This window comes from Vigna angularis, chromosome 4 (assembly GCF_016808095.1).
Source record: "Vigna angularis cultivar LongXiaoDou No.4 chromosome 4, ASM1680809v1, whole genome shotgun sequence".
NCBI lineage: Eukaryota > Viridiplantae > Streptophyta > Magnoliopsida > Fabales > Fabaceae > Vigna > Vigna angularis.
This window is the reverse complement of record NC_068973.1, coordinates 19,257,571-19,329,659: the sequence shown is the minus strand read 5'-3', so window position 1 is coordinate 19,329,659 and position 72,089 is coordinate 19,257,571. Positions and strand designations below refer to the sequence as shown.

The window sequence follows — 72,089 nt, the reverse complement described above, 5'->3', positions numbered from 1 at the left end:
CTTTTCAAGCCCTAGCTCGTGGTTCCTTTTCTCAAGTGAATTTCTCTCTTTCTGCCAAATGAATGCGTAAGGTGAAGACCCCCAAAAGCTGCAGCTGCTGCCACTCTTCAAAACTCACCGTTTTACTAATTCAGATGCCCAAAATCCAGTCACAGTAGCGGCCCAAAGCAGTTGCAACATTTCAATTCCATTGCTTGTAGTGTAGCACACCTCCAACAGACCAAGCGGTCCATTTCCAGCATAGCAGCATCGACCCAAAGCTTTTTCCAATAAACCAAATCTGCATCAACAGCGTCAGCCAGCCCAAATGTTAGTGCACTCAACACTTTACAACAGTAGCAGCCCAATTTATTTCATATCTGCACTAAGGAAAAAAAACAAATCAATATCAAATTAAAGAAAAGAAAAGGAAATCTAACAATTAAAAAGAAAGATTTTAATCAAAGATTTTCTTACCTAGATGTTTCACTAAGGTTTTGCTCAAGGTATTTGGGTTTCTTCGTATTTTCATCACTCACTTGTATTTAACGATGTTGTTATTCTAATGATAACATTGTCATATGCTCATTCGTATAATGTTGTTTGTTAAACTTCAAAACACATGAGAGTGTTTAGAAAGTTTAGTCTTATAGACGAAAAGGTAAACGTCAACCTAAGGAAGAAAACCAACCCTTAGTTTAACAGTAGGTAAGAAAAACTCCAGAATATAAGAAAATCACTCTCAAGAAATTTGAGAACCTAGATTAGGACAAGAACACAAAGCCAAAAGCAAATGAAATCACAACCTCACGAAGGTATAATAAGAAACAAAACATGTCTAAAAACTATGGGGAGAAAGATTAAAACAACAAAGAAAAGGTTCAGCAACTTGGGAGAAAACATAAGTAGAAAACTTAGATGATAAACAACAACAACTAGAGCTAAACCCCAAACTAGAACCTGAACCGCAAAAAAAAAATCATAGGAAAACACTTAGGTTCTAAGAAATAGAAAAATACTTAGGCTACAACAACCAGACACATGATTAGTCAATGTCTTGCCCAAAGACGTCCAAGGGATAATTTATTTAAACGCATAGTGCTTAAAATACCTTAAGTATGTATTTGGCTTCTATTGAAAACAAAAATAGGTCTCTTACCAATGAGGAGCATTGGTAAATTTGAAGATAAATGATTTTGATGATGCTGAAAGACGATAGATTGTTATAATTGTTTTAAAAGCACTTGGTAGATTATAAATGTATTAGCAAAAGCCTTAAACATGTAATACTTAGAAAAATTCGTATTTCTAGAACTGTTACGCATTTAATCGATTATTAGAAGCTATAATGGATTATCCTGAGCACTTTTGAAAAACCTCATTGCTCTGGAATAATCGATTATTACTACAAATAATCGATTATCACTAGTTCTGATGAGAACTGCCAAAGTCTCTAGAATAATCGAGTATTCCTCAGGATAATCGATTATCACTTTTGAAAAACCCTGTAATGGACTCAAATAATCGATTATCACTAACAATAATCGATTATCTATGGCAGTTATAATTCATCTCTGCGAACTTAGACCAGTTGGCTATATAACGTAGTTCCAAAACTCTTAGAAAAAAGTTTAAGTGTTTTGCCTAGTCCCGTGAATAGGAGAAGCTCGCGTTTTGTGTGTCGATAGTCGGAGCGGTTCTCTTCGAGTTGGCAAGGTGGTCATCTTCTGGTTCGTCTGTCGAAGGAAGATTTTAATCTGCGCTTTTCCGGTTCGTTTGTCGAAGGAAAGTGCAGATTAGCTTTCCGGTTCGTTTGTCGAAGGAAGTTTTTTATCATTCTTTTTATTCACTCTATTGTAAATCTTTAAACTGATTTTTAGTGTAAACGTTAATCACTTTTTATAGTGATTAACAAGTGGACGTAGATTCTTTTGAATCGAACCAGAATAAAAATTTTGTGTTGAATTTTCTTGCTCATTATACTCTTTACATTTTACGCATATCAACTGTTTGATAAATTTTCTCTAAGAAAATTGTTTTTCTAAAACGTACCATCAAAACTTGATTTGTGACCGTAACACGCTTTACTAATATTTTATTCCACTGCACGACTCTATAACGGTACCGATTGTTCCGACAATTGGTATCAGAGCTTGCTTTAATAGTTTTTCAAATTTTTCGAAAATGGACGGTCATAACCAAGTTTATGCTGAGGGTGCTTCTATTGATAGACCTCCTTTGTTTACGGGGGAAAATTATGCGTTTTGGAAAATAAGAATGCAAATATTTTTAGAGTCAATTGATAGAGGCATCTGGGAAGTCGTACAAAATGGTCCATATATTCCTAAAAATACAGTTGATGGTGTGGAAGTAGAAAAATCATATTTTGACTGGACTGTTGAGGAAAATAGAAGAGCCCAATTTGATATTAAGGCTCAGAATATAATTTTATCTACGCTAACCATTGATGATTTTTTCAAAGTATCTGTTTATAAAACTGCTCAGGAAATGTGGAAATTTTTAAGAGTCACTCATGATGAAGTATCGAATGTGGCTAAGTTGACTTGTTCGAACTCATGCTCTACATCAAACTCCTCAAGCTCAAGCGATTCTAATGAGCAAGAAAATCTATGCTTGATGGCCAACAATAAATCATCTGAAAGCAAAATCTTGAAGGAAAAGAAGGACTATCAAGGTTCCTCTTCAAGCTTCAAATGTTATGGATGTGGTGAAAGAGGCCATGTGAAAGCTTATTGTTCAAGCAACAAAAGAAGTAAAGAAAGAAAAGAAAAGAAAATTCACAAGAGGAAGAAGGTTCACATTGCTTGGGAGGATAATGCACCAACCACCTCTAGTTCAAGTGATTCTATTGAAGAAGCCAACTTGTGTTTGACGGTTAATATTGATGACACTGCAAGCCAAGTAAGTTGCTCTAGCCTTGACACTAGTGAATTTGATGTACAAAAGGCTTTTCTTGAATTTCTTGATGAATATGAGAAATTGAATGCTGCTCATAAAAATTTGAAAAAGGAATTTAAACAATTGCAAATTAAATATGATAAGGCATTAGATGAGGATGTAAGTTTGAGAAATAAAATTTGCAACTTGGAAATGAAAGAGTCTTCAAATGTTGAACATCCTGTTGAATGTCTTTTATGTAAGAGTCGTATGATTGATATTGATATTCTTGAAAATCTTCTTGAAGTTGCAACTAGAAATAATAATGTTGAAATGCCTATACCTATTAAAAAGGTTTATAAAAACCAAAGTATTTTTAAAAGTAAGAACCAAATTAAAAGAACTCATAGGGTATGGGTTGAAAAAGGAACTGTGTCTTATAGAAACCCAAATGTTGTCACATGCTTTTATTGTATGAAAAAGGGGCACACTTCTAACAAATGTAGAATTAAACATTTTGATGTTCCAAATGGAAAATATGCTTGGATTCCTGTTATAAAGTAATATGTCTCTAACCACAAAGGACCCAAATGAGATTATGGGTACAAAAGCTATAATGTTTTTAATTTGCAGGTTAAGTTTTCAAAAGGATTAGAGAGCTCTATGGAATTCTGCTCTTTGAATTGATGCTACAAGTCAGGATGTAACTCCATCAAGTGGTATCCAAAAGCCTTCGTTCAAGCACCAAGTATTTGAGCTAAGTTTTGTTTAAACTATGATGTTGCATCTTGTTTTTACTTGATCTTCCATTATTTAATTACTGTTATATTCATTTCTGGTTAGGCAAATGATATGGTTATCACTATTTCATTCATCCTGTGGTGTATTCTTGTCTATTTACACATTTTGATCAAGTGAAATTCATCTATTTAAGATATTCATGTGTTGAATCTCATTCATGTCATGTAAAGTCGTGTGCATTGTTATTTCAGTGCTTTGTTTATAATTATCTATTGAATTTGTGTTTAACTGGCTTAGTATTCAATTTCATGAGTACTTTGAAGTTACCTTTGGTGTAATCTCTGTCAAGCATAAAAAACTATGAAAAAGTCATTTAAATGAGTTGGCTGACAGATTTTCATTAGCAATTTTGGATGATTAAGACATGTGAAAATTAAATTGTCATTTCTATTTCAAAGTTGGTTCTGTGGAGATTTGCTTTTAAGTTCAAATGCATAACGAATGAGCTATGATAATATACATTAAGAGCTTGGATGCAATAAATGAACTGATCAAATTTGCATAATTTTGATGTAAATTATTTTGTTTAAAAATGTTGAAAGATAAAACCTGAATCAGCTCTTGTGGTTGAATTTTTGCATATGTTGTTTTGATATGCATAGCTGAATTTATGAAGTTGAACCAATTGGGATATGAGAGTGCATGAATCATAGTTGGTGTTTGGGAAGTTGAAATTTGTGCTGTCAAAATTAGTTTTTGAACTGATTGTGCTAGCTGAAATGCTTTCTTGTTAAACCTGGAGTAGTTGTGATCACATTCATTTAAGCTACTATTGCATTCATTCTAGCTTATAAATTGTTTGTAGAATCATTAATTTCTAATTCGTTTGAAAACTGACTATTGATTTCAATGAATTAATTAAGTCTGATAAAAGTTGAATTTGATCTACTAAGAATTATTGAAACTAGTTTGGAATTGCAAATACTAATCTCAACTACCTTGTAAGTATTTCTGCATTGCATTGGACTGAATAGATCTTAAAATATTTTTCAGAATATGTTTTAAAGTTTAAGGGAAATATCACATTTAGGGGGAGAAATTTTTGTTTTGAATTCCAAGGATGTTTTATCATGTTGATGTCTTACTTTATGTGCCCTTGTAATCTTTAATGTTTTCATGAATAAAATGATCTATTGTTTTAGTACATACATTGTTTAATTGAGGGGGAGCTCATATTAAGGGGGAGCATTAAAACTCTTTTTGCTTATGATCAAAAAGGGGGAGAAATATGAACAGTTACTACTAACTCTTATTGTTGTCTGTCAGTTTGTATCTTTTGCAGATAACCCAAAGTTGCTTTTAAAAAGTGAATTTTGATCATCATCAAAAAGGGGGAGATTGTTACCAATGAGGAGCATTGGTAAATTTGAAGATAAATGATTTTGATGATGCTGAAAAACGATAGATTGTTATAATTGTTTTAAAAGCACTTGGTAGATTATAAATGTATTAGGAAAAGCCTTAAACATGTAATACTTAGAAAAATTTGTATTTCTAGAACTATTACGCATTTAATCGATTATTAGAAGCTATAATCGATTATCCTGAGCCCTTCTGAAAAACCTCATTGCTCTGGAATAATCGATTATTACTACAAATAATCGATTATCAGTAATTCTGATGAGAAATGCCAAAGTCTCTGAAATAATCGATTATTCCTCAGGATAATCGATTATCGCTTTTGAAAAACCCTGTAACGGACTCAAATAATCGATTATCACTAACAATAATCGATTATCTGTGGCAGTTATAATTCATCTCTACGAACTTACACCAGTTGGCTATATAAGGTAGTTCCAAAACTCTTAGAAAAAAATGCTAAGCTTTTTGAGAATACAGTTTGTCTGAGGAAGATCTAAAAAGCTAGTTCAAGTGCTTTGCCTGGTCTCGTTAATAGGAGAAGCTAGCGTTTCGTGTGTCGATAGTCGGAGCGGTTCTCTTCAAGTTGGCAAGGTGGTCATCTTCCGGTTCGTCTGCCGAAGGAAGATTTTAATCTACGCTCTTCCGGTTCGTTTGTCGAAGGAAAGTGCAAATTAGCTTTCCGGTTCGTTCGTCGAAGGAAGATTTTTTATCATTCTTTTTATTCACTCTATTGTAAATCATTAAAGTGATTTTTAGTGTAAACGTTAATCACTTTTTATAGTGATTAACAACTGGACGCAGATTCTTTTGAATCAAACCAGAATAAAAATTCTGTGTTGAATTTTCTTGCTCATTATACTCCTTACATTTTACGTATATCAACTGTTTGATAAATTTTCTCTAAGAAAATTGTTTTTCTAAAACGAACCATCAAAAATTGATTTGTGACCGTAACACGCTTTACTAATATTTTATTCCGCTACACGACTCTATAACAGTACCGATTGTTCCGACAAGGTCGAGACAATGGTTTCGACTAAATCATTAAAATACATAATTGTTAAAACATATAAGAAAGCTAAAAAAGCGTTTACTTGGTTTAAAACGATACCATGAGCTAAAATAGACACCTCATCTCATGATGAAGTACCTACATGTTTGATATCTTCAATTACAAGAACTTAATTTTAAAATGTTACTTAACAGTAAGAAATAAAAAAAAGTTTATTGTTCTGAATAAGCATTGAATGATATTAAATACTCAACGTTCAAAAACAACAAAAGTGATATTTGATCACCTAATTGCATGACAAGTCCAATCAGAAGCAAGTAAAATCAAAGACATTCACGAAATGTTTTCTTTTGTGAAACAAAAATATAAAATCACATTTGAGCAAAACATTAAAGAAGTAAAACATTAAAATAATCTCAAAACACAAAACTCTAAATAGAAGATAAAAACTTTGACAGATAAATAGGACTGGCAAAAAATAGTATTGATCAGACTATCAAAACATGTGCCAAAAGACAAGTCAAAATCACTTTTGATAAAAGCTTTGGAAAGCACATATGCTCTCATGAAAATCATCATCCTATGCCTAACACCTACATAAATAGCTAGAAAGAAACAAATCTCAAGACAAGCTTCATCAATGGTTACAATGCCTAATCCAAAAGACAAACATTGTCACAATGATTGTATTCACAAGTTGTATAAATAAAAGACCAGGAGAAAGAAGATGAAGATGATGAAGAAGAGAGAAAATATGAAGATGTGAAGATATCTCATCATGCATTGAGCGAGGATATCTCTTTGAGTGATCATTGCTAAATCACTCCTATCAAAGAAAAGGAGAAAGAAAAGAGCTTAAGAAAAGAACAATAGTCTCAAGCTACATCAGAATATCCGTTTGAAGAAAGAGTGAAATAGTGTAAAATATGAGAGTCTCTCAAGTTCCATTGTAATATCTGCTTGCCCCAACCACAAGAGAGAAAAAGAACAAAGAGATAAAGCAAAGTAAAGCATATCCCTTGTACCTTATTGTATAATATGCTTACTTTTGTAAGGAGAGAAAAATAGAGATAAGAGAAACACTTGTGAGTGTTTAGAATACTTTGTATTGTATTCAAATCCTCTCATAGAGAGATATAGTCTGAAACAACTTGTAACCAATCTATGATTGCAATTATGAAGAGAATGAAAACACTTGCAACTTAACTTTTTCAAGTTAAGGAAATCTAGGCGAGATCGTCTAGTGCCAAGAGTGGTGTTAATACTCAACTGATCTAGGGTAACTGAATGTTATTCTTTGATTAGGGATACCAGGAGTGGTGAAGAATACTGCACAATTAGGAGGCGATGAAACTCAAATGAAATCTCGACGAGGTAGCTGAGTACCAAAGTGATGTTAATACTCAAGGGAATCTCGACAAGAAGTGAGTATCAGGAGTAGTGCGATTAATGGGTAGCTAGAGGTCATTCGTTGATCAGGGATACCAAAAGTGGTGAAGAATAACGCGTAATCAGGAATAGGTGAAACTCAACGAAATCTTGGTGAGGTAGCTATTAATTTAGAGGAGAACTGGATGTAGCTCTAACAGGTGAACCAATATAAAACATCTTGTGCGTTTTCATCTATTAATAGACAATGTAGTTGTTAAACTTTCTAAAGCTCACTATTGCATAACATGTTTTACACTTGTCTACTGTCTACTTTCAACTTGAATGCGTAAATTTGGTTAAGATCTGACAAAGACAGCGTTTGTTCACCAAATGAAAGTATCCTACAAGTACAATGTACATCATGATCAGATCATAAGTTGCAAAAAGTTTAGATATATTATTCAACACCTACTTCTAGTGTTTCCCGCACATTTTTGTTATTAGTTTGTCTTATATGCATGTGTGTTAGTTTTCAAGATAGATGGGATGAATAATCAAAGCGTAAATCAGAGCATAATATATGTAAAAAACTAATATTTAAACACATAATATAAATAGGTTACATTAACATGAATGTGTACAATGTTATGCATAAACACTTCTAAGAATTTGGAGACACCCCTTGATTTTGTGTTATCCTCTCATCTAGTGTACTTTCCTTGAGTACATTCTCCTAGATGCTAACACATCTATCTTTTCTCCCCCGTATTTGATAAACATAAAAAATGTTGAAAGCGGAGAGAACATCAACGCCGGACAGAGGAGAGGAATACCCCTTAGACCACATCATCATTGATAGATCATATTAAAGCATTGCAAAGATGGAAGTGAAGGAGAAGGGAATGGAGAAAAGAAGAGGAAAGATAAGGGTTGGATGATAAAAAGTGGATATGGAAGCAAAAGGGCTGAAGGATGGAGGAGGAAGACAAGAAGAAATATGTGTGAAACGAGTGGGCGATATAGAAGGAAACCAGAAGAAAAAAGTGATGAGGTATGGCTAGGTCCGGTCGTGAAGGATGTAGGTTAGGTGGGAGAACTACTCGCGTAAGGCAGGTAAGTTCTGAATATGCATATAGGAAGGAATGGTCTGGAGATAGGATATGATAATGATGACGATCTGGAGGTTTACGTGGTGGTTTCATTGTTTTGGATGACTCAGAACTTGAGATCTTAGTGAGCATTGATAGAGTATTCGAGAGAGTTAGAGCAAGAGTGGGAGAGCGGTAGATTAGGTTTTCTAGAGGAATGAATGTGTTGGAAATGAGAGGAATAAAGTTGACTTAAATAGAGTGGGAATGTTATTCATAGTCGGTTGTGACTTGTCTCTTCTGTTTAATGCATTTTATACGACTTGGATTTGAAGAGATTTCGTATTTCTCGAAAACTAAGATATTTTGGAAAGAAGCGTTGATGCAATGGATAACTATTGAGAGGGTGAAGCAGAATAAAGATTTGTCTTCTCAAGAAGGAAGGATGTAAATGGTTTGATTGACACACAACACATGATGGGACAATTTGGGACAAAGACTCATACCTTGAATTTTGATGATCTATCACTTAGAGCGTTTGGGAATCCTAGACATTTTCTAGATATGGGCTTAGTATTTAGACACAACTTATACATGTATGTAGTTGTTTTGCAGACGATCTGTCTTAGACGATGTTATATGTACAACATCATTTAAACGATGCGTCTTTGACATTTTATCCCTAAATGTTATATGATTGCACTAGACACATTGAGTTACATTCATTCAACGGTTCTCATACCAAGAAGGGTGATTAGATAATAAAGTTTATCTTCAACTAATGGTTTAGTGAAGATATCAGCTAGCTGATCTTCTGTGTTTATGTATTATGGGAGGTGTTTACATTGTGAGAGTGTGTTCACTGTAAAACCTTTGGTGTAAATCTCAAATCTCTATAGTAAAATTTCCTTCAATCTAAGTGTTGGAAATGATGAGCTTTGTTTCTCAACACCAAGAGGGGGGGTGAATTGGTGTTTTATAAAAATACTCGCTTTTCAAATCTTTTTCACAAATAAGATGAATATTTAAACCTTTCTTGGACAGCAAGCAATGTGTATGCAATATAACAGTATGTGTATTCGAATGATGACAATATGTAATCGATTAATGCAGAGAGATAGGGAGAAGAAAAATCAAACTCTGAGTTTTATACTGGTTCGTCCTCAATGCCTACATCCAATGTCCTTTCAATCAACCTGAGATTGAAAGTCATTTTGTACTATAGAGATCTGAGTTTTTACAACAAGGGCTTTACAGCGACCACACTGTCAAAAATGTAAATCACTTCTCTAACTCACTAATCTAATATAGCCAAATACAAAAATCCTACAGCAAGATTAATCCTCTCTAGCAGTCACCCCTTTGGGAACCCTCTCAAAGTACAAGAACTCATAGTTCTTCTTCCTAGCAACATGCACAGGGAAACAACAACACACAGATTGTGAAACTTCTCCTGATCCCACAGCAAGCACCTCAATTGTGCAGAAAGCAGATTCTTCAAAATTAGGTTAGCTTGTCTCTCAAAAAATCTTCAAGAATAGCCCACCACTTCAATTTCTTGTTTCTTGAAGCGTTTGATCACCTCTGTAAAAACCTTTCAATCCAATCTAAATCACATATGAAAATGTTAATCTCAAATTGTCTTTCAGAAATCCAATCATTGCGTCTATATATAGTTTTAGTCAATTCAGACGCAATTCAATCGATTGCTTCTATTCGTAATGCAGAATTAATTATTAGGGATGCAAGGGATTGTGGTGTAATAATTAAGGATAGGATTTCTTCGCCAAGGGATCAGGCTTTAAGTAATTTAGATAGTGACGTTAACAATTGAATGAAGAAGATAAATTCTTATATGCATGAGAGTAAGGTTGGTGAAATCTAAGCCCCAACAACATACTCATCTCATATTATCAAAATCATCCATTCACTTTTGTATTTACCCCAATTGATCAAATTGCATTCATATTTACTTTTTCTGCATTTTGCATTCTAAACCAATGAAATTGTTCTTAAGTCTTAATTAGTTAAGGTATTACATGATTGTCTAGTGTCGTGAGTCTTCAGGGATACGATACTTGGTCTTACCATTTTATATTACTTGATACGATTTGGTACACTTGCCATATGTTAACACCCCCCCCCCCTCCCGCTCTTGGTGTTGAGAAACAAGGCTCTTTATTTCAAACAAAAAACTTTTCAAGTTTATTGAAATCAATATAAAAAGTATATGAACAATGATAAAAGAGAAGGGATAGAATGATTAACACACAGATTAGGAACCACTATAGTGATAGAGTTTACAAGCAATAATACAAAGAATCCCTCTCAATGCACTCTCCTTCCCCACTCAATATCACTTATATCCAACAAGAGGTGAACACCTTCACATTCTTACCACATAGAGAACAATCACAGTTCTCTATACACCTTGAGAGCAATCCCAACTATCAATGAGAACAATCACGGTTCTCTCCCCCTAGCACAACCGCACAGGAACTCAATCAACTGATTGAAAATGATCAACATCATCTTCACAACAAGCACTCTAGTAGTGCATATATGATCAACAACCTTTAAGAACAATTCTTGATAGAATCTTGATGTATAAACCAAAGTTTGATCCTTAGTTCTTCAAGATAGTTCTTGGACGCTCTTGTAATCAAAACTCATTCATAATTTTAGTTATGAAATTGAATGTACAAAAGATTAGTTTGAAACAACGCGCAAGACAGTTATTTATAGGATTTTTGAAATCCTGACGCAATTTAATTGATTATGCAATTTATCTAATCTGTTATGTTTTCCTTCTAGTTTAACAGATTATATGGCGCATAGAGTCGATTTAACAATTCTCAACAGCCAATAATAAATGCAATATGACCGTAAAAACTGTATTGACTTGAAGGAAATTGAATTCATCATTTGAAAATAACTTAACCGATTATACAACTTATGTAATCAGTTATGTCCTACACTTAAGCAAATTTTCAAAATCAATTTTCATTCAAAACATATTTTCACTCTTTTGAAAACATCTTAGCTAACTTTCTCACTTAATTGGTTATACACATCGTATAACAGGTTATGTTATAACAGTTTCCCTCCAATAAAGCATACAAGAGTTCTGAAACAATTTAACAGATTAAACAGATTGTCTAACATATTAAATTATACCAGAAATAAATTTTCAATCTGTTTAAACATGTAAACCTTTTTCCAATAGATAATACATGTATCAAGCACACACATCAATAATATCAAACATTTGTTATTAAATTTTGTGCAAGATAACTATAAAATAGATCCTTAATGTCCATCAACAAAATGTCCATTTTACAACGTTCATCATCATGTACATCATAAAAAAACGATATTCAAAGGAGTCGAGGCTCCCCCTATAAACACTCGTCTTTTTCAGGCTTGGTCCATATTCATTTTTCATCAAATTCACTATTTTTCACCAAAATACACTGCGATAATCAATTATCACTTTTTGATAATTGATTATCTTAGAGATTATTACCCAGAAACATCATGCAAGAAGGGATAATCAATTATCATAAGTGATAACATGATAATCGATTATTTCCGAAACCAAACTCAACATCAATGCATAGAAAATCGATTATCACTAATGATAAATGATTATTTCCACAACGAAACACATTTTAGACAGAATTCAAGTATTCAAACATACATACCTTAACCCTAAATCACTTGGAAACAGGCTCAACTCATCATACATGCATTCAAGCATGACATATCCATGTAAACCTACTCAAACACATATAATACATTACTTGAATCATCCAAATCCAATCATTGACATGTTATACTAAAATAAACCCAAATATATTGCATATGATTATTACCAAACCCTTACAGATATATTTACATGGAAAACCCTCAAGCATTATAACTTTGTTCTTCCTTAGCATCAAACCCTCTATTGGAATAATCCAACAAACCATGCAACCATTCATAGGAAAAACCCAAAACAAATATTACATAAACCCTATGGCCATGCATACATAACCCTTGCTCAACAATAGCAACATACAACCACAATCATAATCATATATATAAACATATATCAAACAAGAATTATTAATCAAAATTGTTGATAGCGGAGCTATGTGAACGCTAAACCCAAACCCTTGTGTGTTTTTTACGATGACAACAACACAAATGTTTTAATAGTTTCTTGCACAACAACTGAATTGTTTAGTTGTGTTTAATATGTTTGTTTGTGCCTGAATAGTTTGGTTCACATACTTACTGTGATTATACATGAGCTTATATATTTGGTATGCATATTCATGGTTTTAAATGAAAAAACTGTTTACACAATGCATATCTGTATGAAGTAATTGATTACAGTGTTTATGTAATCAATATCAGATATCAGCAAATGCTTTAACTTTAGCAAAATGCAAGTTTTAACCGATTACCTTATATGTTTAATTGATTCAAACTCATGTCTTTGCTAACACCTAATTGTTGAGTGCAGGGATGTGTTTTCAAATGAAAATGTTTTCAAAATTGCTTTAGTGTTATACTTAACCGATTACACAGTTTTCTTAATCAATTAAACTTTGTGCACACTTAAAATTGTTTTCATGATAAGTCTTAACTAATATAACGGTCATATTTTGAACTGTTTTGGCTTATGATATTTGTGCAATCGATTAAATTAATTGCGTAATCTGTTAAATCTATTCTAATGTAATTCTGGTATAGCAATGATAATTGTCTAACCGATTACATTAGTGTGGTAATCGATTAATATGTGTCAAACTTGAAAAGAACTACACATTGATGCATAGCGCTCTACATTGAGAAATTTTGAACATTTGATCTTTAATATCTGACAAAAGTCAGTTGATAAAGAATTTTCATATGTGCTCATTCTCCAAGAATCAAGAAACGTTTGTTTGGAAGACCTTAAGGATTCTTAAAGGAATTTCTTTGCACTTTCTTTGGTTGATCATCATCCACACTCTGAGGTGTTTTGAACCTGATCAATTTTGTTTATTTTGCAATCTGAGAATTGAGGTTTCCTTGTTGCTAGTGGCCAGGAAGAGAACATGAGGTTCTAGTTACTTTGAGAGGTGTCTCAAAGGGTTTCTATAGAAAGGGGATTTTTCTTTATGTATTTTATTCTTCTATATTAGATTATGAGTTGGAGAGGAAATTACATTGAGAGAGGGTCTCTGAAGTCTTGTTGTATAACTCAATATTTATAGTGAAGAGGCTTTCAATCTGAGGTTGATTGAAAGGGACTGGATGTAGGCATTGAGGCTGAACTAGTATAAAAATCTTGGTGTTTGTCTTTCTATCCCTAAACTCTTTTATTGCATTACAATCTTTATTTGCTTGTATTTCAAGAAAGAACAAAAGATTTACAAAGATTTTCAAAAGAATATATGTTTTAATAACAACTAATTCCCCCCCTGGTTGGGAAATAGGGCCTGCACATTTCTACAAAAATAACCAAGAAGACATATAACATACAACAGTTAACAAACAAAGGTAAGCTTTCTCATACCTTGGCCAATCCTAGGGCTTTGTCTACACTTTAAAATACCATCAATCTCAAGATTTCTGCAGCTCTTTCTCTTCTCTCCCAAAACTGCCTCTCTATCCCTCTCTCCATCTCTCTCCTTTTTCGTTCTAGATAGGTTAGAATGTGCAACCCTAGTTTCTCTTTCTCCTTTTTATCTTTACTTATTCTATCTTTATCTTTTTAATTAAAATAATATCAACAACCACTAAATCTTTTAAACTTCAGATTTATTTTTCTTTCCTTTCCTTTCTACACCCCTAACTTAATTTCTACACTAATTAATGAGGGTAAAATGACTCTTTTGCCCTTGGGTCCAAAATACAAATTAAAACCAGAAGTTTATTTTAACTCTCTTTCTAGAATTTTGCCAACACCTATTCAATTCTAAATCACCCTTTTACCCTTAATCCAATACATCATATTATTAACAACACAACACCCAAATAATCCAATAATAACATTAAATAATAAACATAATAATTATAATTCTAGAAAACATATGGTCATCCAACACCAGTTACCAAACAATAATGTCTAAGTCTCATAACCACATTATTCATTAATTACCACATTTTCCTAGGGTCTTACACATACCACTAACTACACATGCATGCAAAACCCTATTTCACTATTATTGCCCCTCAACCATTTAACACATGCTTATGGATCTGAAGCCATTACCCTTCCTATATCTAACCTTCACCCATGGTACCCATCATACACAAAAATTGTAATGCATGTCACTAACAATATTGTCACATGTTCTAGCTCCCACAACCTCCTTATATGCACCCCTAATGTCTCGTCTTGTACCCCATATCACCCATAGTTACTCAACATGCATTTAAACCCTATCACTACTACCCATAAACATTATGATACGTAAGGACCCAAAGTATTCAGGAACACATTACACTGTTTGCAACCACTAAACAACAACCCCTAACAACATGCATGCAAGATACTTTCTTAGTATATACTCAACCACGATCATCGTTTAACCACTACACCAATAACTTTTGCATTGATTATTATCCACCACAATAGCTATATAATTCATATAAAACACCTCATATATAAATAAAATACTAAATAAATAAATAAATAATGTTATCCATCATTCATTTTTGGTTTAATACCTATTTTGGTCCCTTAATTTGTAGGATTTGTTCAAAGTTGTCCTCCTATTTTTCAAAAGTTCACTAATATCCTACTTTTTCACAAAAACATTGCACGTTAGTCCTTTTTGCTTACGGAGTTAAAAATATTAACGGTAGAGTTGCTTACCTAGCAAAACTTGAATTAGTTGTACAGTTTATTATTACGTGGCATTTTCAGTTTTCCCCTCTTCCCGCTTCTCTCTCCTCCCTTCGCTGCCGCACACCGTCTCCCTCCTCTTTGCCAAATCCTATCACCACCCCTCCATTCTTCGCTAAACCCTAACACCACCCCTTCATCCTCTACGCTAAATGCAAACCCATCTATTACATCGACACCTCCTTCTTCGACAACGTCAACCCATTAGAAGACATTGACTTCAACTCCCTGGAGCCCCCGGAGGGATTTGTTACCCCTCCCTACACTGTATTTCTAAACTGTTTGTTTGTTTTGAGTGCGGAAGGGTAGGGAGATAGGGTGCGGCGCAGTAGTGGAGACAGCGGAGGCGTACGGGGTGACGACGATCTTGGTTTACGGCAACGGTGAGACATTGAGATTGAAAGATAGTGAGGTTTTTTATCCTAGTAAAACAAAATTGAATATAAACATAAATAAAAATAGGTTAAATTATTTCTGAAGCAGTGTGTGATTAGGGATTAGGGTTTGGGAAGAAGGGAAAAAGGGATTAGGGTTTGGCGCGCGATTATGGATGTCACAGCAGAGAAGAAGGAATCAGATAACAACAGCGCCAATAACCCCGAAAACGCTCATCAAACATTAGATTCTTCTTCTAAGTTAACGTTGCACTTGATTCAAGCAACAAAGAAACCGAAGAACAATAATCGCATGAACTCAAAGCTGGTCTTCACCCTCTGAAGGTTTTTCTTCCTCACTTTGATTTTTTTGTTTTTTGGTACCTGAATTACAGTGTGATTGGTTAATGATGCAGATGAAGAAGTGTGATAAAGCTTTTGAGTGGAAAGGGAATTGCCACATGGTAGTCTCTTATTGGCTGAACTTGCGAACTAATTGGACAGGTCATTTAATTTTGGCTAGCAGAGCAACTTTGTCGTTAGTTTTTAATGCCGTAAGCAAAAAGGATCCACTTAAACTGTTTTTGCGAAAAGTAAGATGTTAGTGAACTTTTAAGAAAAGGGAGGACAACTTTGAACAGACCCTACAAATCGAGGGACCAAAATAGATATTAAACCTTCATTTTTTTATTACAAAATCACACCATATTGTTTCCTTAAAATTTATAATATAATAAAATATCTTTAAATTAATTAGTTATGATAAGTCTCGAGATTATGTACTCTATCTTAACATTTTTATTCTAATTGATTATAATAAGTGTAAGACCCATGAAAAATATCTACAATAACACATAATAATAGTTTTTATTAATTGAACATAAGGTATGATAGTTGGAAGTTAGGTAGTTTTAAATTCGGCCTAGCCAAGATTAAAATAAGTGGTTTCTGGCTTTATAACATTTGTGATATTAAGTTATCTGCTGAGACTGATTAGAGAGATGCAGTTGTTAGATGTAGGATTATAGAAAACTGTGAGTTTATGGGTTCATATTAGGTTAAGATGTATAAAGGATGACTGTATTCTGATGTTTAGACATTCGAAGACAAGATTTATATTCTTAAGATTTAGAGTTTAGAACTTAATTCTTGAAGAATGTTTTAAGTTAGGATAATAATGTTTGCTAGGACAGTAATTACTTGAATGATGGACAGTAATTACTTTGAACAAATCCTACAAATTAAGGGACCAAAATAGGTATTAAACCAAAAATGAATGATGGATAACATTATTTATTTATTTATTTAGTATTTTATTTATATATGAGGTGTTTTATATGAATTATATAGCTATTGTGGTGGATAATAATCAATGCAAAAGTTATTGGTGTAGTGGTTAAACGATGATCGTGGTTGAGTATATACTAAGAAAGTATCTTGCATGCATGTTGTTAGGGGTTGTTGTTTAGTGGTTGCAAACAGTGTAATGTGTTCCTGAATACTTTGGGTCCTTACGTATCAGAATGTTTATGGGTAGTAGTGATAGGGTTTAAATGCATGTTGAGTAACTATGGGTGATATGGGGTACAAGACGAGACATTAGGGGTGCATATAAGGAGGTTGTGGGAGCTAGAACATGTGACAATATTGTTAGTGACATGCATTACAATATTGTTAGTGATAGGGTTTCTGGCTTTATAACATTTGTGATATTAAGTTATCTGCTGAGACTGATTAGAGAGATGCAGTTGTTAGATGTAGGATTATAGAAAACTGTGAGTTTATGGGTTCATATTAGGTTAAGATGTATAAAGGATGACTGTATTCTGATGTTTAGACATTCGAAGACAAGATTTATATTCTTAAGATTTAGAGTTTAGAACTTAATTCTTGAAGAATGTTTTAAGTTAGGATAATAATGTTTGCTAGGACAGTAATTACTTGAATGTCAAAGTAATTTCTTAACAAGCATGGAGTATAATCTTGTAAGAGGCTTGATTATTCTAGTTTTGTTCAGTATTTCAGAAGTGTTCATCAGGGAAAGAAAATAGTGGTGGTGCATTTAGTGTGGGTTAAATAAAGGATGAGGATTAGTGTTTTAGGGATATTTGACCAATGCAAGTGAAGGATAGATAATGTAGTCTAGGGTGTGATCGGAAGGATGGTTTGGTAATTTTCCAATCTGTTTTTAGAAGTTTATGGTCTTCAAGAATTGTGAGTTGGTTGTTGAACATTAAGTGTAGTTAAGGGTGAAGCCAATATTATTGAGAATCAGAAAAGTTCATCAAGGACGAGTGAAGGAAAGGATGTATGATCTTAAGTGTGGAAGGGTTTCTATGGATGTTATGAAGCATAACCAATATACGTAGTTATTTTTGGACAAGTTTTTATTAAGTGAGTATAGAAAAGAAAACATGAGGATGAATTGTTTAGTAATAGTGTTTTGGACTCTGTGTAATCATCGGAGTAACTATAAATTGTATGGATCTTAGAATAAAAGTAGAGGGTAAGTTGGAGCACTCTAGTATAATTTTTGGTAGACATGAGTGGTTTTTCAGGCATACGATTTCTAGGAGTAGAAACGGTGTTGAGAAAATAGAATGGAAAGGTGTTACGGAAAAAGAAGGATTCTTAGAGTTTTGCAGGGTCATGGAAGTCTTGAATAAGGTTCTATAAGAGTGTTAAAATAGAATGGCTCAATTTCTCACACCAAGAGGGGGATGAATTGGTGAAACGTAAAAATAAAGTCTTTTAATTTTAAAATATTTTTCGCAAAAGGTGATGCCTTTAAAGCTTTCTTGAAACGCAAGGTAAAAGACTTTCTAATGCAGTGGAAACTTAATCGAATAAGTACAGAGTAAAGTCGATTAAAAGTAAAAGAGTAGGGATCAGAAAATTCAAACACTACTTTTTATACTGGTTCGGCCAACCTGCCTAAATCCAGTGTCCTTCCAACCACGGGAAGCAAATGCACTATAATGATCAAGGTTTTTATAGCAAGGCTTTTATAGAGACCTCACGTCAAAAATATAAAACACCTCTCTAACCCTCTAATCAAATATAGGCAGTACAATAACTAGACCAGCAGCAAGAATCCCCTTTCCTGTTGTTTAAACCCTTTGAGACACCTCTCAAAGTCAAGAACGTCGCACGCTCTTCTTCCTGTAGTCACAACAGGGAACCTCAATCCAATCTTCACAAGATTGTAGACATTGATCTCACAATTACACCCAAATGTGCAGAATTATCAGCCCTTTGAATACACAACAAACTTGCTCTTCAAGAAATCACAAGGAGATGATCACCACGGTCACTTCTTGATTCTTGGAGCTCTTTTCCTCTTTCTGCAAGATAGCACTTTCTGAAAAATATCCCAAAAATTGTTAGATTCACAAAATTTCTTACAGAAATCAAATTTAGGTCAATTTATAGTATAACACATCTTTGACGCATTTTAATCGACTAAGCTACTAATGTAGTCTAATATAACAATTCTGTTATAGTAGTTAACAGCAGTCAAAGCAATTAATTGAATTCGTAATTAATGCAGTCGAATGACATTTAATGCTTGGTCAACATATTTAAAAATATGACTGTTAGACATTTATATCAAGCATTAACAGAATTTCAAAATAGTAACAAACTTAGTCGAATGCAACACGCATATAATCAACTACGTAACAGTGTAAATCATAGTTTTGAAAAACTTTCTCTTTGAAAAATCTCACAACACACTTTGAAAAAGGTTTGTGCAAAGACACGAGTTTTAACCCGACTCACCCCATAATGAAATTGACTTCAAACTGTTGTTTTGCCACACAATTAAAATTCAACATTAGTGCTTGTGGTTTTTATCATCCAGAAACATGTGTCATGCATTCATGTATAAAATCACATATATAACACAATGAAATGCAGTTAAATGCAATGAACAACACAGCAACAACACAATCATGTTCTCATATACGCATATAACATGTAAGCATAGAACATGTAACACATAATACACATGTGTTATTAATTATGTGTTGTCATCATCAAAAACTCAGATACTAGTGAGATTGTGGGTTTAGTTAAACCAGTGCTCCCCTATCAACAATCTCAACAAAGGGAAATCACATTTTGGTTATAGTTGACATGAAAATTTTTATGGAATCATGTGATTAGTAGTTTGAGTGATGAGTTCTTATAAAACATTAATGGATTGTTTTGAGACTCGTGAGGCATGTTTAATGATGGTTTTGATGGGGCTAAGAGTGGCAAGTATGAATCTTTTGAAGGTTTATGATTTTATTTTTGTCGTGAGTACATTTCAGTTGGGAGATGCAAGAAATTTTATGCACAAAATAAGCAGAGAAATGATTTGGGTTATGAGTGTGAGACTTTTCTGGTTGAATGTGTGCAGATGAGTATTGAAATAACATTATTGTTGTCAAGTTTTTTTATACTATTGGTTTTGTTTTAGACAATGTTTTTATAAAATGTGCATTTTCTTAAGGCTATGTACATTTAGTATGTTCATACATAATTATATGTTGTAATTGTAAATCTAAAAAAATTGTTCAAACATTCATTCTGTTTAGATGATGATTTTGAATATTGGATCTTCAATATTATGGGATTATGAAACGGTTGTTGTTATGATGGTTGATAGTATATGATATTTGATAATTAAAATTGGATGTTATCTTTAAGAGGTAGAAATGATCTAAGACATGTGTGTTGTTGTTGAAAATAGATATTTCAAGGGACAAATATGTGAGATTGGGGTTATTTGAGTAATCTAGTTTCCTAAAGTTGTTTTGGTTTTGAAGTTTAATTTGGAAAAAAAAATTGATCTAGAACCAAGGGTAGTTCATTAGAGGTTGGAGTACAAAATTGGAAGTTTAGAGGATTGTAAATTGAAAGTTTTAGGCTATGTAGGATTTGTTTGAGTGGTTATGTTATAGAAATATGGTGTAGAAGTTAGTGGTTGATTATTCATGGTGTTTTGCACTGTTTTTAGTTTATTAGGCGGTGAGATTTTGAATTTAGAAAGTATGTGTAAAAGGAGGAGATTTGGGGTTTGTTGTTAAGTCAATTACGACTTAGGAACCTTAGTAGGTAGAAGTCGTATGTTGATCTCAGGAAAAGACCGTAAGAGTTTACAGTTGGGATAATGTCTTCTTGTGGGTAAGTTCAACCACGGGTGTGGGAAGAGCTCTTCACTTGAGGAAACTTTGTCCTACGTACATTAGTCAACCTTATTTCAATTTTGATATTTCTCAGCTAAGAAAGTATATATGTGATCCTTCTCACATATTAGAAATAGAGGAAATTCAAACTAGAAAGGATTTCTTAGTAGAAATGTAACCAGTAGATATAGGAGACCCTCAAACAAAACAACATAGGAGAAATATCATCAACTTAGTCAAAGTAGTTTGGGAAAGTAGAATAAGTGAATTTACAGGGAAACTAGAAGTTAAGGTGAAATAATCATAACCTTATCTAATTTTTTGAAATGTCGAATATTTAAGGTTAAAAATTTTTGTTGTTGGAAAGAATATAAGACCCATGAAAAATATCTACAATAATACATAATAATAATTTTTATTAATATTAATATTGGTAGTAATAATTTCCTTATGGATAGAAAATATAATTAATAAGAAAATTATTGTAAGAAAACTTAAAATAAAAGGTTTTATGATAGATAATTATAGTAAGATTTCAAAATTTGGAGAACCAATTTTTAGAAGTTTTTTTAAAAAAACATGAATAGTGACAAAGAAATAAGTCATCCACCTTTGGTGCAAAGAGGATTTTTTTGGAGGTGGTGGGATTAAAATAGTATTTTTAATAAAATAATATTAAAATAAAAGGTTTTATGATAGATAATTATAGTAAGATTTCAAAATTTGGAGAACCAATTTTTAGAAGTTTTTTTAAAAAAACATGAATAGTGACAAAGAAATAAGTCATCCACCTTTGGTGCAAAGAGGATTTTTTTGGAGGTGGTGAGATTAAAGTAGTATTTTTAATAAAATAATATTAAAATAATAAATAGTAAAAAAACTTAAATAGAATGATTCTGAAAAAGAAGTTAGGAGAGCTAACTTTTCTATGCTCTTATGTTAATTATTTAAAACTATTGTATGATGGTAATTCTCTAAATTTTCTTATTTTTCTGTGTTTATAAATCATTTTTAGTTTCTCTTTGTTTCTAATTGTATAGAATTAGGTTAGTTTTAGGTTATTCTATTAATTCTTTAGAGAATTTTAGTTAAAAATATATTTTTAGGTGTAATTTTTAGTTTTTGTTAATAATTAGAAGATTAATTTTTTTAGAAAATCTTTTTGATAAAAATTATTTTCTTTTATTTGTTAATTTTCCTTTTCTTTCTTTAATTTTGCATTAATTTTTCTTTGTTGCAGAAAAGCCCTTAGAAATTAAGCTGATTGGAATTAGAATTGGGTTGCTGCTGCACTGATTGGGCCATTGCAAAGGGATGATTTAATTAGCAATTAGGTCGTGGGTGCAAGCGTGGCTGACCTCGGGCTCCATTTAGTAGGACGACGCCGTTTTGAAGAGCAGCTTCCTTAGGGGTCCTCGCACTCTCGTTCAAAGCTTCATTTGGAGAAAGGAAAAGCACTCCCTCGAGCTAGGGCATGTGCGAAAGAAAGAGAGAATGTGAAAAGAGTAAAGCTCTCAATGCTCAAGCCACTTGCCCAGAAAGCGCGATCCTGACCATAGAAGACGATCGGTGAGAAGCTCCAGTTGATCGGAAGGCTGGAGTTGAAGAAGTAAAGAGGGTTGTCCGATTGAGAAGAGGAAGCGTAAAGGAGAAGTTTCAAGAGTTGTCAAGGTTTCCTTTTTCCCTTTCCCTCTATCTCTGACCCTATAAAAAGGGCATGTAAATAGTTTTGTGTGGTAACACGGAGGGTGAGAGGCTCCGTGAGGGACGATTCGAGAGAGCGAGTGGAGGGTGACAGACTCCACGAGAGCAGTGGGTGACAGACGCTGCGCGTAGGGTACAGATCGCGATTCATTTCTAGTATAGGTTTACTCACTTTTCATAGGTTAGATTTTCATCATTCTTAAACTGTTGATCAGAAAATCACGGTGGTGACAGCCCGTGAGCATCTCGGTTGTTGTTTTCCGGTTACATTCTTGTAATTTCTATGTTTTCTTCTTAATAAACTCTGATTACATTGTGATTCTGTCTTTACTTCATATTGATGCAATTTAAATGTTTCCTCTTGATTCAATCATGATTTTAGGTTGTTAATTGTTCTGGATATTGATAGGTGTAGTTCTGTTTCAAGTTTTGTTACCTTTTGACAAGTGATTAACACATTTCTTAGTTTTCGATTTGGTTATATTATGTTTCACTATTTATATTTTAATTGATTCGTTCTATTTTTCATGTATGTGTTACTCTTATGTTTCAGCGTTTAGTTTTACCCAATTTTAGGTATATTTTCTGAATACATTTAGTTTCAAATCTGTTTTAGGTATTTTAAATTTCTTTTTCTTTTATTTCACTTTTTTTTCTCTATAAATAGATTTTAGTTTTAATTCTTTTCTTTTTCATTTAGATTTTTTTTACTGTCCCTTCTTGCATTAGTAAATAATTAGTAAATAGTTAGTAAATAGTAACAAGAATTAATTTTACACTTTGACCTTTGAGCTTAATTATATCGAGTCCGATGAAGATTGATATTTAAGTTGTCTCATGCGCGATCAAATTTTAGTTTAACAAATTTTGTTTTAATTTTAGAGTTTTGTAAAAATAGTGTTAACTTTGTGTTTTTAGATGATAAATTTTTTTTTTTAAAATAAATAGTCTTTTAGTCTTTTCTGAAAATTCTAAAATAAAAAAAATTGTGTTTTTAGTTTTTGCTTATATAGGTTTTTTTTCTTATTGTTGATTAGCCCTGGTTCTTTTTCTTTTATTTGCAAAATTAACCCTGGTCAAACTCTTTTGCAGGTCAACCATATTGGGTCGCTGCAATTGGGTTGAGCTTTAGTTAAACGACGTCGTTTTGGCTGGTCTGCTACTGCTCTGGAATTTGCTCGAGCTCATCACTTCATTTGCCACATTCGAAGCACCAATGTGCTAGGGTTTCCAGTGAGCGTGAGAGAGGGAGAAGAAGAGCACATGCAATCATGACCGAAGCTTGAAGTTGAACCAGAGGCACGTGCGGGAAGCTTAATCAGCAGAAAGGAAGAAGAAAGATGAAGAGGTACGGTGGAGGGTGACAGACTCCACTCGAGTGTGTTGTGGTATCGCGGAGGGTTACAGACTCCGCACGAGAGTTCTTTGTGAGAGATTTCGGTTTTCTTAGTGTTTTGACTTGCCTTTCGTAGTATAGATTCTGGACCGTGATTGAGAAATCACGGTGGTCACAGCCGTGGTGGTCTCAATCATGCTTTTCTCAGTGACTTTACCTTGTATTTCCATTTCAATTTCAATGAATTTCTGCGTTTTCATTTTAATGTTCTTGTCCAATTTATGTTTTTGTTCTTTATTTTGATGCTTGCACTACTTTTATATTTTCCAGCATTTAATTTTGTTTCCATTTCCTTTCATTGCAAATTGTTAATTCTTGAATGATTCTTGATCTGATGATGTCTCTGCTTTCTTTTCTTGTATGAGTTGTTAATTTCCAGCAATTTTTTTTTCGCCTATTACTTTCTAATTTTGTATTGTGGTAGTTAGTTTTGTTGTAGGTTTCATTAGTCAGATTTTCATAGTCATGAATTTGTTTCTTCTGGCTTTGATTGAGTGGATGAGAATAGCTAGTTTAAGATTCTGTAATAGAACCTTCAAGACCCCAAAGTGGGCTTGTTCATTGTCAAAATGTCTTTTCGAAAAGGTATTGGGATTCACTGACTCAATTGTTTAGTAGGACCATTTCTAGGTTATCTTTATCTATTGTTTCCATTTTATTTTGGTTTTTATTCTTTTGGTTATTCATTACAGATTTCATGCATTTAGTAATTAGGATGCTTTGGTTTTATTTTTCAGATTCAATCCTTTGTTTTCTTTTGCATAATACATCTAGCTTAGGTTCTGTTTTGGGATATAAATAGATTTTATTTCTTCATTACTTTAGCTTAGGTTTTATTTCTTTCTTCTTTTCTTTTATACAGATTTTAGATTTTTCCTTTTTAGTTTCATTTTGCGTTTTATTTCCCCACTTAGTTTTAGTAAATAAATAATTAGGCATTAACTCTACATTTTGAAATTTAATAAGTATCAAGTTCTTGGATTGATTTCCTAGGTTGTCCCTATACTACATTAGTGGGATCTAGGTTTTTAGTGGAATTTAGGTTTTGTTGACTTTTAGTGCGACCTAAAAGCCGTTCAACATATGAATATTCATGTATTGAATTATTGTGTATGTTTATGTGGTAGTTATATAACTGTTCATGCTTGAATTTATGTGTGAATATTGTTAATATAAAAATATGTTGTTATTTTGAATTTGTGAATAAGAAATTTGTTAAAAACTAGTTGAGAAACACTTTGGCTAAGGAAAGACTTGGTATTTAAGTTGTCCATTGTGACACATCTCTCTTTTCTGAAAGTTTACTCGACAAGTTTTTAACTTAAATCCTATTGAACAGATTATATATTGTTAAATTATTATGCAATATACTCCATTGATATGGAATCTGGAATCTGTGATGGATGTGTTTTATGATATTGGATGTAAATTTATGCATCTAAACCTGGTATGAGTTGATGAATATGAACAGATATGAGTCTCGTGGAGAGATTTTGTAGTGGCATGGTATTGTGTACACGTTGATGTTGAGGGTCTTGTAGGGAAGGTCATCATGATACTCTAATAACTCTCCAGTCTCAAGTAGAGAAGGATGAGTTATGTGGTGAGTAAGGCAGGAGGTCCTAGTTTATGTGTCAATCTTGGACATAGGTGTTAACGGGCTAACCTTGTGGTGACATGTTGGATTGTATTTGGCCATTATATTGTTGTATGGGGAATGGAGGTTACCACAAGTGCACAACCATCTGAGACTTCCATCAACGTTAGATCCTGATAATAGAGTCTAGCGAAAATCATTTTCATGAATATGAGTTAGGTGTAGTAGTAGTATCATGCATCATTTTTAATAGTTTGTTACATGGTAGCCCACCCTTACTTGTTTGTGCATGTGCTAGAAAAATTATATTTTTGAAATGATCGTATAACGTATCTGTTATACGGGAGCAGATGAGGGAGTGTCGTCTAATCTAGTATAAGTGAAGATGGAGGTGGAAGGATAGTAGAGAAAAGTTCGGGTTATCTTTCAGTTGAAATCTGAGTTTAAAATATGTAATTAATGTAAAATGTTTTATATTTCTAAATGGATGACTATAGAAATGTTACAGTTTTCATATTATATATGAAATATCAAGTGTGAGAATTTGGGATGTTACAACATTATTTCTAAATGGATGATTATAGAAATGTTACAGTTTTCATATTATATATGAAATATCAAGTGTTAGAATTTAGGATGTTACAACATTATATCTAGGGATGGCAATCGGTCGGGTTAGGCACGGATAGTGCCTACTCGCAACCCGACCCGACAAAAAAAATCACCTGTCACCCGCACGGATACTCGTTTGCGGATTTTTTAAAACCCTCGGATATCGTGATACTCGCGGATACCCATAAATATTTAAAACAATATATTTTTATAAATTATTAAAGTAAAATTACAAAAAATATATGAAATATAATATAAATTAAAATTTAATTTTAATTAAATTTAACCTTAAAAAATATAAAGGCTTAATACCCTATTTTGTTCCCAGTTTCGCTCGACAATGTCAAATTAGTCCATCCTTTAAAAAGTGCGTCAATTACATCCTTACTTAAAAAAATTTGTATCAGTGAAATTCCTTCCGTTAAATCCGTACAAACGGCGTTAATTATTTTTCTCTCTCTTCTGCTTTTTCTGCTTTTTCTGCTTTTTCTGCTTTTTCTGTGTAAAACAACAGCTTTTTGTCTCTCTTCTACTCTCTCTTCTATATTTTTTATTATTTGTTGGATGACAAAAATTATAATATTTCTTGCGCTTAAATTCATTAACAAACTGAAGTTGATTAATGGAACCTTATTAGAACTTTCGTCAAATAACCCTCTCCATGAGTTCTGGGATTGTTGTAATACAATGGTTACCATGAACTTCACTGTCTGTTTTAAAGATGACAATATAATAATGTAATTATATATCTTACTTATGCTTATCTTTTATTTAGTAGTTTTACAAAAATGTTACAATAAAAATAACACAGTTTAAATGTTAATACAGTGTAAAAATATTTAAAATGTCAATTTATTAGAAATCATAATTTCTAAAATAATTATTACAAAATTCCAATATATATATATATATATATATATATATATATATATATATATATATATATATATATATATATATATATATATATAACTATTGCATGGAAGTGTAACACTGTCAAATTTGAATAAAATTAAAAAAGATATATATCATATAGTATTATTTTTTACGAATAGGTAGGAACATTATGTTATTTATCTTAGATTCAGAAGATCTGAGTAAGTTTACTGCTTTGTCATTTCGCTATTTGGAGTGATATTTCATTTTGGCAATCATTTTGGTACATAAACATTTTATTTAGGTAAATGTACTTCCAAATGTTTGACACCAGATCGATTTGGTAGTTAGCTGTTGGATGAGTCTTTATTAGAATATCAATTTATTAAATTAAAATACACAAATATCAAGATGGAAAAAGAGGTTGCTTTGTTTGAATTGACATGAGAGTGGAAAAGAAAATAAAAAAGATAAAAGAGAGAGTAGAAGAGAGAGAAAAAGCTGCTGCTTTGCACAGAAAAAGCAGAAAAAGTAGAAGAGAGAGAAAAAATAATTAACGCCGTTTGTACGGATTTAACGGAAGGGATTTCATTGATACAAATTTTATTAAGTAAGGACGTAATTGACGCATTTTTTAAAGGATGGACTAATTTGACATTGTCGAGCGAAACTGGGGACAAAATAGGATATTAAGCCAAATATAAATTAATGTTAATATTAATTAAATTAACTTAATAAAATATAAATTAAATTTTATTTTTTTTTTTGCGGGTAGCAGATATTCGCGGGTACGGATAGTATAATACCCACACCCGACCGGTTTATAAGCGGGTATTAAAATACCCACAACCCGCGGATAGTAAATATTTGTGGGTACCAACTATCTGTCACGGATTTTATCCACGGATATCCATGAATGCAAATTTTTTTGTCATCCCTAATTATATCTTATTACTATTATCTAACAATAATATCTAATTATATCCAATAATATCTCAAGATATCTTTTAATTTGTAACAATATCTCAAGATATCTTTTAATTTGTAACAATATCTCAAGATATCTTTTAATTTGTAAATGTATCCCGTATATAACAATATTCAAGAATATCTTTTAAAATGTCTAAACATATGTAATAATGATTTTTTTAATTGAATACTTTTTTTTCCAAATCTTAATTTTTTAGAAAATAAAATAAACCCTTTAAATAAAAATAACAAACTATTTTATTTTTTTATTTAAAATAGTTAACCACATATGTATATTTTTCCTAATTTATTAAAATTTATAGAATCTCACATTCCCCACCAAAAACAATTTTCATCTAAAAAAATATACTTACAAAATGTATCTTCTTATGTTTTCCTGTTATAAAACATAAAATAGATACCTAAAATGATAGATAAACAAATACAATAACATATTCAAACTTTAACAAATTTTAACAAATGCACAACAATTATTAGAAATATCTCACTTGCATATTAAACAAATAATAATAAAAAATAAACATATACTAAAATCAAACACATGACCACTAATTAATCTATAATAAAAAACTCTATACCCTTCACTTCTATAATAATTATCTTTTCTTATTTTAAATAATGACTCCCATAATTACCACATTTTTTAAATATCTAATTTATCTGGTCTTACATATATAATTAACTCAATATAAAATATAAATAAACTTAATTTTGTTAAAAAAATTTATAAAAATATCAATTTTAATAAAAATATTTGTATAACATTTATATACAATTGAATTTTGTGTTGGAAGTCCCACATCGACTAGAGATAAGGCCAAATGATAATATATAAGTGAGGTGCAAACCTCACCTTACAAGCCGGTCTTGTGGGGATGAGTTAGGCATAAACTCACTTTCTAATATGGTATCAGAGCCATGATTAGAGCCTATCCTAGCGAGTTCTAAGTGGGCATTCTATTCTTCTCTTCCACCCGCAATCGGGACGCAAACGGACCACCCAATTTCTACTATCACGCACGAGATGTCTATACCTCGGCGTGAATGGGGTGTGTTGGAAGTCCCACATCGACTAGAGATAAGGCCAAATTATAATATATAATTGAGGTGCAAACCTCACCCTATAAGCCGGTTTTGTGGGGTTGAGTTAGGCATAAACTCACTTTCTAATATGGTATCAGAGCCATGATTAGAGCCTATCCTAGAGATAAGGCCAAATGATAATATATAAGTGAGGTGCAAACCTCACCTTCCAACATTTTGTTTTAATTTTGGAGGATCAAAATTGTTTGATTTAAAAAAAAATAGGAGTACACGAAGACAAAATAAGAATAGAGAATCAAAAATTAGTGTAATGTCATATGTTACAATGTCATTGTCACATGACACAATATCAGTTTGATAAAAGACAAATTTTTATCTTTTTAAAAAATATATTAAAAAAATGAAAAATAAAAAAAAAGTAATTAAAAAAATTATTTAAAAAATTAAAAAATTAACCCATTTAAAAAATAAGAAACCAATTGAGAAAAAGAAAGAAAGGATAGATATGCGACTTCTACCAAAAAAAAAAGTGACAGCTGAAATTATTAAACCAAAAATATATATTCACTTTGTACGTAGCAAAGGCATCAGCCTCTTATTCTAATTTGGCAACGTTAGAACGTAGAAACAACTTTACAATGAAGAGACGACAACAGTGGGTGTGGATTTTATGCCTGATTTTGCAGAAAATCTCAGAGGTTAGTTCCCAGCAAGAATTATGTACACATAGATGTTAAATTTTGTTTTACAACCCTCGAGTTTTTGGAATAATAGCATTAATTAACTTCACTAACATTTAGAGCACAAATCACCTGCATCGAGTGTATTAAAAAGCAATATACTAATATTTTTCACATATTATATAAGTTGCTTTGTAAACATTAAAGGATGAGAGGATCAATACAATGTCAGAAAAAAAAAAAAACCATCCATACACGTTGAAGGGATAAGTTAATTTCACAGTGGGATCAACCCTGCTCCGACACTATCAATGGTGCGATTTTAGCATCCTAGAATTGTTTTATTGTTCAAGTTGGCCACTGAAGATGAGAATCAAAAAATGTCCACGTGAACCATTCAATTTAATAATTTTATTCACCATGCAGTAGCCAGAACTAGTGCACGTGAACTATGACTACAAAGTTTGAGGATCTCAACGTCTTTGCAGCGACATCCCTTCGAACCAGTATTGTTTCATAGAAAGTGGCTGAGGTCCAAACAGTAGATTCAGCTTTCAAAAAATAATATAGAAAATATAGAGCAAGACATCCAAAAGGGCTTGTAATAAGAAGCGAGTAGAAGACAAACAGATAGTGAAAGAGAGAAAAAAGAAAAACAAAAAAGAGAGAGAGCAAAGAACGTATTCAATGAAGAAACAAGGGTGTGAGGTTGAGGCAACAGACATAAACTACAACATCCGTACAAAGGCAGCAGAGCAACCTTCTAAAATCTTCAGAAAATTTTCACAGTTGAATAGGGAGGAAGATGGTCGTGAAGCAGAAGATGAAGAAAAAACTGAACAAAGATCATGCAGTGGAGTTAGGCATGTCCTCAAGAACGTGAACTGCATAGCAAAGCCACTAGAAATTCTGGCAATTGTTGGGCCAAGTGGGGCTGGGAAATCATCCCTTCTTAAGATCCTAGCTGGTAAAGCTAGTTCACAAAGTGGGTGTATCTTGGTGAATCAAGAGCCTGTGGATACAGCTGAGTTCAAAAAAATTTCTGGGTATGTTTTGCAAAAGGATACCTTGTTTCCCTTACTTACGGTTGAAGAAACCATAATGTTTAGTGCAAAGCTAAGGTTACGTCTTCCTCAAGAACAACTATGCTCCAGGGTCAAGTCACTAATTCTAGAGCTTGGTCTTAGCCATGTTGCTAGGAATAGAATTGGAGATGACAAGGTACGTGGCATATCTGGTGGTGAGAGGCGCCGAGTTTCCATTGGTGTTGAAGTCATACATGATCCAAGGGTACTGATTTTGGATGAACCAACTTCAGGGCTTGATAGTACCTCAGCTTTGCAAATAATTGATATGCTTAAGGTAATGGCTGAATCTAGGGGGCGAACTATAATCCTGACTATCCACCAACCAGGGTACAGAATGGTGAAGTTGTTCAACTCAATACTGTTATTGGCTGATGGTATTGTGTTGCACCATGGCTCTGTGGATTTTCTGGGTGTAAATCTAAGGCTAATGGGTTTAGAAATTCCTCTTCATGTTAATGTGGTTGAGTTTGCCATTGATTATATTACGACCATTCAGCAACATAAAAAATGTCAGCAGGTTCAGCTAGAAGCTTCGTGGCGATTACCAAGGACAATGTTACAGGAGAAATGTGATGAGCAGGGTGAGAGTAGAAGTGGTAAGTTTACTTTGCAACAGCTCTTTCAACAATCCAAGTTAATTGATGAAGAAACCATTAGTGCGGGAATGGATATCACTTTTGATTTTGCAAATTCTGTATTGAGAGAAACTATGATTCTCACTCATAGATTCTCCAAAAATATCGTACGCACAAAGGAACTCTTTGCGTGCAGGACAATTCAAATGCTGGTTTCTGGACTGGTTTTGGGCTCAGTCTTTTGTAATCTCAAGGATGGTATGGAGGGAGTGGAAGAAAGAGTGGGTCTCTTTGCTTTCATTTTAACGTTTATGTTATCAAGCACCACCGAAGCTCTACCAATTTTTCTGCAAGAAAGGGATATTATACTGAAAGAAATATCTAGTGGAAGCTACAGAGTTTCATCTTATGCTATCGCCAATGGCCTAGTTTCCTTGCCATTTTTGCTCATACTAGCCATTTTATTCACAGTGCCTCTGTACTGGCTTATTGATCTCAACAGGAATTTTTCTGCATTTTTGTACTTTCTGATGCTAATCTGGCTAATTCTTTACACTGCAAATTCGGTAGTGGTATGTTTCAGTGCTGCAGTGCCTAATTTCATTGTTGGGAATTCAATGATTGCCGGTGCCATCGGTTCGTTTCTTCTGTTCTCTGGATACTTCATATCAAAACAGCAAATTCCAAGTTACTGGATTTTCATGCATTATATGTCTCCATTTAAGTATCCCTTTGAAGGGTTTCTGATAAATGAGTTCTCCAATTCAAAAAAGTGCTTGGAGTACTTGTTTGGGGCATGTGTGGTGAGAGGAGAGGATGTGCTTAAACTAGCAGAGCTTGGAGGGGAGACTAGTAGATGGAAGAATGTTGGGGTGATGGTGTGCTTCATCCTGGTTTCCAGGTTCATTTATTTTGTAATTCTTAGGTACAGATGCTCACAAGGAATCATTCTAAAAAGTTGATGACTCTCTCACTCTCGAGAGGGTTGGTTCACATCACTCGGATTTATCTGCAAAGAGGAAACAAAGATGTAGAATCATATCAACAAGCAAAAAATGTAAAAAGACAACAAAAATGATATTGTGGTTGTTTCTGTTTTCAAGCATTACTTAATTCACACCACCGTCTCTCTCTTCATCATTCACATTCTTCTTCCCTCCTAATTTTCTTTCACAATACATGCTTTTTGCCAGAAATAGTGAAAGGATGATCCTATATGCTGGCCGAGGGATTCTCCCGTTTTTATTTTTACACACACAATTCAGTATCTTGTGTAGCAACTCCCATAATGAAAATAGGTGATGCAGTAACTGAAGAGATGGTATATAAATATTAATTTCACCAGGCTTACTCTAAAATCCTAATTTCAATCACAACACACTCTTGTAAGAGATGGTATATAAATATTAACAAACAGCATAATGAAGCAATTAACAGCTTGATCTACGGAGATATATCTGCTATTCCTTTTTATTGTAGTTTTATATCCCTATATGCTAGTGGCCAAGAACCCATCTGATTAACAGGATGAGTCCATTTGTAAATATGACACTTTAACTATTTTGAGCTCATATATTTAGCAATCAAACTGATCATATGATCAAAATCAATGAGCTTAGCTGCAAGAAAGTTAGCTGACTGAAAGTATATATCAGAGATGCACTGACGCAAGTGGTAACAACAAACCGACGGGTACATTCGAGATTCTACATCCTCAGCCTACTTACTATAAATTTGACTTAAACCCTTATGAAAAATTTTGGACGCTTCATCTCAAATTTCTAGAGCCTTGCTCAAATATGCGAACTTTAATCCCAAACCTTCCTACTTTCTAGTGAAAACCTCGACAACTAGCCAGAAGATTTTCATTTATGCAACTTCTGTATCAGCCTCTGATTCCATTTCACAATGCAAGACAAGTTCAGAGTCACTTTCCTCCTCGCAAAACTCATCATCATCAGCTTCTGGCACATAGCCAGCCCGCTTCATCTGTGCTGTAAGAATTTTCAGAACTAAATGGATGTCCTTCCTACGAGGATGCCTTTTATCTTTCACCATGAAAACATGCACGCGACTCTGAATTTCAATCCAACTGCAACCAGGTTGCTTAACTACTCCCTGTTGCCTCATCTGTTTCCGGACTTTGACCACATCTTTCCATCTGCCAAGCTCAGCATACATATTTGAAAGAAGAACGTAAGGTCCAGAGTTCAAGGGATCAATTTCCATGAGCTTTTCTGCTACATGCTTCCCTAATTTAATGTTTCCATGAACCTTACAAGCAGCAAGTAGAGATCCCAAGACAACGGCATCTGGTTGCATCGGCATTGTCTGCATCAAATAGTTTGCTTCATCAAGGCAGCCAGCCCGACCTAGTAAATCAATCATGCATGTAAAATGGTCCTTCAACGGTGCTAAACCATACTCAAGCCTCATTGAGTGGAAGTAACGTCGTCCTTCTTCAACAAGTCCTGCATGGCTACATGCAGATAGAACTCCAATCATAGTAACAGGGTCTGGTTTTTCTCCGGATAGCAGCATTTTCCTGAAAATTTCGAGGGCGCTTGTACCATTACCATTTTGTGCATACCCCACTATCATGGCATTCCATGAGACAGTATCCCTTTCTACCATATGCTCAAAAACCCGGCACCCATCTTCAACCATTCCACATTTCATGTACATGTCAATGAGAGAATTCCCCACAAAAATGTCAGATTCTTCTCTAGACTGAAACCAATATCCATGCTTCAAAATGTGAGTGTGAGCCTGTCTACCAAGTTTCAGATCGGCAAGATTGGCACACGCATTAAGTAGATTCCCAAAGGTGTAATGGGTTGGCCAATGAGAATCCCTCTTCAGGAGGAGGAAAAGTTTAACTGCCTCCTCATTCTCTCCATTTTGTGTGTAACCTGCAATAAGAGCATTCCAGGACACCACATTCCTCTCCATCATCTTCGAAAACATCAACCTTGCCGCTTTCACACTTGCTGCCCTGGCATATCCACTAACCATAGAAGTTTCAGACACAACATCCCTAACTGGCATCCTATCAAAAACAAGTCGAGCTTCCCTAATTCTTTTGCACTTTGCATACATATCAACTAACGCATTGCCTAGCACAAGGTCATTTCGAAACTTATCCCTTTTGATGACACGAGCATGAATTTGCAAACCTTCCCTGGTTGCAGACAAGCTCGCACAGGCACTGACTACGCTAGCCAGAGTTATCTCATCAGGTTCAACCCCATTATCCATCATCCTAACAAAAACTTCCAGAGCTTTTCCTGCAGGCCCATTTTGCTCGTAACACGTTATCAAACTGTTCCAAGACACTATATTCCGCACAACCATTTCATCAAAAGCCTTTTGAGCACAAATCACCACTCCACACTTAGAGTACATATCAACAAGAGCAGAACCCATATAAACATCTAATAAGTAACGAGATTTTGATATCAAAGCATGGATTTGAATCCCTACATTGAAATCTGTCAACCCTGCACAAGCACTGAGAGCACTCCCAAACGCATACTCATTAACCACAAAATCCTCACTATGCATGTCAACAAAGAACTTCAATGCTTCCTCAAATCGATCATGTTGTGCAAAACCCGACACCATAGCATTCCATGAGCATTGGTCAGGCTCAGGCATCGACATAAAAACGTTGCAAGCCTCGTCAAGCTTCCCAAACTTCGTCAAAACGCTTAAAATCGCATTATAACTGAAAGTGTTCCTCAGGGGCATATGAACAAACACCTTCCGTGCGTCCTCAAAACAACAGCATTTTCTATAAGCATCAACGAGTCTGTTCTGAATGAAAATTTCAGATGAAAACTGTGTCTTAATGATTCGACCATGAATGCGACGCACGTCAATTCCAGACTTTGACCGAACGCAAGAGTCCAATAACCTCGCGAAGGGTGAAGAATCGAGCAAACAAAGGTCACCCACCACTTTTTGAACGAACGCATGTCTACCCATTCATAGAAAGACCCTTAATTTGAAGAAGTGAGTCCTTTAAACGAAACCATATAGAAAGACCTCCTAATTTGATTCAGAGAAACCAACATGACCATGCTCCCCAACAATGTCGTTTCCTCCGTTCAAAAGTGTTCGTCTATGATTTCAAAGTGTGTCTCGGCGAGGAGGGTGAAACTCGCAAAATCCGTGCACGGTCACCTTATAAAAACCGCTCTTTTCTTCGACGCTTTCCTCGCTAACGGTCTCATTGACGCGTATTCGAAGTGCGGCAGCGAAGAAAGTTTACAAAAGGCCTTCGACGATCTTCCCAACAAGAACACTCGTTCGTGGAATACGCTAATCTCGTTTTACTCGAAAACGGGCCTTTTCCATAAGGCCCGTAATCTGTTCGATAAAATGCCTCAACGGAACGTCGTTAGTTATAACTCGCTAATCTCCGGGTTCAAGCGCTATAATCTTCACGAAGATTCGGTTAAGCTCTTTCAAATGATGCAAAACGGTCGAAACGTTTTGGTGTTAGACGAGTTCACCCTCGTTAGCGTAGTTGGAAGCTGCGCTTGTTTGGGGAACGCTAAATGGTTGCGCCAGGCTCATGGGGTGGCAGTTATAGTTGGCATAGACTGGAACCTGATTCTCAATAACGCGTTAATTGATGCTTATGGGAAATGTGGTGAACCCGACTTGTCGTATTCTGTGTTTTGCTGGATGCGAGAGAGAAATGTAGTGTCTTGGACGTCAATGGTTGTGGCTTACTCTAGAGCATGTAGATTGGATGAAGCTTGTAAGGTATTTAAGGATATGCCGGTTAAGAACACGGTTTCTTGGTCTGCTTTGATAACGGGTTTTGTGAGAAATGGGCGTTGTGGTGAAGCTTTTGATGTTTTTAAGCAAATGTTGGAAGAGGGTGTGAGACCTAGTGCTCCAACTTTTGTGAGTATTATAGATGCTTGTGCAGAAGAGGCTCTTATAGGAAGAGGTAAGCAGGTGCATGGTCAAATTATTAGAGGTGGCATAAGTGGGAACTTGTTTAATGTGTATGTCTGCAATGCTTTGATTGACATGTATGGTAAGTGTGGAGATATGAAATCAGCTGAAAATTTGTTTGAGATGGCTCCTGTCAGGGATGTGGTTACTTGGAATACGTTCATAACTGGTTTTGCACAAAATGGTCATGGGGAGGACTCATTGGCTGTGTTTAGAAGGATGATAGAAGCCAAAGTAGAGCCCAATCATGTGACATTTCTTGGGGTGCTATCTGGTTGTAGCCATGCAGGTTTAGATAATGAAGGGTTAGAGTTGGTGGATTTGATGGAAAGAAAGTATGGAGTGAAGCCTAAAGCTGATCACTATGCTTTACTGATTGATTTGCTGGGGAGGAAAAACAGACTGAAGGAAGCCATGAGTTTGACTGAAAAGGTGCCTGGTGAAACTATGAATCACATTGCAGTTTGGGGTGCAATATTGGGTGCTTGTAGAGTTCATGGGAACATGGACCTTGCTAGAAAGGCTGCTGAGGCACTGTTTGAGTTGGAACCAGAAAATACAGCTAGGTATGTTATGCTAGCAAACATATATGCTGCAGATGGTAGATGGGGTGATGCCAAAAGAATTAGGACGGTAATGAAGGAAAGGTGTTTGAAAAAAGAACCAGCTTTTAGTTGGATTGAGTTGAGAAATGTGAGACACGAGTTTGTGGCCAAGGACAAGCTGCATCGACAGATTGGAGAGATATGTGAAGTGAACAGTAAATTAGTCCTTCATTTGAAGGATGCCGGGTATCATCAGCCTTATATTGATTACCCTTTTCGTCCAGATTATGATGATGATTTCTACTTTAGTTAGTCAATATAGCCGCATTGATGAGAAGCTTTTGTCATGGTGTTATCATGCCACCGTGATTATCAAGAATGCTAACTATCTTCAATCATACTCCTCTCACTACTAGGCTGTGAGTCAATCGGTATGTTTGTTTTCATGTTGAGACGCTTCAACTGTCAGTTCAACTCAACAACACAAAACTCATGAAGAAATTGGAGTGAATATGCATTGGAATGTGTATTAAGTTTTGGGTAACACGTTGAATATTAGTGAACGTGGTTCCAAGAAGCAACTAATAGTTGGTTTTGCATTGTTGTTGTGTGATTTTGCTCTGAATATGTGGATCCCTTATGGGAAAGCAAGCATTCTCCAAGTAATAACTGAATGTGGTCATGTTTGGTATTGATTAGCATTGTAATTACAAACATTGGCATTGTATTGAAATTTGACCAACTGTAGCTATTGATTAGCATTGATCATAATTATGAATGATCACTGCAAACAATAATAGGCCTTTCACAGTGATTTGCCTGCTATTGTTTATTGTGTAAATGTGTCATCAAGTAAAATTATACATTATTTATGTACTCAGTTGACTCTTGACCATAACATACTTCCTTTTAATTTTAATTTTAAATTTAAACTGACAACAGTCAAGTTTCTTCGAAATGATGATAATCTCGTGGTCGTTGGGAGGGACCACAATTCTTTGGAACACATTGCCATATGTTTCCTCCCTCTAACGTCGCTCAATTTATCTCATTCAGAATCAGCCTGCAGTTTCTTGTCAGTAGTTTCCAAATGTGTATTAACGTTTGCAAAAAGAAAAAATTCTTGTTGAAATTTTGCTCGTGGAAAATTGATTTATATCTCAAGGCTTTTATTCTGAAATCAAGTTAATAGTGAAGCATTTATCTCAAAAAAAACTCAACTTTAAATTTAGAATTCATTCTATTATGTGAAAATGAACAGGTGAATAGTTATATAAATCACGTTAACTAGTATTTTTATCACTTAATACTTGTTAGTAATTTACAAGTTTGACAACTGAAAATGTTCAGAACAGAACACTAGAACATGGACTTTAAAGCAACGTGAAATATAATCCAAAGGATGGGTGTGGAAAATGAACATTTTGGACCATTTACTTTTACTCCCATCCAAGACGGCAACGACTTGTTCATTACAAATTCCATAAAAAAAAAGACTAAGAAAAAGACTACATATTTCCCCAACACTTATATTCGTTACCATGTTCTTCTTTGTCCCTTCACTCCTCCCTCAAACATGAACACAACCCACCAAACACACTCTCTTCACGAGAGTGGAGGAGACACAGAATTCAGTTTCTGGCGTTCATCAAACACCACACTTTCTAGCGATTGTGATCAACCACAAGGCAATGATGCAAGGTTCAATAAGGAAGCAGATTTTGGAGAAACACACCAAGGGAAAAACTTAAAGTTTGAGTATTCACCTTTTTGTTCTACGGCTTCTCACCCTTCAAGGAGCAAAGCTATTGCACACGGACAAAGGGAACTTATGGAGATGGTGAAAGACATGCCTGAGTCTGGCTATGAACTCTCTTTTCAAGACATGGTGGTTCATGAGAAGCATGTGCTGGAACCAGAACAACCACATCAAAATGAAACTTCCCTGAACAACACACACATGCAAAGTAGTGGCAAAGCTCAACTCAAAAAGCTAAAGAAGAAGAAGAAAATCAAAGGTAATAGTAGACCTGGTCAGATATTGCGGGTTGAAAGCATGGACAGTGAAACCTTCCTCCTGAAGTTGTTCTTTCCAATCTCTCTTGATTGGATGAAGAAGGATAAAATGAAGAATGAGTCCAAGGTTTCTTCTAGACCTTCATTGCAGGAATCTATAAAACAAGTGGGAAAAGATTGGAGAATTAAACGATTTTCCCTTTCAGGAAACAACACAGAAGATGGCATGAGTGACACAAACAGGTGGATACTGAAACTCTCCATATGTTTCGGAAACACTTCTAATTCTGCGAGAGAGAGAGAGATTGTGAAGAAAAAATGAAATGAATTTCTTCACAAGCTAAGTGTATAAACGAATTTATGAAATCTGTCATAATTTTTCTGATTACTAATCCTTTTTATGAAATCGCTCTTATAGAGTACTAGTCCTTTTTATTAGACTTAACTCGTTTTATTCAAAAAAAAAGTCCTTATAACATTCTGTATTAGAGGCCAAGAGTCATATAATTGTAGTGATCAAATAACTAGAAATTAACGTAGTTTAAGTGAAACAAACTTGGTGTGGTGTATATTATCCACTAATGCTTTTTTAGTTTCATCAGGTATTTTGATCACAGTTCTTCATTCTCAAATGGATGCTGGTCATTCCTTCCTTGTGCAAAAAGCAAACAAAGAATATGAGAGGGTGAATTACTTATAATGGAAATACAAAACATGGAGTGCCATAGAAATTCACAACAGTAATAAAAATGTGAAAGAGTATTCCAGGGCATGAAAAATCCCAAAGGAAGACACCATAGATTTTAACTCCCAGGTTTGATAGTCAAGGAAATTCATTTCATTAGTTAGTATTGAGAAATGTAAAGACCACCAACAACTTCTCTTTGGTCATAATATCAGAGCACATAGCATATGTCAAGAATTTTGCAGTCCGATAATTGAAAGTTCAACTTTTGTTTCTAAACTTTTGTCCTGTTTTAGACTTATATGTGCTTTTAACTATCTATCCATTTCTTACTATAATCCTTAATCTAAAATTCGACATGCTTACCAACTGGTTCTTTATTGTCACTTTTGATTTCTGAATAAAAAAATTACGCGTGAATGTTTCTTCCTGTATGTGACATGTTACTGAACTTAAGTATCGTGTTTAGGTGAAGGAAGTTGGTAAATTTATATTCCCTTTAAACATACATCATTACACCATGATGTGACATTTTAAATCATTGGCTGAATCCTTAGGGTGGCATATTTGATTTTTGAATGAAATAGGAAAAACATAAGGAGACACACATCTCTGTGTGGAGGAGACTTGCTCGGTGTTATGAGTTTTGTTTTATCTGGCGTGTTTTTTGTTAGTGTTTTCTGGCTTATTTAGACAAGGGCAGATCTAAGACAGGTATGAACTAAAATGTATATAGACAAAAATTATTTGAACTGTCCATTCATAAGAATTTATTATACAAGACAGGATGAAAATAAAATGATTAACAAACAATGAGACATGAAAGATAAGACAGGACGAACAAGAAAGATGATGAAGAAAAAAGAAACAAAGAATGAAAAAAACAAAGCACCAGGGGAGTATATAAATACCGGTGTATATAGAGAGGTGTGGTGAGCATTAATCTCATATTTCAAAATGAAATTGGACGATTAGAATTAGAACAATGCAGCAATATAAATTATGATCAATAATAGAAAGAAACAAGTGGAGGATAGAACCTTCAAACAACAACCACAGGATGAACAATCACCGCAAAGGGAACCAATCATGTTTGATATTGTTCTTCTTCTTGTTCCTCACTCATTGTAACTGCCAACACTTTCTGCTCAAGACTCAACACTCACTCCTCTATGGCCATGGCCACCCTCTCCTTCCCCATTTTCCCCACAACCACCGCCTTCAGGTTCAAAGCATCCGCCGTAGTCGCCACCCCCTCCACCAAGGTCGTTCCCGCCGTCATTGTCGGCGGCGGAAGAGTGGGGCAGGCCCTGCAGGACATGGGCAGCGGCCAAGACCTCCTCGTTCGCCGCGGAGAGGCCGTACCACTGAACTTTGAAGGCCCCATTTTGGTGTGCACGAGAAACGATGATCTTGAAACCGTACTTCAATCCACTCCTTCTTCCAGATGGGATGGTGAGTTTCTCACTGTGCCATGCATTGTGGGTTGAATTTGAGTTGATGGACTTTGTTAGGAGTTGAAAGATCGATTGAACAGAGAGTCTCTGGGATTAACTTTCACGTGATTATATAGCTAACATATATTCGGGTTTCTCATCTTACTCAATGTGGGATTCCTAGAACTTTTGGTGGTAATGATTTGGTGTTGTTTTTTCAGATTTGGTGTTTTTCCAGAACGGAATGATGGAGCCGTGGCTTCAGACCAAAGGCTTGAATGATGCAAACCAGGTGTTGGCTTATTTTGCAGTGTCGAAAATTGGAGAGGCCCCTGTTGATGGCACCACTGATACCAATCCTGAAGGCCTCACTGCTGCATATGGCAAGTGGGCTTCTGTTATTGCTGCAAGGTTAAATGCTGGAGGCCTCTCTTGCAAGGTATGCATACTACTCCTGAAATTAGATAACTGTCTGATGAATCCTTGAATTTTGTTCATGATATATACAACATACTGTCATTTAAACGTCTGATAATATAACATTTGTATGTCTGAAAACCAGGTTCTTGACAAGAATGATTTTCAAAAGCAGATGCTAGAGAAGCTTATATGGATTTGCTCTGTAATGCTTGTTGGAGCACGTCATGGAGGGGTTTCTGTAGGTGTTGTGGAAAAGGAATTCCGCACCGAAGTAAGTATGATTTGCAATTGGCATATTCTCAAAACTAATCTGCTAATTCTGTCAATCAATAACATTTTTATTACAAGACAAAATCTATCAGCATGTGCACGGTTAGATTAAACTTTGTAGTTAAAAGGATGCTTCATGGTTGGTGATTACAATCATTACCATATGCATAAGATTTCTTTTTTTGGATCTTGAAGAGGTGTCTAAGTAGGTAAAAGTGACTATGGCTGAGTTTTTGGTGAAATAAACTTTTGTATAGATTTTTTTATTTTATCAAACAGTTTAAGCTAATATGAGTGATGTATTCAGTACTAAGAAATAACACCGAGTGAAGTTTGCACTTTCAGTTGTCCAGCCTTATAGCAGAACTGGCATCAGCAGCAGCAAGTGAAAAAGGGTTAACATTTGAAGAAGCAATGGAAGAACGGTTATGTGCATATTCAAGAGCTGTGGCCCACTTTCCCACAGCAGTTAAGGAGGTAAATGATAAATTAGTGCAATAAATATCTGATTCAGAAGATAACGTTGATATATAAATTATTATGTTGGTTATAATTGCAGTTCAAATGGAGGAATGGTTGGTTTTATTCTCTCTCTGAGAAGGCCACTGCCCAAGGCAACCCAGACCCATGCCCTTTGCATTCCCAATGGCTAAAAGAGTTGAGAATTGTTTGAATTTAGCTTCAACTCTAGTGTCTTGTGTGTGCTTTGTGGTGTCAAGAAATATTTGATACCTTTGCTTATTGATGTTCGTTTTATAAATAATCATTGAGCATCTACTGATAATTACTACCATAATTACTTATTATATACAATTTGTCTCACTTGTTCTTACATGAACATATCAATGTAATTAAGAAAATAAAATATCTTCTTATTCACATGTCTGTGGGTCATCTGTTCAAGAGTTATTTATAGTTTGCTCACTTCACTATTAAGGGTGTTCTGGAAAAAATAAAAATTCCATAAGCATTTTTGTAAGAAGAAAAAAATAAATTATTTTTTCATATAAGTTAAAAATTTAGATTTGGAAAAGCTAATATTAACTCTGGAAGCTCTAGATTTGACCAACAATTCAGAATCATTATTATCCAAATGCTCTCATCTGTTCTATATAATTGGTTATTGTTTCTTTCAAACATGTCCTAGGCATAGACAAGATGTGACCCTAAGTTATAAACTATTTTGTTGGTTAATGCTTCGGAATTCATAAGTTAAGATTATAACTAGAGCTATCAAAAATTGGGTAATCCGGTCTATTATGGGTTAGTTAACCCAATAACAAGCTGAAAAAATTCAAATCTGACCCAATCCATCACAGATTGGTAGTTTAAACGGATTGGTTCAATAGTTCACTTAATTATAACTTTTTTTTAAAATAAAAAAATATATAATTTTTTTTATTTAATTCTAAATAAATTTCACTCTAAAATGATGTTTAAACTCCAAAGACAATTTAAAATAAAAAAAACAAATATTATACAATCCAAGCTTAATCCAAAAACAAGCATAAAAAGCGAATAAATAAGTTTTTAATATTGATAGAAAAAATAATATTATAGTCTTGAATAATATTAGAGTCTATTATAATATTGGAGTCTTGAATAGATTAATTATAATATTTTTCTTTCTTGAAACATCTTTTCTTTATCACATCTACAATATAATAAAAAAATGCTAACTAATAATATTGAAACACAAAATAATAAGATTGGAACTGAGATTGGTGAGACAACATTTCGCCAAATGGGATTTGTTTCTCGTGGTCGCGTGATCATTCACAAGGATGATGATCACCAAGATGATGACAATGACGATATGGACACCATATGGCTGACCTAGTCCAAGTTGTTGATCCTGCTGATGCTGGTCCTTCTCAAATGCCTTCCTCTTTCTCACTAACTATGGAGGAGCATTTTGCAAACCTATCTAAACAAATGGAGGATAAGCGTCTTGCTCAACAAGCTCACTTTGAACCGATATATGAGTGGCAACAAAATCATGAAGAATATGTGATCGACCAGTTCAATGACCTTAATACTCGTCTTGGAAACATTGAAAATCACTTTAATCTTCAACCTCCAGACAGACCACCCAATCCTGAGTTTTAGATTTAGGATTTTATGTTAGTATGCTTTGATGATTGTTTGTTTTGACTCTGTGTTTTATGTTCTTCTTTATGAAAAATGTTACCTTTCTTTTCATGAATAAAATGATCTCTTATTTTAGTGCATACATTGTTTAATTGAGGGGGAGCTCATATTAAGGGGGAGCATTTTTTTTTCATTCATCTTTTTGCTTATGATCAAAAGGGGGAGAAGTAGTGCAGTTACTGCTAACTTTCTTGTTGTCTATCAGCTTGTATTTTTTGCAGACTAACCAAAGTTGCTTTTAAACAAGTATTTTTTATCATCATCAAAAAGGGGGAGATTGTTACCAATGAGGAGCATTGGTAAATTTGAAGATAAATGATTTTGATGATGCTGCAAGAAGATAGACTTGAAGAAGTTGTTAAAATTATTTTAAAAGCACTTTGTAGAATATAAATGTATTAGGAAAGTCTTTGAATATGTAATACTTAGAAAATCTCGTATCTTTAGTTAAGTTACGCATTTAATCGATTATATGAAGCTATAATCGATTATCATGAGCACTCTTGAAAAAGCATTTCGCTCTGGAATAATCGATTATTCCTTAAAATAATCGATTATCAACTGGTCCTGATGAGAATTGCACAAGTCTCTGGAATAACCGATTGTTCCTCAGGATAATCGATTATCACTTTCTGAAAACCCTGTAATGGACTTAAATAATCGATTATCACTAACAATAATCGATTATCAGTGGGAGTTGTAATATGTCTTTTCTAACTCAGACCAATTGCCTATATATAGTTGTTCCAAAACCCTTAGTGGGTTAACTCTGAGCTTTTGAGAATACAGTTTGTCTGAGAAAGTTCTAAAAAGCTAGTTCAAGTGCTTTGCATGGTCTCGTGAATAGGAGAAGCTCGTGCTTTGTGGGTCAAAGGTCGGAGCGGTTCTCTTCGAGTTGGCAAGGCTGTCATCTTCCGGTTCGTGTGTCAAAGGAAGACTTTTTTCGCACTATTCCAGCTCGTTGGTCGAAGGAGAGTGTAGATTTCTGCTTCCAGTTCGTTGGTCGAAGGAAGTTCTCTTCCGGTTCGTTCATCGAAGGAAGGTTTTATCTTTCTATTTTATTCACTCCATTGTAAATATGTGAAACTAATTTTTAGTGAAAAACGTAATAACTTTTTATAGTGATTAATAACTGGACGTAGATTCATTTGAATCGAACCAGGATAACAATTCTGTGTTGAATTTTTCTACTCTCTACCATCTTTACATTTTATGCACATCAACTGTTTGATAAATTTTCTCTAAGAAAATTGATTTTCTAAAACGGACCATCTTAATATGAATTTGACCGAACACGCTTTCCGCTATCTATATTTCATTATGCTGCACGACTCTATAACGGTACCGATTGTTCCAACAAACTTCACATCCTCAAATTAGAATGTTTAGGTACTTATCCTCTTCAAACCGAATGTGATTATGCTATTGGAAGACATCTTGACGCTCAAGTTAGTCAAATGCGTTAGATATTAGTAGATACGATAATTAATAAACGTAATTAATGAACTTTGTAGAATGTATTATTTATATTATTGTTTGTGGGCATTTATCTGGATGGGCATGGATCACGTGGTATAATTGTTTGTTAATCTTGCTTTGACCATTTTCTTCTTAACTTACTTATAATTTATCAATATCAGCAGTCTCATCAGTATGGTTCCTTCCTGGCCAAATAGATGTCAGCTCAGGTGGTCGAATGTACTTGGAGGGGGTAGTAGATTTATTACCATGGCATACATATATACTCTACACTTTTTCCAATTAGATAGCGAAAAATCTATCCATGACTCACTGATAGGTTGCTCTAGCATTCTTGAGGCCAAAGGGCATGATCTTGTAATAATAATTGGCCCTTTCTACGATGAAAGTGGTATTTAATGTATATGCTTGAGTCGTGGGGATTTGATTATATCTCTAATATGCATCCAAAATAAATTAGCATATTGTGATCAGTAGCTCCATCTAATAGTCGGCCTATGCTAGGTAAGGGATAAGCATCCTTTGGACAGGTTTTGTTAAGATCCATATTATGAGGCCAACTTGCAAGCGCTTTTTGGTTTCGGCCTTGGTGGCAAGCCTCCTTCCTTCTCCCAACTTCCTTTTCTTTTACGATATTAGTGTAGCCTCTTTAAATATGGATAACATGTAGGGATGGCAAAAATGTCAATGTTTGTGGGTATCCATGGATAAAATTTGTGATAGATAGTTGGTACCTGCGGGTAGGTACCCATGGATAGCGAGTATTTCAAGACCTAGTTAGAAATAGGTTGAGTGTGAGTATTATACTACCCGTACCAGCAAGCATTCATTACGTGCAAAAAATAAAAATAAAAATTTAATATATATTTCATTATGTTAAATTTAATTAAGTTTAAAATTAATTTATATTTTATCAAGTTAAATTTAATTAAAATTAAATTTTAATTTATATTATATTTTGTTTTTTGTAATTTTATTTTAAAAATTTAATTTTATTTTAAATATCCGCGAGTATCCACGAGTATCCTGAGTTTTAAAATAGCCGCGAATATTTTTTAAATGGGTATCCGCACGGGTAGCGACCGATAGCGAGTGGATTTTTTTTCTTGCGGGTCGAGTAGCATGTAGGCATTATTCATGTCTGACCGGACCCGTTGTCATCCCTACATGTGAGAAGTTTTGTAGAAAAGCATCTTATAACAAGAAGTTATTCTTGGGTCGACTCTTAGAAGGTCAGTTGTTGTCCATGCAAATAAATGGACACTATCAGTAAAGACTTGCCCTCAGAACTTGGTTTCCCCATTAGTTCCATCTTGGCATCGTTGTCTAGCCTAAGGTCGAGGTCTTCTCCTTCTATGGTTATGCTGACTACACTTGCTCTCTCAACAATCTTAGTATTAAGTTGTGGGAATGTAGCACTCTCATGTTGTTTTTTGGTCTTCGTGGATCGTGATTATAACACCTAACAATGAAGAGAATTTCATGGCCAAGTGGGGAGTTGACACAATTGCCCCAAACAAGTTGAGCGATGGTCATCCCAATAGGATGTTGTAAGACGTATTTGCGTCTACTACCAGATACTAGATAGGTATGGTCTTTGTTAGCTCTCTCTCCCCAAAGGTGGTGTGTAGGTCGATATATCTGCTGGTACTAACCCTTTCTCTAAAGAATCTAAATATGGGCTCGTCATATGAGGTCATAGCCTCCTCTGGTAGCTACTTTTTATATGTCTTCCAATATAGTATATCTACTAAACTACCTTGATCTATCAAAGTCTTCTTAATAACGAAGTTTTCAATCTCCATTATGATGACCATGGGGTCATCTTGTTCAAGGTCTGCACCTTGGAAGTTGGCGTCCTTGAAGAAATAAGAGACATCCTCTTTCTCCTAAATGTTCTAGATATGATGTTGACGGACTAATTAGTGTACCTCGTAGAATGTGTTATGCATAATATTGTTTATGGACCCTTACCTAGATCGGTCTAGGCCACGTGGCCTAATTACCTGTTAATTTTTCTTTAACCCTTCTTCTTAACTTAATCATAATTTATCAATATTAGTAGTTTGGATGGTATGTTCCTTCTAGGCTGAATTCGTACTTGGACAAATACAATAACCATACTGAAAGGTTGAGGTGTGTTCGGTCATGTACAATTCAAATAGGATTAGGAAATTTAAAATTTGTCTAAAATTGCGCTAACTAGTATTTAAAACCTTAACTTTAAATCTTACTTGAAACAAAACATGTATAAAGTTATGTTCTTTATTAATGTAAGACAACATTGTTTATCTGTAATGGTATTTAAACCTAAGTTGATGGATTGGGTCCAATCGATGGACTCATCACAAGGAGCATGGTTAGGAAGATCCAAAAAGGCTGGGAAGATAAGACAATAGATACAAGGATCCACCATCTCTTTTGTTGGAAAGCGTAAAGCTCATTCGACGTTAGCCACCTCGCCTAGTGCATGTGGTTAGCACCAAGCATTGCTCAAAGATCTGGAAGATCCCTTGATGCATTTAACACGTTTCTTTTGCAAGTTTTCCCTTTTTGCACATGTAGCACGTCATGTGGCATCTGATCGTGTATCAAGGCTAATCATCAACCTAGTAGTTGCCATAAAGCATCGGGATCACTATAAAACCATGTTCATCACTTGTAATAGAGACTTTTGATTAATGAATTGTATTTATGTTGAGAATACTCCAAAGCCAATTCCTTTTTTTGGGAGTCAAGGCTCGAGAGTCTAAAAGGATCTCCTCTAGCCATCTTCCAATCATCGAGAGCCACCCTCCATTATCCATACTTACCTTGCTGCACATCCACCAATACACATCATTCGCCATCTCAAATATTAGAATTTAATTTCTTGGTATTAGATTGGTTCAATGGTCTATTTAAGCAATCCTTATATTAGTCAACCCTTAAAACTGATATAATTGGAATAAAAACATATTCATATAATAACCAATTTAATAACATCATACTTCAAATTTTAGATTTTTACCAATACACAAACAATCACAAAGTTTCAATTACATTTCATTAAAGCAAAATACACATACTAGTTATTAACCAATTGAACGTCGACATAATATATTACAATTCATCTAATACTATTTAATTCACTCAATTGCACATATCATATGTAGATTAGAACTTGAATAGAATAAAAATAATAAGCTTCCCTTACTTTGAGTAAAAACCCTTGAATCAAATGTTGTTTCTAAAGCTTTAATTCTCATAAGATACTCTAACTACATAAAGAACCCCTGTTAAAGATCAAAACACATCCTCATGATCACAAACAAACAAAAATTTACGTCGAATTATTTTGAATCACATGGATACATCATAGGGCTACACACAATAACAAAATAGACACTAACTAAAAAAATGAGCAAAAGTGAATTTACTCTATTTAGAATTTTTATTTGTTGGATGAGTAGATCTCTGTGTAAAGATCCCTCCTACGTTTTTTAATATTCAAATAAATAAAAAATGAAGTCAAAGATATAGAAGAAAGACAAATAGAATTTTTTAGAAAAAAATACTAAAGAGATGATAAATTTTTATAAAATGAAATTCAATTAATAAAAATTCCATTTATATAGTATAACTTTTTAAATAATAAAATAATTGAGTATCATCTTTTAAAAATCACTACTAATCTTTACTATTTTCTTAGTCTTTACCGTTTACAAATATATAAGAAAAATAAATGTAATTTACTAAAATCATAAAGAAAATAAATGTCTATTTAAAAAGTAATAAAATGCGATTATAATTTTATTGAAAACATAAAAGAAATACATATATAATTTAAAATTATAAGAAAAATATAATTCTCATTTAGCATGACGTAACATAGTAAATCCTTTTTCTTTCCTATAATATGGTTGTTGTTAACCATATAATTGAAGAGAAGGTTTAAAAAACACTGAAGGGAAACCATCTTCAAAATATTTTTGATAACTTTTTAGTTTATTATATTTATAATGAAAAAATTATTACTGAATAGTATATAAATTAATTTTTGGAAAAAAAATGAAGAAATTCAAATGCCCTAATTTGGACATTCAAGACTGGTGTAAATGACTATAATTTGCAAACTCAAAGGTGTAGTTGGTGTGTCAATGAGGAAGAGAAGGATCTGTTTGTAATTTTCATTATTAATTGCTGGCCTTGATGAAAATGATTGACCTAAGCTATTGCAATTTAATGCAAGTCATTATTAATATTTTTATCATATTAGTTTTTTTTGCCCTATATATTTTACACAAAAGAACTGTTTGTTATATATACCATCTAGGAAGGGAGAAAGTTTAATATCAAATATGCGGCTACTTTTATTATTTGGTTTAATAACTATTTTGGTCCCTCGATTTGTAGGGTGTGTTCAAAGTTGTCCTCCTTTTTTTAAAAGTTCACAACCGTCCTATATTTTGTAAAAACAGTTTAAGTGGATCCTTTTTGCTTACAGCGTTAAAAAACTAACGGCAGGTTGCTCTCCTGGCAAAAATTAAACGACCTGTCTAATTAGTTGGTAAGCTCAGCCAATAAGACATTGGCACATGACAGTCCCCTTTTCACTCAAAAACTTTATCACACTTATTCATCTTCTTCAATCGCATGCTGCTTCCCAAACCCTAATCCCATTTTCCCTTTTTTGTGTTCAATGTTGAGGTTCTGAGATCAGAGAAATGAACTTCATTTTTTAAGCTTTATATGTAGCTTTAGTTCAGAAATAATTTAACCGATTTTTATTTGTTTACTCAATTTTGTTTTACTGGGATAAAAAACCTCACTATCTTCTAATCCCAGTGTATCACCCTTGCCGTAAACCAACATCGTTGTCGCCCCGTGCGCCTCCGCTCTCTCCACTACTACACTGCGCCCCATCTCCCTACCCTTCCACATTGATAGCTGACGGCTTGAGCTGAATCCGAAAACGTCGAGAAATATGGATTTGCTCGAGATGAAGACCGGGAAGCAGCGGAAGAAACAGACGTAGTCAAGAACCCTAGTATTTGGATTCGAGGATGAACAGCGAGGAACAAACCAGAGATTCGAGGTTTGTTCGGTTGAAAACCTAGGGTTTGATGCGGAAGCGGTTTGAGCGATGGAGAAGTGATTTTAGTCGGTGAGAAAGGATCTAATCGGTGGAGAATGGTCGTGAAGCAGAGATGAATATGTGATTCGGTGGATTTGGCAGACGTGAAGGTTTTGAGATTCTGAAGTAAAGAATCTCTCGGAGGCTTGTTGATGAGGATGAGGTTTGTGGTTGAAGAGCTTTCGAGAGAGAAAACGTAGGTGCGGACGCGAATTGATGATATGGAAGCTATGCTGATGGAATCTCGTGAAGGAACGGCACGCGTGGCAGTAGACCTGATGCAAGCCACGAGGAAGCTATCAATTGGTGAGAGTGGCGTGAGATGGATGCTATGGAGGAGAGAGAATCTGATAATGGAAAATGAGAGAATAATAAGTGAGATGGAAGGTGGCTAGAGGAGATCCTTTGGGATTCTCTAACTTGACTTTCAAGGGAATTAAATTCTGGAGTTCTCTCAACAGAAAGTTTAATTCAATATTCTCAAAAGTGTCTTACAAGAGGTGATGACATGTCTATATATAGGACCAAAAGTCCCTCCTATTCAGCACATGCCTAACACCTTTTACACATGCTTTTAATAAAAGTAAAAGAAATACTACACTAAACTAATTGGGCTTGGGCCCGCGTATCACACATGATCACCACGCACTCGCTCACGTTCACTCCCATCGCACCCAGGGCGCGGTAGAGGAGTGTGGTGTAGGTAGCCATGTTGGTGAGGGCATCAAAACAATTTCAATCAATACAATCTTTACTCATATACGAGAAAGAGAAGAGTATTACAAGATCTGGAAATATACAGTGGCACAAGATCTGAGGAAATACAGTATTACAAGATCTGAAAATATACAGTGACACAAGTTCCCTTTTCCAAATTTAAATTCAATCTCAACCTCGCTTTAATTGTGTGCCATTGAGATGAACTGAAACTATATCAGATTAACAAAAAAGGAAAGTCAGGGAGGACCGCTTCCACTCTGGCAATTGCAGCTCTGCCTGCGTTTATGTCTCTCTCCTCCCTCAACCCTTCCTTGTGCCTCTTCTCTTTCACATGTTTGTCTCCTAATACCTCTTAACTAAATTTGAAAATTAAGTAAATAATTTCCTTTTAAAAGGTAGTTTTGTTCGGACGAGGTGAGGTGCAGGGTGTGGGCGCAGAGGTAGGAAGAAATGGTGGAGTTTGAGGAAGTGGAGAGAGAAAGTTTTTCCACTAGATAAAGGTTTTTAGAGGAGGAGAAGGAAGAAGCTGCAGAAGAGTACGGGAAATGCAAAGCAATGCCACATAATAAGAAATTGTACAGCTCATTCAGGTTTCGTCAGGTAGACAACTCTGTTGTTAATTTTTTTAACGCCGTAAGCAAAAAGGACTAATGTGAACCGTTTTTGCAAAATATAGGACGATTGTAAACTTTTGAAAAAAGGAAGGACAACTTTGAACACACACTATAAACCGAGGGACCAAAATAGGTATTAAACCTTATTATTTCTTTTATAAATACGCTATTATATAAAATATTTTTTATGATAAATTAAATTTTGTAAAAAGTCTATGAGTAATCACTTTTACTAAAAGTCAGTTTTTTATTTCAAAATTAAAAACTTGATATAATTTTTTTTTCATTTTTTGCGCTCACACTATGCAAATATAATGAATCTTAAAAAGATATTCTTCAATACATTTTTTAGCATACACTTATTAATTAAATAATTAGAATTCATTAAAATACAAAAAGAAAACAATTTTATTCACTACATAAATTATCTGTTAAGGACAACTAAATTCTAGAAAACGTTATTAGGGTAGATAACAAATTCTCTTTTAAATTTTTTTTTCTAAATTTCTAATCCAATGCAATTGCACGTTTAAGATTTAAATCCAAAACTGATAATTAGATTGAAGAAAAAAACTTAACTTTAAACGTAAGTATTAAGGAACTGAGATTACTTAAATAAACGAAGAGGTGGAAGTGTAGCAAACTCTAGTATGGTATGTAGTTTCGCAGTGGAGTTGGTGCATTTGTGATGGATTCGGGTGCATACGCATAGACTAATATAATTTGATAGCATTCCACTAAATTATAAAATAATAATATATATACATTATTTGGACGCTATTATTTTATTATGAAATTTTGAGAAATTTAAGGTTAATTTTTTCAATTTATAAGTTTTCAAAAAAAGTAATTTCCTTTCTTACCTTTTCAGTAATAATTTTTTGTAGGTCAACATATCTAAATCTCAATAATATATTGTACTGCTATCATTATTTTATTATTATACAATTCGTACTTTGGTAGTATAATTCCGTGTATTCACCCGCAACTGCACCACCTTTTGGTTATGTATCCATTCACATTAATTATTTTATTTTTCTAAAAGTTAACAAAGCTGTTTAAAAACGTATGGCAGTCACGTTTCAGATCTGACTCTATATCAATTCCCGCTTGTGGACGGATGTGATATTTCGAACTTGAAGGAGTACGACATTTGAAAACTCCACAACCCATATGATTCAGGAATCTTAAAATGTTTAAATTGCAGATTTTTTTTTATTGATGTCGAGTTAAATAACAGTTACTTATATTATTTTATTGTTTGAGGCAAATAAAATTTTCAATTGATAAATCATAACAAATTTGAAAATAGGAGAAATATTACATTTTTAAAATTATTTTTTCAGTTTTGTTTTGTCAAATATCGGTCTTAATGTCCCGTACTCTTTGTCGGTGGGGGTGAACGTTAAAAATCAGTTCATTTAAAGCGCCGATTTTGCATGACGGGTTTCACCCATTATTCTCCTATTTGTATATTCAACCCATGTTATCGTGTTATTTCTAAAATAATATTTCTAATGTAAATTTAAGTATTATCTGAAATATATCAAAATCTATAAAATAAGAAAAAAAATATCAAATTAAAATCGAAACTTACTAAAATATGTTATGTTTAATATTGAATAAAAAATATATTAGTTGTATTAGAAAATATATTCGAACTAAAGCGAAGATAAATGAATTCATTTTAAAATTATTTAAATACTTGTGTTAGAGAGAATGATCTCTTGTTTGTTTAGTGGACTTGCTTCTTACACTATAGGTTTGTTTCCTATATATGTTATAGTACGAAGCTCTGGTCAAAGCACGCAAAAAATCAAGTTTTGAATGTTAATTAGGTCAAGTTTTGGCTGTCGAACCACAACCTCCTTATGTATTTTTATATGATTTATATACATAAGAGTGCCTTCATCGATACTTTACTCACCATATCAAGAATAATAGGAAAAATAAATTTCAAATATAAAAAAGATGAATACATCTTAGTCTTGTATAAGAACATATGAAAATTTAATTATCATGAAATATTGTTTGATTTTCTCTTTACATATTGACTTTTGCTTTTTGTGGAGACTTAATACACGAGTATTCATAATGCTATTTATTTTGAATTTAGAAACAAATAAATAAATTATAAGTTATTTAATTTAAGGATTTGATATGTTTTTGATTTCTTAACATCTATAAATATCGGTTTTACAATTTTGTTGTATAATTTTTGTTATATATATATATATATATATATATATATATATATATATATATATATATATATATATATATATATATATATATATATATATATATATATATATATATATATATATATACCAGATCTTATACGTTTTAAACGACATTCTAATAGTATATCATGATGAAAATTTTTCATTATCTAATCCATTAACTAAATATTTGTTCTTTTAATAAGTTGAAACTTTTTACCAACAAAATACTGAAATAAAATATAAAATAATGATAATTATCTATTACAACAATAAAAAAATAAAGATAGTCTTAGTAGAAAATAAACGTTTACCTATACAAAATAATTAGATTCTTTAATTCATTATAACTATTTTCATTAAATATTGACAATGCAAATAAAATTTTAAGGAGTCAAGTACAAATAAAGTTTTAAAGAGTCAAATACAAATAATAAAAATTAAAAATAAAATATTAACTTACTCAAAATAAAAATAACTATTTAATCTATTTCTATTTTATATCAACAAAATAAAGTAATATTGTATCTAAATAAATGAAAAATCAAAATTACTCATTCTTATTCTATTTCTGTCAAAATCAAAATCAATAGTACTTGATCCAAACTAATAAAATAACACTCAAATAAAATTATTAATAAATTCTAAAATTTAAGTTTATCCTAATAATACTATTTTAATTTTTTATATTTTGGTAATTTTCTTTTTCATTCTAACATTTTTCTCTTCTAATCATAAAAACTCTTTTTTCGTTTTATTCATATACTAAGTGTTCTAAATATATTAAGTATTCAAGATACTTCTCAATTATAAATTTCCAGGGATGAAGAAAATATTAAGTTTTTTTTTCTCATATACATATCTTATATACAATATGATATATAATTGATTTTAGTCAATTTCAAAATATAAAACAACTAAGCTAATTGTGAAAAAAAATCAAAAGAATTTCAATTTTAATTTATTAGCAACTTTTGTTATTCTTTTGATTGAAATGTAAAAAAGTTATTATAATGTTATCTTTCCGATGATCATATTTGTTGTAACTAAGGCTTTGTTATTTTGTAGGAATATGGGAGGTGATGTGAGAAGGTGATTTGAATGAATTTGAGTTGATTTGAGGGTAATTTTTTTGTTGTTTTTTTTTTTTGGATTTGTGGGTAATTGACAGTGGATTTGGAAGTAAAGTTTGTGAGAATTAGTGTAGGATTTGATTAATGTAACAGATTTAAAAAATTAGTTTAATTGATAGAAATTAAAGATTACCAAAATACCCATAGTTATTAAAATAATATAAAATGATAATTGTTAATGTTATATTTAATTGTAAAAATGTTTATAAAGAGTAAAAAATTAAAAATAATTATTAAAATTATTTTTTAAAATGTAAAAAAATTGTAATTTAATAAATTAAAATAATTATTTTTAATCATGAGAGGAATTGTAAAAAAAATTAAAATAATTATTTTTATAAGGCAGCATATTAAAGTAAAATTTTAATTCTTGTAATTTTTATATCATATTTTAATTCTTATAATAATTAAAATACTAATAATGTAATAATATTACTACTCTATTCACCGTAACAACAATATTCACAGTAACAACAATTCTTATAATAATTAAAATACTAATAATGTAATAATATTACTACTCTATTCACAGTAACAACAATATTCACAGTAACAACAATGTAATAATAATTTGCTATCAACATAATAAAAAACGAGGTCCATGTGTTGATGAGAGAAGAGCTACACATAGCAACTCACATCTCCCTCTATGCAATTGAAAATTTTCATTCCCCAGGACTCTTGTTGCACTAACCAACAGGGATTTGAATATGAAAATTCTATCTTCAATTTTGCGGCTTTCACCAATGCAGCAACGAAAGTCGAAGTGGGGGTGGTGAAATTTCTATTGGGTTCCAAATTTGGGTTCAAAGTTGATAAATTTCAGTGGTTTTTGTTGGTGGGGGTGGGGAAACTATGGTGTTGTCGGCTTCGCCATGTTCCTTGGCGAGAAGCTCGTTGGAGCAGATGTTGGATTCACTTCGGCGGAGGGACAAGGAGGAAAAGAAGAAGGATGCGCCACCGACCTTGCCTTCGACGCCGACCTCGCGTAAGGCTTCCTCCGGCACGACGGTCGCTGTCGAACGATTTTAATGAGGAGAAGTAGTGAGCGCTGTGTCGTGCTGGAGAACAGAGTTGCTTCTAATGAGGAGAGTGAAGTGAAGGAGATGGATTTGGGGCAGAAAAGGAGAAAGTGTGGGTTTGGGAGCAAGAGGTTGAAGAAGGATGTGGAGTCTCCTTATATGTCAATTTCTTCCAGTTCATCTGGGAAGGTTTGGGAATTGGATGGTGATGATCTCTCTTCTTCGTCTTTTTCACCCTCTTCACGTTGAACTCGTTCTCTGCTTCGTCTTCTTCATCTTTAATGTCTTTCATCTTCATCCTCAACCTCCATTCTTCTTAACAGTGAACCGATTATATTAAGTATAAAAAATCATTTGAGAATTATTTTGAGTTATAGGGGCATTTAAGAGAATTTTCATTCCATCCCTCCAAATCTCACCACAACCGCGGGTGAGTGAACAGTACAAGTATATCGCATTTCACCGCAAATCTGTCCGTGCATTTCACTTCAACCGAATGCGTAATGAGCTTAATTCCTCACTCGCAAAACTGTGTGAACAGTTAAATCGCTTCAAACGAACACAGCGTAAGAGATATGGAGATCCACAACATTTATAGTATTCCTATTTATTAGGTATATAATTTCTATTTGTAATTAATTATTAGGTACAAATTGAGAATTTGAAATCCCTCATTATTTCATATCTTGATTTTAATTATTATTACTTTTGTTTAAAAGGAAGGAGTTTACCTAGGATGTAATCCTATAATCAATCTTGATTTACCTTTTTTATGGCATTTAATAATGTAATAATTTTGTATTAACTATGTTGTAGAAATTATGAAAGATTTGCTTAGTATTTATTTACTAGACATTTATTATTACTTTAAACTAACATGGGCAGGGGTCAATAAAAGAAGTGGACATATTTCCTATCTGACCAACTACATAAGTAGGGGTCAATAATTAAAGACATTAATATTATATCAGTACAAATCACAATCTATACACTAACTGAGCATTATATTGACACAAAAATGTTTGATAACTAATATTTTTCTGAAATGATCCTTCCAACTTCTTCTATTTTTATTCAAAATTAGTTTGACTTGAAGATTAACAAGTAAACTTTTTCTATCTCCTTTCCATATGGCGACCAGGGAAAAGCATTGTTCCTCACTTGTGCGGTCAAAATTTAAATATTATTCAAAATTTCTTATTATCGACATTGCATGAAGGACCACTTACAGGTTATATTGAGCTAGAAAGATTGGTTCAGTTTGTAGCTTGAGGACAAAGTGAATTTGGAAGCAGCTGGGAATGTAATAACAAAATCAGTGGATGAGTCTATTCAGGAAATTGGTGAACAAAGATCCAAAAAATAAAATGTTATGACCCATTATTAGTAGATCCTGCATGGTTAATTATGAGGTTAAAAATTAGAAAACAATTAATTAAGGGTATAATTAATTGCCTTGTTTTTCATTGGACATGTGAAAAACAAAATTAACTTCATGAAACCTCATGGGACCACAATTATATTTGGTTGGTTAAACTAAACCTTTCATAAGAAAATCATTCAATAAAATGCAGTAAATGGTCATTAAATGATGCCCTTTTATGGATTTTGATTAACATCTCTCTCACCATCCTCCTTTTGTTTTCATCATAAATTAATAAAAATGATAAATACATATTAGGTAGAATACTAAAGAAAAAAATTTAAATTGATGCTAATCACATTTACTCTATGATTATGTTATGTCTGATAGTGAAGCCAGTAAATTTAGGTGATGTTCGCACAAGAGTTAAAAGTCAGAAAATTGTTGCTGCATTGTTCCTAAATTTTAGTCACCCACTCAGATCTCGTTTATCTTGCAGCATTTCTACGCGGCACTGCTATGCTTCCACACTCAGCGCGTGCTCTTATTCCACACTCTTTAGTTATTTCAAAGTTTTTTTTTTTCATTTCTTTAATTAGTATTTTATAAATTCTAAAAAATCTCACTCTCCTTTCCCAAATATGATTTATTTATTTATTAATTAATCAGTAATTGATTTCGTCGGCAAATTCTAAAGGAAATAAATAAATAAAATTAGGCATCGTCATTTGGCAGCAGCGACCAGCTACTTAACTCTCTCTTCACTCTGCTATTTAATTCACTCATTCGCCGTAAGCTTTCATTTAACACTTCTCTGCTCTTCCCTTCTCTTCACATCCCTCTCTCTCCGCAAACGTGATGAACAGATAGAATTTCAGATCTGCTTTTCTTTTCACTCAGATCGCGTTAACCTTTTCGCCTACTGTGTGTTCCGGTTCACGCGGAACGCGTTTTTGTCCGCCGAATCAAACCGACCTTATCTTCTTTCAGTGCTCGCTCGGTGCTGATTCACTCGGGCGGAATCTTGTTCGGCGTAAGTTTCGTGCCGCGGTTCTACTTTTGTTAGATCCGTGTGATTGCTGTTTATTTGAATCGATTTTTCTTGCCTATGCGCTTAGAACATGTCTTCAGTTAAAAATATAAAGCGTTTATTATATATCGAACTCGACGGCCATTTAATGCTTGTTTTTGTTTAACGGACTCGAAGTTAGCTTAATGCATTCAATGCTCCTTACATGTGCTCGTGGTTGAATACTCATGCTTCAATGTGTTGAATGTGTGGTAGTAGGTATCTTATTTTGTTTAGTGTGTTCTGTTGGTCATGGATCTTACTGGTTCGTATCATCTCATGCAAAAGATTCGAGTTGTTCTCTCAATTTTCAAGTGTGAAAACGTTACTATCGTCATGTTTCTTGCTTCGGTTTTATAATCTTGGCTCAGTTTGGTATAGTTTTCTTCTCCTTTGGTAGGTTTTATTGATTGGGTTTTGGGTTTGTTTTTATTTTAATATGGAATGAATTTTATATTTTCAAGATACTAAATGCGTGTATTTTTTTTTATTTATTTATTGCTTTCTCAGTTTCTTTATCTGAGGAAGTATTGTCTGTGATTTTGTTTACTAGTCTTGCACAGGCACTTTGGTGTAGCTCTTTGTGAGTGGTGTTTAACTCTTGTTTTGTTCTTGATCAGGTGTGAGTCATCTGTGAATTCCGTCGGACAAGATGGCTTTAGGGAAATATACTAGAGTAGATGGTAGAAGATCATCGAGTTGGTGTTCCACGGTGACAGTTGTCGTGTTTGTGGCGCTGTGCTTGGTTGGGGTTTGGATGATGACATCATCTTCAGTTATCCCTGTGCATAACGGAGACGAGGCTCACGAGACCAAGAATGAAGTGAAGGAACAAACGGATATTAAAGAAGAGGCTGCCAACGAGGTCGGGAATAGCAATACTAGGCAGTTTGAAGATAATCAGGGTGATTTGCCTGAGGATGCAACCAAAGGAGATATCAATGTATCCTCTGAAGACAATTCTAACTTGTCAGAAAAACAAGATGAGAAGTTTGAGGAAAATCCTGTAGAAAGGTCTTCTGAAGACTCAAAGACGGAAGATAAGTCGTCCGAAACGGAAAAGAAGGATAGGAAAACTGATGATGAAGGTTCCAATACAGAAAATGAATCAAACTCAGAATCTGCCGAAAATAACGAAGACAGTGACGAGACTTCCACTAAGGATTCTGATTCTAATGAGAGTGAAAATAAATTTGAATCAGATGACAACAAGAAGTCTGATACAGATGAGAGTGAGAAGCAATCTGATAACTCTGACGAGACAACAGATAGTAGGATAGAGGAGAAGGTGGAAGATAGTGATAACAAAGAATCTGATGAGAACTCTAGTTTGAAGAATACAAATGATAATACTAAACAGCAGAGTTCAAATGAGGTATTCCCTTCTGGGGCTCAGTCAGAGCTTCAGGATGAAAGTACGACAGAAACTGGGTCTTGGTCAACTCAGGCAGCAGAGTCTAAGAATGAAAAGGAGTCTCAAGAATCGTCCAAGCCAGCTGGATACAATTGGAAGCTTTGCAATGTCTCTGCCGGTCCTGATTTTATCCCATGCCTTGACAACTGGAAAGCTATTAGGAATCTCCGAAGTACTAAGCACTATGAACATCGAGAAAGGCACTGTCCAGAAGAGCCTCCTACCTGTGTTGTTCCTGTTCCGGATGGATATAAACGCTCAATTGAGTGGCCTAGAAGCAGAGAGAAGGTAGAAACAAACTTAAATCTTGTTCATTACCAGTGTCTGTCTGACCATTTACCCGTCCATTAAATATTAAGTTTTTATCCTGCAGATATGGTATCACAATGTTCCACACACCAAGCTTGCTCAAGTTAAGGGCCATCAGAATTGGGTGAAAGTTACTGGAGAGTACCTTACTTTTCCTGGCGGTGGAACCCAATTTAAACACGGGGCACTTCATTATATTGACTTCATACAAGAGGTAAAATGAACAGACATACGTATATACATGACTTTGAAGTTTGACTTTAATTTGTTGCTTTTTAATATTGTGCCCTGAAATATGTAGATATGTATGTATGACTTTTGCTGCATGTTCCTTAAATTGAAATTATTTGTTATTTCAGAATTGCAGTACCAACCAATCATATTTTATCTTTGAGCAAATTTTCATCCAAGATTTTTTATTTTACATTTTCTAAATACTTATATCTTTGTCTCTCCAATTGCCTTATTCTAATACAATTTTAGAAATTAAACAAAAAAGAGTAAGGGAGAATCAGGATACTGTTGCTGTACGTCCCACAAATCTCTGAGCTTATATGCTTTAGTATTTATGATGCATTTAAACATTTTGAACCATATAAAGACAGCTCGATCCCTAATTTTTCCGGAGCCTGAAATGGGATAAACATTTCACAACTATAATAATGTCATGACAACTCTTAAAATCTTGTAAATCTAAGCTTATGGGAGACATCTCATAGGCAACCGGTGGAAATCTTACACTCAGACATGATTCATGTACCTTGACGTGTCACAATTGTGATTTTTTTCATCCTCTAGCAAAAGGTTAGGTTAGTTGTTGTAATCAAATTGGTTGGAATTGCACATAGGATCCACACCATGAAAGAAACAAATAGTAAGCAAGATACAAAAAAATGGCAGTCTGAGTGTATGGTAATGGCATTTTAGTTTTGATGGAATTAACAGTTCTGCCATGACCTTATGTTCCAACGACCCACAGATAAAATCAAGTTACACAGGATGATAAATCTGACCACCACTTTGATATCTAGACAGGACCAGTCCAATCATCCAGGAAATTATTCTAATGTGGTTCTTTAGGAGACAACCACAACACGACACAGATATAGCTATACATTTGATGCTTCAACCTATATTCTTTATCAATTGTAGAAGTTATCCTATATAGTATAAATATGATGAGAAGTCCTCATGCTTTCATCCTAAAATTTGTCTTGGTTTTAATAGTTTGTTTACTTGATTTTATTGAGCATTTCATCTAATAGGGCTTTTGTTATATAGACTGTACCTGACATTGCTTGGGGCAAACGCACACGAGTTATACTGGATGTTGGATGTGGTGTAGCCAGCTTCGGAGGTTTCCTCTTTGAAAGAGATGTACTGGCAATGTCATTAGCTCCCAAGGATGAACATGAAGCTCAGGTACAATTCGCACTTGAACGGGGGATTCCTGCTATATCTGCTGTGATGGGTACAAAGAGGCTTCCCTTCCCTGGGAAAGTATTTGATGTAGTCCATTGTGCACGATGTAGAGTTCCGTGGCATATAGAAGGTATTTCGTTTGCATAACTTTTATTTTGGTCATATGATGAATTCATGATATAGTATTTTTTGAAATCATATTCATTTTAGGCATTTTTAGATTACCATAGAACATATATCTATTCATGTAAATATATGAGTGCATTTACAATATTTGAGTAGTGTATTTACATTATATACACACACACACTTTCCAATAATTATTATTGTTGAACTGCAGGTGGTAAACTTCTTTTGGAGCTGAATAGAGTATTGCGACCTGGTGGCTTTTTTGTATGGTCCGCTACTCCTATCTATCAGAAGCTCCCTGAAGATGTTGAAATATGGAATGGTAAGTTAGAGTTATGTCTGACATTCTTGTGTACTTTTATGTGTTTTAATCCTGACATGTTATGAGCTTATTTGCAGCCATGAAGGCACTTACAAAAGCAATATGCTGGGAACTTGTTTCAATTAGCAAGGATCAAGTAAATGGAGTAGGTGTAGCTGTATACAAGAAGCCAAGTTCTAATGAGTGTTACGAGCAACGTTCAAAAAATGAGCCTCCGCTGTGTCTAGACTCTGATGATCCTAATGCAACATGGTATTTCTTCATTTATGGACTCTTTTCCAGCCATAACAGTATATTTTTTTGTGCCTGCTAAGTTTCGATAATATTGTAGTATTATAACATAAACATATGCAGTCTAATATTTTCGGTGTGACAGGAACGTTAAATTGAAAGCTTGCATACACAAAGCGCCAGTTAGTTCGACGGAACGAGGATCAAAATTGCCAGCGAAGTGGCCAGCCAGACTGACCAAAGTTCCTTATTGGTTGTTGAGTTCCCAAGTTGGAGTTTATGGAAAGCCAGCGCCTGAAGATTTCACTTCTGATTATGAACACTGGAAACGCGTAGTGTCTAAGTCTTATCTAAATGGCTTGGGAATTCAATGGTCCAATATTCGCAATGTCATGGATATGAGATCTATCTATGGAGGGTGAGCTAAAGTCACTGTCGAATGTTAATCATTAGTTATATTCACCTGCTAATATGTTATTCGTTTTACATCTTTCCCCATTTCTGGTTTCCAGATTTGCTGCAGCTTTGAAAGATTTGAATGTTTGGGTCATGAATGTGGTTTCAATAGACTCTCCAGACACCCTTCCAATTATTTATGAACGAGGTCTTTTCGGTATATATCATGATTGGTGTGAATCATTTAGCACCTATCCTAGAACCTACGATCTCCTCCATGCCGATCATCTGTTTTCAAGTCTTAAGAAAAGGTGCAAATGCTACTATGTTTCAAAATTTTCTTGTTCTTTTTACGAGGCTCTTCTCTAATTATTAATTTAACGTTACTACTTAAAATTTAGTAACAGTGACTTAGCCATAAATCTTAGTTTTATATGTTAGAGTGGTGTTGCTAATGCTTGTCGGTCACACAGGTGTAATTTGGCTGCTGTAGTGGCTGAGGCTGATCGGATTCTTAGGCCGGAAGGAAAACTTATTGTTCGTGACAGTGTTGAGATCATAGAAGAGCTGGAGAGCATGCTAAGGTCTCTGCAGTGGAAGGTTCGCATGACTTACTCCAAGGATAAGGAGGGCTTGTTATGCGTGCAGAAGTCCATGTGGCGACCAAAGGAACAGGAGAAACTTGAGTATGCTATCATTTAAGCATGGACGAGATTACAAAATTCTTGGGTTTTTTGGCCTCAAAATTCTTACGTAAACTCTACTTCCACTACGAGTCATGTATCATGTTAGTTTAGGAGTCTATGTATTTTTCATTGTATTAATTTTGATATCTCCTACTTAGTTAGGTGTCCTTTGTTGTAACACGGTGCCATAGCGTGAAGGAAATTTTATCACATTCTTGCAAATGTAGAGGCTATTGGCTTTATAATTATAAGCGTGTAATAGTTGAGTATTTGGATTCTTCACTTCACCCGAAATGAAATGTAATGTTGTATTTGGGAATGAAAAAAAGAAAAGCTATATTACTCTCCAACGATATTTGATAGTGCATTATTATTATTGTTCATTAATAATTATGAATATAATTCTTTTATGGGAGAGATTTTGATATATCAGTAATTGACATTCTCAATTACTATAAATATAATTTACAATAAGGCTATCATTGGTGACAGCTACTAGCTGTATATAGATTATAGAAACAGCCAGCATTTGATATTCAAGATGGCTACCCGATAGATAGGGGCCCCATACCCAAATGAACCCTTCTTTGAAAGCGAAATGTATCTGTCCTTTCCACGTCTGAATAACATCATATCTCTAAAAAAGTTCATTATTATGTCATATAAGAAATCAAGGATATTGACGGGAACATCTCGATTATAACAAGCACATCTCAACCATGTTGAGTTTCTAGAGGTCAATGCGACCAAAACATAGGGATTAAGATGGATTAGTAAAATCCTAAATTGCTGAAGAAAAGGATATTGCTAGATAACATTAACATTGTACACGTGATAGTTATTATGTATTTATCTTTTAGCATTTATTATTGTTTCGTACACATATCTAACTTAAACGTTAGAGTGTCTTTGTACAAATATCATCCTAAGCGGATGTTAGAGAGATCTTACTTGAACACATCTCTGATTGCATTAGTGAATAGAAGAACTGTTAATAGGGGAGCTATGTGAAAGCTAAACCCAAACCTTTGTGTTTTTGATGATGACAACAACAGAAATGTTTCAATAAGTTTCTTGCATAACAACTGAAATGTATGCAAAATTGCATTTACGTGTTTGTTCGTGATTGAACTGTTTGGTTTGCATACTTACTGTGGTTATACATGAGTTTATATATGTGGTATGCATATTCATAATTTTGAATGATAAAACTTTTTGCACAATGCATGTCTAAATGAAGTATCAACTACAATGTTTATGTAATCAGTTAGATTCATCAGATGCTAATGAATGCTTAATTGTGACAAACTGCAAGTTTTAACCGATTACATTATATGTTTAATCGATTAAAACTCGTGTCTTTACTTATACCTGATTGCTAAGTGCTTTCAGAAGAAAAAAATTTCAAATTTGCTTAAGTACCATACTTAACCGATTACACGATTTTCTTAATCGGTTAAATGTCGTTCACACTGAAAATTGTTTTCATGATAAGTCTTAACTAACATAAAAGTCACATTTTGAATTGTTTTGACTTATGTTAATTATGCAATCGATTACATTAAATGCGTAATCTGTTAAATCTGTTTTAATGTAATTTTGGTATAACAATGATAATTGCTTAACCGATTACATTAGTATTGTAATCGATTAATATGAGTCATACTTGAGAAAAACTATATATTGACTCATAACTCTGTGTATTGATAACTTTTGATCATTTGATCTTTAATATCTGACAAAGATAGTTGAGATAAGATTTTGTAAGTTTACTCATTCTCCAAGAATCAAGAAGCGTTAAGTTTGGAAGATTCAAAGGATTCTTGAAGGATTTTCTGTGTGCTTTCGTTTGCTGATCATCATTCGCACTCTGAGGTGTTCTGAATCAAATCAGTGTTGATTTTGCAATCTATGGATTGTGGTTTCCCTGTTGCCCGTGGCCAGGAAAAGAACGTGAGGTTCTAGTTTCTTTGAGAGGTATCTCAGGTTTCTGCAGAAAGAGGATTGTTCTTTCTGTGTTGTACTCTTTTATTTTGGAGTTGGAGAGGAGATTACATTGAGAAAGGGTCTTTGTAATTCTTGCTGTATAATTCAATTTTTATAGTGAAGTGACTTTCAATCTCAGGTTGATTGAAAGAGACTGGATATAGGCATTGAGGCCGAACCAATATAAAAATTTTGGTGTTTGCCTTTCTATCCCTTATCTCTTTTATTGCATTACAATCTTTATTTGCTTGTGTTTCAAGAAAGTGAGAAAGATTTTCAAAGGTTCTTAAAAGAACATATTTTTTAATACGAACCAATTCATCCCCCGTCTTTGGTTGGGAAATAAGGCCTATCCATTTCTACAAGAATATATCTTAGACTTACAATAAGAGGGGTAGGAGTGTTTCAACCAATTGTAGACACATTTCAACCCTTCAAGATCATTTGACATCCATCGTGGGATCAAAGGATTTTCTTGAGAAAGCAAAGGTATCTATTAAAATCAAGATGAGCAATCGTAAGCAATTAGAAACTGAAGCACCAGGTAATAGCTCAAGTGAGGCGACATTATTGTTGGAGTAGCTGAAAGAGCTCATTTAGTTAAAGAAATGTAATGCATAAGAGATGGATACCTACGGGAGGAGAATGCGAAGATGAAAAAAAAATTAGAAGGGGTCGAGCGTGAAAAGGTTTAGTGTGAATCAAACCACATGCAAAACAATGCATTGCATCCTCAATGGTTTCCAAGACAATACATGAGAGTGAAAACGACACAAACTAGCAGACACGTGACACCATTCACACCCTCGTAACTCTTTTAGCAAGCCGAAGACATCCATTTGTGGATGGGATTTGAAGACCCCTCTGCCCAATAGTTAGAAGTCTTTAACAATAGACTAATACCGATTCAAATGAACATATCAATGTCTATGTCACCTAGGTTAGCATGTAGATGTAGATGTCCTTAAATGAGTTACTAGAATTTGGTCTGTTAATAAATAAAGAATATTTTATACAAGTACCATATGGTTTAATTGGTCATAGATTAGTTGGTGGGATAATGGTCTCATGTATATGTTATATGTGGAGTAAAATAATTAATTGTTGAATTAAAATGGGAAAGAATATGAAATAAGCAAAAAAGAAAGACTTAAAGGAATAATATATGAGTATATGATTAGCGAAAATAAGTTAGCCTAGTCGTAGTGTGTGTGCATATTGTTGTTAGCGCAGAGACTGGGCTGAAATAAATAATGTTAAATAGAAATAAAAAGGATATGATATTAGTGAAATGAGTTTGACTTAATGGTTATGAGTTGTGTGCTTGTTTGTGTGTCACAGTGTTTGAATTTGGCTAGGAGGATTCATTCCTCTTTTTCTCGTTTTCTCTTATTCCTTTCTCTTTCTACTTTTTTTCTATAACCTTAGGGAAAAAGGATTCTTAATCCTAATTGAGATCTAGTGCTTAGAAGTCTTCATTCGAAAAGGTGATGGGCGACATAGTCTTGGGCTTGCAATCTAACAGGTGGATGGTCTTGAGGCTTCTCAAATACCTCTTTCACTGGAAAAAGGAGGATCTCACTCCTACGAACCCTCCTAAGATTGTATTAAGTTTCCCCTGTAGGGATTGATCACGACTTGTACTTCTACTCCGGCTTGTGTGAATGGTTTCTTTGTGGTGATCATCACGACATAGGCGTCGTTCAATACTATGCCTTCGAGGTGGGCTTTTCTTAGAGCGGTCGGTCTTGATGTAGCATTGGAGATGACCCGCTTGGATAAACTCTTCGATATTGTTGTCAAGGATTACACACTCTTCCATTGTATGTCCCAGATTTTGGTGATACCGTAGTGTTTTTTACTATTGGCATCTTGAGGGTCGACTTCCTTTTCACGAGCAAAAGAAGGTTTGCACTCAATGCGTCCTCTAGGATTCTTGCCCTTGGCGCGTTTAAGGGCGTACATTAATGGAACTTGGGCCCTCGAGGAAGATCCTTTGGTCAGGAGTTATTCCCCTTATCTCCTTTGTCGACCGACTTCTTCCCTTCTTTCATCTAGCCGCTCGCGGCCGCGACCTCCTGCTATTGGTCTTTTACTGAACTCCCACATGTCCTTCACACGCATGAACTTCGCCCCTCGCTCCTGCAACTCGTCCATGGTCTTGGGTGGCCTCATCCAAACTTATTTGCAAACAGTCTCGCTCTCAAGGCCGTTGAAAAATGATATAGGACAAACTCTTGGCTAACATCTTTTATCTACTATGACGTCTTGTTATAACGGTCCACAAAATATCTCAAGGACTCGTCTTTCTCCTGCTTGGTTATCACCAAGGCAAGGTGAGTTAGGTTTTGGATCTTACTGGCTACATACTGTCGACTAAACAAGGTGCGAATGTTGAGAAGCTATCCACCAAGCTGGGTTGTAAAGTGTTAAACAACATCAATGCCTTCCCATAGAAAGCCCTATGCCACATGGGGTTGCCCGTGGTGTAGAAGATCATTACGTTGACAAACATCCTTATATGCTTATATGGGTTAGTCAACTCGTCGTACTTCTCGAACGATGGAGACATCTATCGCTCGGGATTAGGTGCCTCGATGATGGTTGGGTTGAAAGGTAGCAAACTGGTCATGTGAATCGTATGTATCGTAGGGGCTCCCTTACTCGCTCCCGTGCTTCCTTCCTAGATCGTCTTGGTCGGTCCTTCCATCTACTTGTTCACGTTTGATGGACTAGGACCACCCGACCCCAAATGCTGGGCCGTTTGCTCTTGGCAGGTGGCTGTTTGGTTCGCCTCATGCCTCCCCTACATCTCTTGCATTTGGCGTTGCATCTCCCTGATCAGCTCTATGGGATCCTGTTGCTCGCCCGACTCCCCTAGCGCAACTGTGCTCATGTTCCTAGTGGTCACCATTAGGTTTTCTTATACTTCCTCGAGTTCCACGGTGGAGGCAAAAATGTTTTGATTATGTGGTCAAGGTTATCTGTTTCACTATATTGCGCATGCCTTCACGTCCAAATCTCAATCTTCTTCACCATTCCCCTAGAATGTTCGTTTAGTCAAGTTGGAGGTTACTTGCAAAAAATACTCCAAATGCCAAAGTTAGTTATTGTGCGTGACTTACAACAGTTAATGCGTAATAAATACAATAACCTACCTCTTTACCTCAAATCTATATTTATTGTTTCTAGAGTAGACTTTGAATTAACGATGACCTAATCACGATTCAATTGCTAATAATCGTGTTTTGCTTTAAGTTAAATAATATTAGTAGTAATTGATGACAAATTTATGAACACCGAAAAACGGCGCCACAAACTTATTTAACCCTCAACAAGTGTGACCGAATTGTATCAAGTAATAAAACTAGGTAAGACCAAGTATCGTTTTCCCAAAGGACTCACGGCCTAGTTAGTTATCTGATTTGTTGATTATTTAAGGCTTGTGAACAATTGATTGTAGGTTTTTAATGCAAAACACAATAATTAAACATGTATGCATGAATTTGATCAATGGAAAAAAGAGTAAAACAAACACGTAATGAATTAAATGGATGAGTATGTTGTTGGGGTTATCAATTTCATCTTATCCACTCTCATATACTTTAGGAATTCATCATTCTTTTCATCGATTGCTAATGCCACTCTCTAAATCACCTTGCAAGAAGGCCTATCCTTAATTACGAGTTCATACAATTCCTAGCATTCCTAGTAATTAATTCTGAAGTGCAGGAGCTTAAAAAGGCAACCAATATGCTATTGGGAGAAATTCCTCGGATCAAGATTTCCCCGTACGTTCCTATATCGACAAAATCAATAATCATGGCAATGAATGAGTTAAACAAAGCAAGCATTAAGCAAAGAGGAAAAACCCTAACTAATGATGAAAGAAAGCATAAATCTTAAAGTAAGATGTTAAAACAAATTCCATATATGAGAGTTTCACAAGACTACATTGATTCCCCAACAACAATACAAGGTTTAGTTTACCATATTCATGGTGAAACTAGATGAACAATAATGAAAGAATGAAAGATAAAACCCTAGAAAGGTGAAGAGGTAGCCTAAGCATCCAAGATCTTCCTTCAAGGGGTGGAAAAGAGAGTGTTTGCTTCGTCCCAGCCAAAGATACAAACCCTAGGAACACCTAAAGCTTATATACTATTCGTAAAATTACAGAAAAGTGGGCCCAAGCCCAAAATAGTGCCGCTCAGCGGTAAACTACCGCTCAGCGGTAAGTGCGTGAGTTGTTTTTCTACCCTCAGCGGCCTTTTCACCCCTCAACGGAGCCAATGTGGGTTTCTGAGTGCCGCTCAGCGGTAAACTGCCACTGAGCGGTAGTTGCGGCTTCTCCTTTTGCACTTTTTGATGTCTTTTCTGATTCCATCTCTATCCTTCTTCACTTCTTTCACCAAATTCACCTTAAAACCTGCATAAAACACTGAAATCAAGCATAAACCTGTCCAACTCTCTTATTTCTAAAAATATGACCAAAATCATGATTTCAAGCTAGTTTCTAAGTGTTAAAGGTTGCTTTTAGTATCAATTTTCAGCATGAAAATAACAGTTTTTCAACTGTTATCACAACCCCAAACTTAGAACTTTGCTTGTCCTCAAGCAAACAAGATGTAACTCAATTTTCTACCAATGGTTTACTCTATTCAAAAATGCTCTTTTCAAGATAAGTAAAAACTTCAATTAAGCTCATGACAAAAACTTCAATCAAGACATACACATGCTTTAGTTTTCACAAAGCCACTTAATATCCGACAAATGCTATTTTTCATGACTGATCAATCAACTAAGCATGGATGTTCATGTGCTCATGGAATATTTCCTCACTAAGTAAAGTGTTTCACTCAAATACAAGTGTATAAGAGGTAATCACTCATTCGCTCTACTATCACAATGTGACATGAATTGACTTTGCCTTTCATTTAACCACAATCAAATAAATTCACAAGCATGCATCCTCACAAGGACTTTTCAATGGCTTATAATGTGGCTGGGCTAACAAGAAAATTGGTTTTTCTAGATCACAAAACCCTTGAGTTAAGAGAATCATTTAACACAATCATTCTTACTTTTCCCCAACTTTCTTTTGCATTGAGCTTTGCTTTTTCTTTTCTTTTCTTTCTCTTTTTTCTTTCTCTTTTCACATACTTAACTCTTAGCTCTTAGCTCAATGCTTTCAAATTTCCTTTCTATTTTCCAACAACCCCAAACTTGAACATTTGTCAATACCACAAAATATTTTCTACTTAACTCAAGGTAAAGTTTTCAACAAGGGTTTTAAATTTATGTTCAAAGCTAAGGGTTCAAATGATAGAACACATAGTGTTCTCTTTTTAGTGGCTTATTTCATGCAATTTGGCTAATATAAGGGTTACCAAAAAATGGCCTTGATCATATAATGTAAACAAGCAAGTAATTCAATCATAGCAAACCTGGGCAAAGTCATTCATGCTTTCAAAGTAATAACACTCAATCACAAAAACTTTGGAGCTCAAAACCTCACATATAAGCTCATTCCCATTTGACATACACATCCGGCTTAATATCACAATCACAATCACAATAACTTGCATTTGTTCACAAAGCTTGTGAACCACCTGTATAAGCATGTAATGTGTACATCTCAACATCAATCCATATCAAAGCATCATAAAGCATTGCTTATCAAACAATCACAATCATAAGCAAACCATCATAATAGACAAAGTTTCCAATTGAGTACATCAAACCCTATTCTAAAAACAAAAGTAAATGATAAAACAAATCCTGCTCTAGTGCTTTGAAAAACTCATCCCCATCAATGATGCTCTCTCCCAACCCCAAACTTAGATGGACAACAAGTGAGAAAGTGAGTAGAAAAGAGATTTTCTCAAAAGAGATGAGGGAAAAGTTGTAGAAAACCTTGGAAAAGTATGTAGGAGTGTGTGTGCAGAGAAAAATCTAAAAGGAGAGGCCAAGGCGCAACTTAGGGTATAAAAATACCCTAATGGGCTCGGGTTCCGCTGAGGGGCAACCTAAGCCCAGTCTGCGACACTACCGCTCAACGGTAGTTTGCCGCTCAGTGGCACTTACGAGAAGTGTTCTTCTTCTTCCTAGATTGACCTAGATGCGTCCTAAACATACCCGTCACTCGCTCCCTGCAATAAAATTCTCAGATCACTCATGCACAACCCTATCATGCAACTAAAACAAAATTAAAACAAACAATACAGATAAAATCAATCAACTGGGTTGCCTCCTAGGTAGCGCTTGTTTAACGTTACGAGCCTGACCCAAAATCCTCTAGCACCCTTCAGTAGATGCAAATCTTTCTTACCAACACCCATCAGTAGGTGTATACAAACATAGTATCCTTTAGTAGATACTCTTCCGCCTAACATCCATCAGTAGATGTAAACCCTGTAACAAACTTATAACAAAAACAAAAATACCCAAAAGTT

The 72,089-nt window shown here is 34.2% G+C and overlaps 6 protein-coding genes across 6 annotated transcripts; 5 read left to right on the top strand and 1 right to left on the bottom strand.

Annotated features, from left to right (window-relative positions):
- Nucleotides 1–30,531: 30,531 nt before the first annotated feature.
- Nucleotides 30,532–32,626, top strand: LOC108331191 (ABC transporter G family member 5). Its single transcript, XM_017565837.2, has one exon. The coding sequence runs from the start codon at nucleotides 30,532–30,534 to the stop codon at nucleotides 32,467–32,469; it is 1,938 nt and encodes a 645-aa protein (XP_017421326.1). The 3' UTR covers nucleotides 32,470–32,626.
- On the bottom strand, nucleotides 32,258–35,768 carry LOC108329988 (pentatricopeptide repeat-containing protein At2g13600). Its single transcript, XM_052877056.1, has 2 exons — nucleotides 33,328–35,768; nucleotides 32,258–32,516 (listed from the first exon to the last, which is right to left on the bottom strand). The coding sequence occupies exon 1, from the start codon at nucleotides 35,492–35,494 to the stop codon at nucleotides 33,377–33,379; it is 2,118 nt and encodes a 705-aa protein (XP_052733016.1). The 5' UTR covers nucleotides 35,495–35,768; the 3' UTR covers nucleotides 32,258–32,516; nucleotides 33,328–33,376.
- Nucleotides 35,582–37,839, top strand: LOC108329989 (pentatricopeptide repeat-containing protein At2g21090-like). The gene has a single exon (XM_017564421.2). It carries the CDS (start codon nucleotides 35,582–35,584, stop codon nucleotides 37,334–37,336), a length of 1,755 nt encoding a protein of 584 aa, XP_017419910.2. The 3' UTR covers nucleotides 37,337–37,839.
- Nucleotides 37,840–38,345: 506 nt separating this feature from the next.
- On the top strand, nucleotides 38,346–40,003 carry LOC108329990 (uncharacterized). Its single transcript, XM_017564422.2, has 2 exons — nucleotides 38,346–39,282; nucleotides 39,642–40,003. The coding sequence occupies exons 1-2, from the start codon at nucleotides 38,426–38,428 to the stop codon at nucleotides 39,718–39,720; spliced, it is 936 nt and encodes a 311-aa protein (XP_017419911.1). The 5' UTR covers nucleotides 38,346–38,425; the 3' UTR covers nucleotides 39,721–40,003.
- Nucleotides 40,004–40,725: 722 nt separating this feature from the next.
- LOC108330997 (uncharacterized) lies at nucleotides 40,726–42,729 on the top strand. Its single transcript, XM_017565600.2, has 5 exons — nucleotides 40,726–41,179; nucleotides 41,382–41,599; nucleotides 41,723–41,851; nucleotides 42,196–42,327; nucleotides 42,410–42,729. The coding sequence occupies exons 1-5, from the start codon at nucleotides 40,897–40,899 to the stop codon at nucleotides 42,521–42,523; spliced, it is 876 nt and encodes a 291-aa protein (XP_017421089.1). The 5' UTR covers nucleotides 40,726–40,896; the 3' UTR covers nucleotides 42,524–42,729.
- Nucleotides 42,730–58,398: 15,669 nt separating this feature from the next.
- On the top strand, nucleotides 58,399–63,998 carry LOC108331636 (probable methyltransferase PMT26). The gene is made up of 9 exons (XM_017566455.2): nucleotides 58,399–58,703; nucleotides 59,360–60,441; nucleotides 60,527–60,676; nucleotides 61,744–62,014; nucleotides 62,225–62,335; nucleotides 62,413–62,587; nucleotides 62,712–62,984; nucleotides 63,079–63,273; nucleotides 63,436–63,998. The coding sequence occupies exons 2-9, from the start codon at nucleotides 59,392–59,394 to the stop codon at nucleotides 63,662–63,664; spliced, it is 2,454 nt and encodes an 817-aa protein (XP_017421944.1). The 5' UTR covers nucleotides 58,399–58,703; nucleotides 59,360–59,391; the 3' UTR covers nucleotides 63,665–63,998.
- The last annotated feature ends 8,091 nt before the right edge of the window (nucleotides 63,999–72,089 follow it).

Bases quoted from the DNA above. Each gene is read 5' to 3' on its own strand.
- LOC108331191 (XM_017565837.2), top strand. From the start codon at position 30,532: ATGAAGAAACAAGGGTGTGAGGTTGAGGCAACAGACATAAACTACAAC.
- LOC108329988 (XM_052877056.1), bottom strand. From the start codon at position 35,494: ATGGGTAGACATGCGTTCGTTCAAAAAGTGGTGGGTGACCTTTGTTTG.
- LOC108329989 (XM_017564421.2), top strand. From the start codon at position 35,582: ATGACCATGCTCCCCAACAATGTCGTTTCCTCCGTTCAAAAGTGTTCG.
- LOC108329990 (XM_017564422.2), top strand. From the start codon at position 38,426: ATGGGTGTGGAAAATGAACATTTTGGACCATTTACTTTTACTCCCATC. The intron at 39,283-39,641 runs GTGGATACTGAA...TAGTTTCATCAG, and splicing joins GGCATGAGTGACACAAACAG to GTATTTTGATCACAGTTCTT.
- LOC108330997 (XM_017565600.2), top strand. From the start codon at position 40,897: ATGGCCATGGCCACCCTCTCCTTCCCCATTTTCCCCACAACCACCGCC. The intron at 41,180-41,381 runs GTGAGTTTCTCA...TTGTTTTTTCAG, and splicing joins TCCTTCTTCCAGATGGGATG to ATTTGGTGTTTTTCCAGAAC. The intron at 42,328-42,409 runs GTAAATGATAAA...TTATAATTGCAG, and splicing joins TTCCCACAGCAGTTAAGGAG to TTCAAATGGAGGAATGGTTG.
- LOC108331636 (XM_017566455.2), top strand. From the start codon at position 59,392: ATGGCTTTAGGGAAATATACTAGAGTAGATGGTAGAAGATCATCGAGT. The intron at 62,588-62,711 runs GTATTTCTTCAT...TCGGTGTGACAG, and splicing joins GATGATCCTAATGCAACATG to GAACGTTAAATTGAAAGCTT. The intron at 62,985-63,078 runs GTGAGCTAAAGT...TCTGGTTTCCAG, and splicing joins ATGAGATCTATCTATGGAGG to ATTTGCTGCAGCTTTGAAAG.